The 72,089-nt window shown below is 42.9% G+C and overlaps 1 protein-coding gene across 1 annotated transcript; it reads left to right on the forward strand.

The window, feature by feature from the left end:
* The first annotated feature begins 31,249 nt into the window (after positions 1-31,249).
* On the forward strand, positions 31,250-32,941 carry LOC100590882 (farnesyl pyrophosphate synthase-like). Its single transcript, XM_012498764.2, is given in 4 exon segments — positions 31,250-31,343; positions 31,346-31,687; positions 32,022-32,611; positions 32,915-32,941. Coding segments are annotated over 4 exon segments (1,053 nt in total).
* The last annotated feature ends 39,148 nt before the right edge of the window (positions 32,942-72,089 follow it).

Raw genomic sequence — 72,089 nt, forward strand, 5'->3', positions numbered from 1 at the left:
TTTTTTCTTTTTTGAGATGGAGTCTCACTCTGTTGCCCAGGTTGGAGTGCAGTGGCGCAATCTTGGCTCACTGCAACCTCCGCCTCCTGGGTTCAAGTGATTCTCCTGCCTCAGCCTCCTGAATAGCTGGGATATCAGGTGCCGCCACCACGCCCGGCTAATTTTTCTATTTTTAGTAGAGACGGGGTTTCACCATGTTGGTCAGGCTGGTCTCGAACTCCTGACCTCGTGATCCACCCACCTCGGCCTCCCAATGTGCTGGGATTACAGGCGTGAGCCACTGCGCCCGGCCTAAAGATTCTTATATCTATTAAATAAATCAAATATACAATTTAAAGTCTCCCATAAAGAAAACTCTAGGCACAGATGGCTTTAATGGTGAATTCTTCCAAACATTAAAAAGAAATAATGCCATTCTTATTTATAGTTTCCAAAGAATAGGAAGAGTAGAAAAACTCCCAAACTCATTTTATGAGACCATTATAACATTAATATCCAAGCCTAACAAGGTCATTACAAGAGGAAAATTAAACGCTAATATCTCTATGAACATAGACTTCAAAATCCTAGAAAGGCCGGGGGAGGTGGCTCACGCCTGTAATCCCAACACTTTGGGAGGTCAAGGTGGGTGGATCACCTGAGGTCAGGAGTTTGAGACCAGCCTGGCCAACACGGTGAACCCCGTCTCTACTAAAAATACAAAAATTAGCTGGGCGTGGTGGCGGATGCCTGTAATCCCAGCTACTTGGGAGGCTGAGGCAAGCGAATAGCTTGAACCTGGGAGGCAGAGGCTGCAGTGAGTTGAGATTGTGCCACTGCACCCCAGCCTGGGTGACAGAGTGAGACTCTGTCTCAAAAAAAAAAAAAAGAAAAGAAAAAGAAAAAATATTACAAATGAAATGCAGCAATATGTAAAAACGACAATACATCATGGCCACATAGGATTCATTTCAGGAATGTGAAACTGGTTTAACACTTCAAAATCAATCAAGGCTGGGTGTGGTGGTTCATGCCTATAATCTTAACACTTTGGGAGGCTGAGATGGGAGGATCATTTGAGCTCAGGAGTTGGAGACCAGCCTGGGCAACATAGCAAGACCCCATCTCTACAAAAAAATTAAAAAATTACCTGGGCATGGTAGCACATGCCTGTGGTCCCTGTACTCGGGAGGCCTAGGTGAGATGATCGCTTGAGCCTAAAAGGTTGAGGCTGCAGTGAACTGTGACTGTGTCACTACACTCCAGCCTGAACAACAGAGTGAGACCCTGTCTTTAAAAAAAAGGAAAGAAAAGAAAAAATCAGTCAATATTGTGGAGAAAAGGTACACTGTTGGTAGAAATGTAGATTGAGACAGCCATTATGGAAGACAGTATGGAGGTTTATAAATAAATTAAAAATAGAACTATCATATGACCCAGCAATTCCTCTTCTGGATGTAAATCCAAAGGAAATGAAATTACCACCCTGTAAAGATGTCAGAACTCCTACATTCATTGCAGCATTATTCACAATGGCCATTATTCACTTAGGTTATGAAAATACCTAAGTGTCAGTTGATAGACAAATGAATAAAAAAACTGATTTTATATATATATATATATATATTCATATACAGTGAAATATTATTTAGCCCTTAAAAAAGAAGGAGATCTCGCCATTTGCCATAATGTGGATAAGCCTGGAGGACATTATGCAAAGTGAAATAAGCCGGACACAGAAAAATATTGTATGATCTCACTAACATGGGGAATCTAAAATAACCCCAATATGTAAATATAAAGAGAACACAACAGTAATTACAGTGTAGGGATTGGGGATGGGAAAGGAAATGGGCAGATGTAGGTCAGAGAATACAAAGTAGCATATATGTAGGCTCAACAACGTAAGGACTATAGGTAATATTAATAAAATTGTGCTATATTTGGGATTCATGGTAGATGAGTAGATTTTAGCTGTTCTTGAAACAATAGAAAAAAAAGGGTAACTGCAAAATGATGGATATGTTAATTTGCTTCACTATAGTAACCTTTTTACTATGTGTATTTATCCCATAACATCATGTTGTGTGCCTTAAATACACAACATAAAAAACCCATCAATGTATTTTGTCTCATTAACAGAATAAAGGAAAAGGCCATATTATCATTTAGTAGACGCAGAAAAAGCATTTAATTAAACAATTACTTATGATAAAAAATATGGACTCAAAGAAGGAAACTTCTGCAATCTGATAAAATGTATCTACAAAAAGCCTACAGCTAGCATCGTATTAATGGTGAAATAGTGTGCACATTTGGAATGAAACCAGGAAGTCTATTTTAACCGCTTCTATTCAACATTGTACTGGAGGCCAGTGTGTTATTAAACTTGAATTTTGCCAATCTGATAGGTGAGAAATGGTATCTTAGTGTAACTTTGATTTGCATCTCTTTTATTACTAGTGAGGGCGAACATCTTTTCATAAGCTTAAGGAACATCTGCATTTCTTTTTCTTAAAATGTGTGTTCATTTCTCGTTCCCATTTTTTTCTATGAGGGTAGGTGGCCCTTTTGTTTTCTATTTTTAAAAAAATACTTAAAGGAAATTAAACCTTTATCTGTATACAGGTTCCAAATATATTTTCCCAATTTGCCATTTGTCTTTTTCCTTGACTTATGATGTATTTTGGCATGCAGTTTTCTCTTTCACTTTTATGTGGTCCAATTTAGTAATATTTTTCCCTTCTTGCTTATGGATTTTGAGTCCTAGGTAGGAAGACTTTTTGCACTCCCGAGCTATAAAAGAATTTACCTATGTTTTCTTCTAGACTTGTATGGTTTAATTTTTTACTTTTAAGTCTCTGCTCTATTTGGAATTTATCAGATCCCTTTTTTTTTTTTTTTTTTTTGAGACGGAGTCTCGCTCTGTCGCCCAGGCTGGAGTGCAGTGGCGCAATCTCGGCTCACTGCAAGCTCCGCCTCCCGGGTTCATGCCATTCTCCTGCCTCAGCCTCTCCGAGTAGCTGGGACTACAGGCGCCCGCCACTACGCCCGGCTAATTTTTTTGTATTTTTAGTAGAGACGGGGTTTCACCGTGGTCTCGATCTCCTGACCTCGTGATCCGCCCGCCTCGGCCTCCCAAAGTGCTGGGATTACAAGCGTGAGCCACCGCGCCCGGCCTATCAGATCCCTTTTTATGTTTTTCTACCTAGCTAACAAGTTACATAATTACCATCTACTAAAAAGTCCGTCTTTCTTCCATTGTATTGAGATGTTACCTTCATCATATGCCAAATTTCCATATGCAAGTGGGTTCATTTCTAGATATTATGATCATGTGCCAGTACTCCACTTTAAATTATTGAGGCTTTATATTTTTTTAAAAAACAAACTATCTTATTTACCTTTTTCAGATGGAAATATAGGAGAATGGTTTATTATTTTAATAGGATGGATTTCTCAAAGGAGCAACATACCATTGCTAGAGTAGGTAGCTAGTCAGACATGAGTGGGCAGGGGAGGGCCTCACCCCTAGGAATGTCAGGTGTCCATCAGGTGATGGTCAAGTGGTTGTTAACTGTCTCTCTAAAATGACAATTGGTCACAGCCAGTGCCAGGGAAAGGCAGTCTCCCAATACATAGAAAACACCTGGAGCTGGTGAGCAGCAGCTTCCTGATAAGATCTCAGGAGTTGGGCAAGTGGACTCAAGCATGTGCACTAAGAGGCAAAATGGTGGAGTTTAACCAGTATATGACTTTCCTCTGGGACTGCTTGACTGGTAAGGGAAAAATGCCTCAAGTTCAGTAAACACACAGTGCATGCAGCCCCTCCCAAGTGCTGGCAGGCCGCTATGCGTGTGGACAGCCCACCCCAAGGGAAGAATCAAGGGAGACGAAACACAAACTCCAGAACCATGCCAATGTATAAATCCCCATATCAAGAGCCAAATAGGGCACTTGAATCTCTCAAGTTGCCCCCTTGCCCCTCTTTCAAGTGTACTTTGCTTCCTTCACTCCTGCTCTAAAACTTTTTAATAAACTCTCACTCCTGCTATAAAATTTGCCTTGTTCTCCTGCTATAAAATTTGCCTTGTTCTCTCCCTCTGCTTTGAACTGACTTCTGCCCCTTGGCCAAATTCTTTCCTCCAAGGAGGCTAGGATTGAGTTTGCTGCAAACCCGTACAGACTTGCAGCTGGTAACACCATAAAGAAAAAAAAAATTAGTAATTTTGACTGTATCAATTTTTAAAAGTTTAGTGTCATAAAAGACACCATAAACAAGGTTTAAAATCAAGGATATAAGGAGATATTTGACACATATATAATATACAAATACTCTAAAATATATAACAACTTCTACAAATCAAAATGAAAATGAGCCACCCCACCCGGCTGTCTCTATCTTTTTTGATTTTTTATTGTAGTAAACTACACATCATAGTTATCATTTTAACCATTTCTGAGTGTATAATTCAGAGCCATCAAATACACTCATATGTATTTGATATCAATCAGTATCCATCACCACTATCTACACCCAAAACTTTTTCATCATCCCCACATAAACTCTATACCCATTTGTTGTGATATTGGAAAAAGCAAAGTTTTTTCCCTACTCTCACACAGTCAACACTTCTGATACCAGATGTGTGGGGGTATTTCCCCACATACCACAAGTGATTCTGCGGACACAAGCTGAGTGTCTGCTTATTCAATCAGACAGCGTCAGATCCCACAGGTTTGGGGCTCAGTACCACAAGACTATCCCCCACTTCAGATGTCAGTCACAGGTCTGGGCCTCCAAAACTTTTGATAAACCAGCTACAAATCAGGGCTCCCATGACTCTCCCCTCTGGTTTGATTATTTTGCTAGAGTGGCTCACAGCTCTCAAGGAAACACTTTACTTACATTTACCCATTTATCATAAAGGATGTTACAAAGGATATAGATGAACAGCCAGATAGAAGAGATGCGTAGGGCAAGACATGTGGGAAGGGGCGCAAAACTTACATGTCCTCTCAGTATGCACTACCATCCAGGAACCTCCACTTGTGCAGCTATCTGGAAGCTCCCAGAACTCAGTCCTTTTGGGATTTTATGGAGGCTTCACTGCGTATGCATCATTGATTAAACTATTGGCCATTGGTGATCAATTTAACCTCCAACCCCTTTCCCCTACCCAGAGGTTGGGGGAGGAAGCTTAAAGTCCCAAGCCCCTAATCATGCCTAGGTCTTTCCAGTGAAACCAGCTCCCATCCTAAAGCTATGTAGGAGTCCTCAGCTAGCAGTCAACTAATTAGCATATAAAAGACACTTTTCACTCCAGAGATTGCAAGGGATTTGGGACCTGTAGGCCAGGAAATGGACTAGGAAGACAAGATGTATATTTCACAATATCAGCACCATTAAACAATAACACCCCTTTCCCTCCTTCCCCAGCACTCCCCACCCCCAACCTCTATTCTGCTTTCTTGTTTCTATGAATGTATCTATTCTAGGTACCTCCTGTAAGTGGACTCACACAATATTTGTCCTTCTGTTCTGTTTTATTCATTAAGCATAATGGTTTCAAGGTCCATCTATGTTGTAGCATCTATCAAAATATCATCCCTTTTTATGGCTCAATAGTATTTCCTAATCAATTTTTTATTATAAAATATATTATTTATTTATCTACACTCCTTGTTTCTTAGGTAATAGAATGTGTGTGTATATGTATATATACATATATTTTTTAGACAGATTCTCCCTCTGTTGCCCAGGCTGGAGTGCAGTGTTGCGATCTTGGCACACCACAACCTCTACCTCCCAGACTCAAGTGATTCTCGTACCTCAGCCTCCTGAGTAACTGGGACTACAGGTACGCACCACCACACCCAGCCAATTTTTTTGTATATTTAGGAGAGATGGAGTTTCACCATGTTGGCCAGGCTAGTCTCGAACTCCTGACCTCAGGTGATCTGCCCACCTCAGCCTCCCAAAGTGCTAGGATTACAGGTGTGAGCCACTGCACCTGGCCTATTTAGCATTCTTTTACTTGGTTAAATAGTAGTTCTAGTTTCATCCAAGTCCTTACCTGAATGTTTCTCTCTTTTAAGAATGTCAGCCTGGCGTGGTGGCTCACGCCTGTAATCCCAGCACTTTGCCTTGTCTCTACTAAAAATACAAAAAAATTAGCCGGACGTGGTGGCACATGCCTGTAATCCCAGCTACTTGGGAGGCTGAGGCAGGAGAACCACTCGAACCCGGGAGGCGGAGGTTGCAGTGAGCCGAGATTGCACCATTGCACTCCAGCCTGGGCGACAAGAGCAAAATTCCATTTCAAAAAAAAAAAGAAGAAGAATGTCATTGAACTTTGTTGATTGTCAATACGTGGAGTGATTGGGTGAGAGGTTTGGTGTAATTAAATTAGCACTGCAACATAAAAGAAGTGGAAGGTTAAGGATGAGTAAGCATCCAAGAAAAAGAGCTGTCTTGAACTAGGAATTTTTAAACATTTATAACATATCGGCCGGGCGTGGTGGCTCATGCCTGTAATCCCAGCACTTTGGGAGGCCTAGGAGGGCGGATCACGAGGTCAGGAGATCCAGACCATCCTGGCTAACACGGTGAAACTCCGTCTCTACTAAAAATACAAAAAATTAGCTGGGCGTGGTGGCGGGCGCCTATAGTCCCAGCTACTTGGGAGGCTGAGGCAGGAGAAGGGCGTGCACCCAGAAGGCGGAGCTTGCAGTGAGCCAAGATCGCGCCATTGCACTCCAGCCTGGGCAACAGAGCAACACTCCATCTCAAAAAAAAAAAAAACCAAAAACGTATCAGATAATTCACAGCCAAAACATAATGCCTTTTCTGTTTCTTTTGATTTTTAAGCCTAGGGAACCTTATTTTTTTTGTAAGCAAAAGTTGAGTGTAGAAAAATGAAGTCTAGGCTGGGTGAGGTGGCTCATGCCTGTAATCTTAGCTCTTTGGGAGGCTGAGGCAGGCGGATCACTTAAGGTCAGGAGTTTGAGACCAGCCTGGCCAACAAGGTGAAACCCCGTCTCTACTAAACATACAAAATTAGCTGGGTGTGGTGGCAGGAGCTTATAATCCCAGCTACTCGGGACACCGAGGCAGGAGAATCGCTTGAACCCAGTGTGTGTGGGGTGGGGGCGGGGAGTGGCAGCAACAAGAGCGAAACAACGTCTCAAAAAAAAAAAAAGAAAGAAAGAAATAGGTAAAAATGGTTATCTCTATGGGATGGGGGGAAAATGACGTTTATAGGAACCACATTGGGAGTGAGACTTCTCTCTATCCACACTTTTATTGTGTTTTTTTAAAAAAGCCATCCATATCTACTGTATTTTGATTTTTGAATCATGTGAACATATAGCTTACATTTTTGTTTTGTTTTGTTTTTGTTTTTGTTTTGAGATGGAGTCTCACTCTGTTGCCAGGCTGGAGTGCAGTGGTGCGATCTTGGCTCACTGCAACCTTTGCCTCCCGGATTCAAGCAAGTCCTCTGCCTTAGCCTCCCGAGTAGCTGGGACTACAGGTGAGCACCACCACGTCTGGCTAATATTTTGTATTTTAGTAGAGACGGGGTTTCACCATGTTGGCCAGGATGGTCTCGACCTCCTGCCCTCATGATCTGCCTGCCTCGGCCTCCCAATGTGCTGGGATTACAGGCGTGAGACACCATGCCCGGCCATAACCTACTTTTTAAAAGTTAAACTAATGTAAGCTTTAGAGCTGAAATATAGCCTCACATTTGCTGTTCAAATTGAGGAAAGGAACATAATTTATGCTTCAGAAGTATAATAATTTATTACAGTCAGCATCAGAAACATTTAAATATTTATCCTTTTGAATGAATATCTATATTTATTTATTTGTGAATACAGAGTCTCACTCTGTCATCCAGGCTGGAGTGCAGGAACACTAATTAGCTATACAAAGAGTAAAAAATGCTTTATGTACTGAAATAAAAAATCACGCGTTCTCTGCTCGAGTGATACAGGAGGCAGAAAGAAATTCTTTAGGCAGATAGTGAGGGCAAAAGAGTCCCTGGCAAGGCTTCCCTTCAAATAAAAAGAAGCCCAAGAAATTATTTTTTCCTAACAAAGAGCAGCCTGAAAAATAGAGCTGCAAACATAGATAGGCAAGCTGGAAGCCTGCATGGGGGAATGCCGGCCCCTGTGCTGATAGGAAAGTGCTACCCGGGGGTGAGGCATGTCCAACATGGAGGCTCCATCTTCCCTTTTTTTGTTACCACGTGTACAGTAATAAAGAAATGGGCAACATGACACAGCTCAGGCAGAGAACCCGCTTGCATAATAAAAGATTAGGGTGGGGAAGGCCAGAGATTCACACCCTATGCAAATGGCACATCTGTTCTAACCAGTCTTTCATGCCCTATGAAACTCAGGCACTGCCTCCTCACCAGCTCATCTATAAAACCCCCTGCATTTCACCATGGTTCTGGCAACCCATTTTTCTGGGACCCGTCTCTGCAGCAGAGAGCTATTCTCTTTCTTTCGCCTATTAAACTTCTGCTCTCAACCTCACTCTTTGTGTGTCTGCATCCTTGTTCTCTGTAGGCATGAGACAACGAACCTCTGGTGTTACTCCAGACAATGAGGTCATTTCACAACCTTGCTTCCTGGGTTCAAGCAATTCTTGTGCCTCAGCCTCCCGAGTAGATGAGATTACAGGTGCATGCCATCATGCCCAGCTAATTTTTTTTTTTTTGTATTTTTAGTAGAGACAGGGTTTCACCATGTTGGTCAGGCTGGTTTCAAACTACTGGCCTCAAATAATCCACCTGCCTCAGTCTCTCAAAGTGCTGGGATTACAGGCATGAGCCACAGCACCTGGTCAAAATGTCTTTATTTTTAACAAAGACTGAAGAGTTTATGGATTATGGTAATCTGAGAAACAAAATTGTTAACTCTTCATTGACAGGAGTAGTAGTAGTTTAGTTTTCTGGAAAGCAAGAGTTGATTAGGAATTTAGATGAACCCAAGATAGACTCTCTCTGGTAATAATCTGCCTTAATAGTCTGCTATTAAAAAGAGTTTCTCTTTTTAAGAGAAACTGACCAAATATGAACAAATAGGGATCAGCTGGCTAGTAAGTCAGTGTTTGGCTGCTTAGGGGTAGTAATTTAATTTGAAATCCTCTTCCCTCAGTCAGGGTTGCTTGAGAACATATTTTATGTGACAATATTATGGAGATATTCAGTAAAACTAAAAGACAATGACACATGAGTAGCATTCTCCAGAGGAGAGTCTGAAATGATTTAGAAGAACCAAGGCATATAAAACTGTAGAAACAGCCCGGGCATGGTGGCTCACGCCCATAATCCCAGCACTATGGGAGGCTGAGGCAGGCAGATCACTTGAGGCCAGGAGTTCTACACCAGTCTGGCCAACACGGTAAAACCCTGTCTCTACTAAAAATACAAAAATTAGCCAGGCATGGCAGCGCATGCTTGTAATCCCAGCTACTCAGGAGGCTGAGGCAGGAGAATCGCTTGAACCTGGGAGGTGGAGGTTGAATCACTTGAACCTGGGAGGTGGAGGTTGCAGTGAGACAAGATCACACCACTGCACTCTATCCTGGGTGACAGAGTGAGATTCTGTCTCCAAAAAAAACCCCAAAAAACAAAAAACTGTAGAAACATAATTTTTATATCTAGAGACACAAAACAAGGTTTAACAAAAACCAACCAAATAAACAAAAACCCAGCTGGCCCTGGTGCCACGTGCCTGTAGTCCCAGCTACTCAGCTGAGGCAGGAGGATCACTGGAGGAGCCCAGGAGTTTGAGACTGCAGTTTGTGCCACTGCACTCCAACCTGAGTGACAGAGCGGTACCGTTTCTCTAAAATTAAAAAAACAGAAAAAGACACATAAGCAAAAACCCTGTCTGTGTTGGTCATTTATTGACTGAGAAGGCAAAAAATTGATTAAAGAAGTGCTCTTAATTTGTAAATAAAGTGATCAAGGCAGGGATCCTAAAGAATTGCTAGAGAAACAAAGGTAAATGATAGGAAAGGAGGGAAGAGGAGGCCTGAAGAGGGCAGGGGCTAGAAATGGGAAGCAGCAGGTGTAGAAATAAGAAAAAATAAAAAGGCCCAGTGCGGTGGCTCATGCCTGTAATCCCAGCACTTTAGGAGGCCGAGGTGGGCGGATCACGAGGTCAGGAGTTCGAGACCAGCCTTGCTAACACGTTGAAACACCGTCTCTACTAAAAATACAAAAAAAATTAGCCGAGTGTGGTGGCAGGTGCCTGTAGTCCCAGCTACTCAGGAGGCTGAGGCAGGAGAATGGTGTGAACCCAGGAGGCAGAGCTTGCAGTGAGCCAGGATTGTGCCATTGCACTCCAGCCTGGGTGACAGAGTGAGACTCCGTCTCAAAAATAAATAAATAAAATATAAAATATAAAAAACATCCAGGCCATGCGCAGTGTCTCAGCTCAACCCCAGCACTTTGGGAGGTCAAGGCAGGCAAATCACTTGAGGTCAGGAGTTCGAAACCAGCCTGGCCAACATAGTGAAACCCCGTCTCTACTAAAAATACAAAAAAATTAGCCAGGTGTGGTGGCGTGCGATTGCAGTCCCAGCTATTCGGGAGGCTGAGGCACAAGAATCGTTGAACCCAAATGGCGGAGGTTGCAGTGAGCTGAGATCTCGCCACTGAACTCCAGCCTGGGCAAAAGAGTGAGACTTGGTCTCAAAAAAAAAAAAAAAATTAAAAAAAAAATTCCAGATTCATGTACAAATCTGCTGTCTACATGGGCGATGCTGTCAATTGAAAACTGGTGTTTCAGATAAAGACCTGGAAGAACAGCAAGATCCTAAACTAATGAAAATTCTGTTTTTTAGCATTCTGGGTTTAATAAGACAAAAAGCAAAATTGGTACAGTTTTTTTTTTTTTTTTTTAACGGGTCGGGAAGTTGTGGTAGATGATCTCAAAATTCCCTTATAGTTCTGAAATGGATTCTACAGTTGTAGTGCTTATAGAGTTACTTCTTAGACCACGTGCTCATAGTAAAATGGGCTGTCACTTCTGTTCCATCAGTGGGAAAATGTATCATGAAGACTGAATAGCTATGTGAGATTGAACAATTTGTAAGTATTGGAATAAAGTGGTGGTTCTCAAACTGTGGATCCTCTTAGCATAATGTTTTTGAGATGGGTCAATGTTATGTCTATTTGTAGCTTGTTGCTTTTTGTTACTGAGTGGTACTTCATTGTATTGACATACCCACAGTTTACCTATTCGTCTGTTTATAGATAAGGAATACTTCTGGGGTTTGTCTCCTATGCTGAAGCTACTCTGAACATTTGCACACAGTTCTTTGTTTAGACATGTTTTCTTCTTTTTCTTTCTTTTTTTCAAGACGGAGTCTCGCTTTGTCGCCCAGGCTGGAGTGCAATGGTGTGATCTCGGCTCACTGCAACCTCTGACTCCTGGGTTCAAGTAATTCTCCCACCTCAGCCTCCCAAGTAGCTGGGTTTACAGGTACCCGCCATCATGCCCAGCTAACTTCTGTATTTTTGTAGCGATGGGGTTTCACCATGTTGGCCAGGCTGGTCTTGAACTCCTGACCTCAGGTGATTCCCCTGCCTCGGCCTCCCAAAGTGCTGGCCAGTTTAGACATGTTTTCATTTATCTTGGGTAAATATCCAGTAATGGAATTTCTGGGTTGTATGGCAGGTGATTTTAACTGCTAAACTATTTTCCAAAGTGGTTGTGCCATTTTCCATTCCTATCAGCAATACATGAGAGTTCCATTGGTGTCGTAATCTTGCCAACAACTAGAATGATCAGATGTTTACATTTTAGACATTCTAGGGGGATATAGTAGTATCTCACTGTGGTTTTAATTTGCATTTCTCGGATGATTAATGATTTTGAGTGTCTTTTGTTCTGTACCTACTTTTAAAAAATTTGCAAAATACAGCCGGGCGTGGTGGCTCATGCCTGTAATCCCAGCATTTTGGGAGGCCGAGGCGGGTGGATCACGAGGTCAGGAGTTCAAGACCAGCCTGGCCAAGATGGTGAAACCCCGTCTCTACTAAAGATACAAAAATTAGCCGGGCGTGGTGGCATGCGCCTGTAATCCCAGCTACTCAGAGGCTGAGGCAGAGAATTGCTTGAACCTGGGAAGCGGAGGTTGCACTGAGCCAAGATCGAGCCACTGCACTCCAGCCTGAGCAACAGAGTGAGACTCCATCTCAAAAACAAACAAAAAATAAGTAAATAAAATAAAAATTTGCAAAATACTAAACTCAAAGATCCTAGCCTATACCCATGGAGTAATTTGATTCTAAAAGTCTTAGGATGACAACAGCATAGCCATTTCACATGGTATAAATCTCTACAATTTACAACGCCCTTAAGGGTGGATACTGTACACACAGTTCCTGACATATTGTAGTTTCAATAAACATGGGCTGAATTATGGTCTAATGAAATGCTTAAAGGCAACAGTCACCATTATTAAGGGCAGGAAGGGTTTTACAGAATGTGATGTATCTGATTTAACTTGGATATTTCAATATCTCTGATTTTATTAGTCAGTGAAGCTCCTAAGGGGAAATCATTTTTAAGATTATTTTTAATTAATAAAATGTCAAAAATAATGGCAGAATCCTTGAAATTTAAGACTGGAAAAGATTCCTGTGTAAAGCAGTTCTTTAAAAATACACAGCATGGCTGGGCATGATGCCTCACGTCTGTAATCCTAGCATTTTGGGAAGCTGAGCGGAGAGGATCGCTTGAGGCCAGGAGTTTGAGAGCAGCCTGGGCCAGATAGTGAGACTCAGTCTCTACAAAAAATAATAATAACAAATTAGCCAGGTGTAGTGGCACATGCCTGTAGTCCTAGCTACTCAGGAGGCTAAGGTGGGATGATCACTTGAGTCCAGGAGTTCAAGGTAACAGTAAACTGTGATTATGCCACTGCACTCCTGCCTGGGTGACAGAGCAAGACCCTGTGTCTAAAAAAATTAAAAAATAAGTAACAAGGAAAAATACAGGGCATGATCTCCACAGTAGTTTCTCCATCTACAAAATAGGACAATTAATGAATCTGAGCCCTTTCTTGAGATGGAATTTCTTTCTTGCTGCCCAGGCTGGAGTGCAGTAGCGCGATCTTGGCTCACTGTAATCTCTGCCTCCTGGATTCAAGCGATTCTCCTGCCTCAGCCTCCTGAGTAGCTGGGATTACAGGCACCCACCACCACACCTGGCTAATTTTTGTATTTTTAGTAGAGACAGGGCTTCACTATGTTGGCCAGGCGGTTTTGACTCCTGACCTCAGGTGATCCACCCGCCTTGGCCTCCCAAAGTGCTGGCATTACAGGTGTGAGACACCATGCCCAGCCTGAGCCCTTTCTTAGCTCTAGTCAACCTCAATATTTTGAACTGCCTCATGACTATTAGGTAGTTTTATTATGTTATTAGATTACTGAGATTTAATAGCAAAATTTTGGAGGAAAAAGAATATCCCTGGCGGTACTGACGAAATTTTTTTTTTCTTTTATTTTTTTATTTTTTGAGATGGAGTTTTGCTCTTGTTGCCCAGGCTGGAGTGCAATGGCACAATCTTGGCTCACCGCAACCTCCACCTCCCAGGTTCTAGCAATTCTCCTGCCTCAAGCCTCCCGAGTAGCTGGGATTACAGGCATGTGCCACCACACCTGGCTAATTTTGTATTTTTAGTTGAGACGGGGTTTCTCCGTGTTGGTCAGGCTGGTCTCGAACTCCCAACCTCAGGTGATCCATCTGCCTCTGCCTTCCAAAGTGCTGGGGTTACAGGCGTGAGCCACCACGCCCAGCTATTTCCTTTATTTTTAAAATTATTTATTTATTCATTTATTTATTTTTGAGATGGGGTCTCACTCTGTCACCCAGGCTGGAGTGCAGTAGTGTGATCTTGGCTCACTACAACCTTTGCCTCCTGGGTTCAAGGGACCCTCTCACCTCAGCCTCCTGAGTAGCTGGGGACACAGGTGCCACCACACCCAGCTAATTTTTTGTATTTTTAGTAGAGACAGGATTTCACCATGTTGCCCAGGCTGGTCTCAAACTCCTGACCTCAAGTGATCTGCCTGCCTTGGCCTCTCAAAGTGCTGGGATTACAGGTGTGAGCCACCGTGTCTGGTGTTTGACAAAGATCTTTTTCTGCATTTTTTTTTCCTGTAAGATAATTAAGTGAATTGAACCTCTTGATTTTCTAGCTATGATAGTTAAATATGCATAATTCTTTTTTCCTAACATTTTATTGTGAAGATTTTCAAACATACAGAAAAGTTGAAAGAATGTTACAATAAACACTCATCTACCTACCACCTAGATTCTACAATTAAAATTTTACTGGACTTGCTTTTTATCATATATCTATCCATCTATTTATTGCTTTATCCGTCTTATTTGTTTTTGACATATTTTGAAGTAAATGACAGATATCAGTGCACTTCCCCCTAAATGATTATAAATTCTGTTTTAAGGATGGACTCGCTGGGTATGTATATGCACTGCTGCATACACATGCCTACTTTCTGGAAATAAAATATGCTAGTGGCTGGGCACGGTGGCTCACAGCTGTAATTCCAGCACTTTGCGAGGCCGAGGCAGGTGGATCACCTGAGGTCAGGAGTTCGAGACCAGCCTGGCCAACATGGTGAAACCCCATCTCTACTAAAAATACAAAAATTAGCTGGGCGTGGTGGCACATGCCTGTAATCCCAGCTACTCGGGAGGCTGATGCAGGAGAATTGCTTGATCCCAGGAGGCAGAGGTGGCAGTGAACCGAGATCACACCACTGCACCCCCACCTGGGTAACGAGACTCCGTCTCAAAAAAAAAAAAAAAAGGAAAAGAAAAGAAAAATCCTAAAGTTCCTATGGAACCGCAAAAGGATCTGAATAGCCAAAGCAATCCCAAGCAAAAAGAACAAATTTAGAGGCATCACATTGCCTGGCTTCAAATTATACTACAAGGCAATAGTAACTAAAATAGCATGGTACCAATACACAAAAATAGATACATAGATCAATGAAACAGAATAGAGAACCCAGAAATAAAGCTACATGCCTACAACCAACTGATCTTCAACAAAGTCAAACAAAAATAAACAATAGGCAAAGGACACCCTTTTCAATAAATGGTTCTGGGAAAACTGGCTAGCCATATGCACAACAATGAAACTGGAACCATACCTCTCACCATATACAAAAATTAACTCCAGATGGATTAAAGATCTAAACATAAGACCTGAAACTATAAAAATCCTATAAGAAAACCTAGGAAAAACCCTTCTGAATATTGGTCTAGGTAAAGAATTTATGATGAAGACCACAAAAGCAAATCCAACAAAAATAAAAATAGACAAGTAGAACTCAAACTAAAAAGCTTCTGCACAGCAAAAGAAATAATCAACAGAGTAAACAGATGACCTACAGAAAGGGAGAAATTATTTGCAAATTATGCATCTGACAAAGGACTAACATTCACAACCTACAAGGAACTCAAACAACTTAACAAGAAAAAAAACCAAACAGCCCCATTAAAAAGTGGACATTTTTGACCCAAATGTTCAAAGAATATTAACAGACATTTTTCAAAAGAAGACATACAAGCAGCCAACAGTGCATGAAAAAATGCTCAACATCACTAATATTGGAGAAATGCAAATTAAAACCACAATGAGATATCATCTTTTTTTCTGAGATGGAGTCTCGCTCTGTCGCCAGGCTGGAGTGCAGTGGCGCGATCTCGGCTCACTGCAACCTCTGCCTTCCAGGGTCAAGTGATTCTCCTGCCTCAGCCCCCCAGAGTAGCTGGGACTATAGACATGCACCACCACACCCAGCTAATTTTTGTATTTTTAGTAGTGATGGGGTTTCACCATGTTGGCCAGGATGGTCTCGATCTCTTGACTTGGTGATCCACCCTCCTTGGCCTCCCAAAGTGCTGGGATTACAGGCGTGAGCCACTGTGCCCAGCCGAGATATCATCTTACACCAGTCAGAATGGCTATTATTAAAAAGTCAAAAAACAACAGATGTTGGCATGGGTGCACAGAAAAGGGAACATTTATACACTGTTAGTGGAAATGTAAATAAGTTCAACCTCCATGGAAAACACTATGGAGAGTTCTCAAAGAAATAAAAACAGAACTACCATTCAACCTAGCAATCCCACCATTGGGTATCTACCCAAAGAAAAAGAAATCACTATATAAATAAGGCACCTGCACTTGTATGTTCATTGTGGCATTATTCACAATAGCACACTCATGGAACTAATGTTAACTGTCCATCAGTGATTGACTGCAATAAAAAAAAAATGTGGGCTGGGCATGGTGGCTCACGCCTATAATCCCAGCACTTTGGGAAGCCAAGACTGGTAGGATTGTTTGAGCTCAGGAGTTTGAGACCAGCCTGGGTGATATAGTGAGATCTTGTCTCTACTAAACATTAAAAAAAAAAAAAAAAAGCCAGGCATGATGGTGCATGCCTATGGTCCCAGCTACTAGGGGGGCTGAGGTTGGAGGGTAGCTTGAGCCCAGGAGATCGAGGCTGTAGTGAGGTGTGATTGTGCTACTGCACTCCAGCCTGGGTGACAGAGCAAGACCCTGTCTCAAAAAAGAAAAAATAATAAAAAAAAGTGGTATATATACACCATGGAATACTATACAGCCATAAAAAAGAATGAAATCATGTCCTCGGCAGCATCATAGATAAAGGTAGAGGCCATTATCCTAAGTGAACTAACTCAGAAACAGAAAATCAAATACTGATATTCTCACTTATAAGTGGGAGATAAACAACAGGTACACATGGACATAAAGATGGAAATAATAGACACAGGGGACTCCAAAAGGGGGAAGGGTTGAAAAATTACCTATTGGGTAAAATGTTCAGTATTTGGGCAAAATCTAAAATAAAATGAAGGTTGAGCATGGTGGCTCATGCCTGTAATCCCAGCACTTCGGGAGGCCAAGGCAGGTGGATCGCTTGAGGTCAGGAGTTTGAGACCAGCCTGGCCAACATGGTGAAAATTAGCCGGGCATGGTGGCGGGCACCTGTAATCCCAGCTACTCAGGAGGCTGAGGCAGGAGAATCGCTTGAGCCCAGGAGGAGGAGTTTGCAGTGAGCCAAGATTGTGCCACTGCACTCCAGCCTGGGTGACAGAGAGAGATTAACAAAAAATAAAAAATAAAATACAATTCAAGAAAGAAATTTTTTTTGTTGTTTTTGTTTAACAACCCTTGTTCTGCTTGTAAAATTATTTTACTGAGGTATCTTGTGCTCATCATTTAATTTCTTCTGTTCCTCTTTTTTCTCATTTACATCTAAAATAATCATGCATTTTCTTACAAAGTGCTCTGAAATCTGCCGATAACAAGATAACTCAGTGGTTTCAAGACGACAACTGCCACACAAAAACACCACCTAGAGGATGAACACATCATCTCTGAAGTTAGTTAGGAAAGGGAACAGGAGTCTGAAACAGGCGTGTGGATTCCTCTACAGTATTTTCTGTTTTCGCATATGCTTCTTTAATTCCAATGGCATCTTGGTTTAGGTAATCTGAACAATTTTCTCTGAATTTCTCATCTCCGCTTTCTTTTCTTTCTTTTTCTTTTTACTTTTTCTTTATTTTTTATTTTATTTTTATTTATTTTTTATTTTTATTTTTTTGAGACAGAGTCTCGCTCTGTCACCCAGGCTGGAGTGCAGCGGCACGATCTCGGCTCACTGCAAGCTCCGCCTCCTGGGTTCACGCCATTCTCCTGCCTCAGCCTCCCGAGTAGCTGGGACTACAGGCGCCCGCCACCACGCTCAGCTAATTTTTTGTATTTTTAGTAGAGACGGGGTTTCACCTTGTTAGCCAGGATGGTCTCGATCTCCTGACCTCGTGATCCACCCACCTTAGCCTCCCAAAGTGCTGGGATTACAGGCGTGAGCCACCGTGCCTGGCTCTTTTTCTTTCTTTCTTTTTTTTTTTTTTTGAGACCGAGTCTGGCTGTGTCATCCAGGCTGGAGTGCAGTGGCGTGGTCTTGGCTCACTGCAACCTCCGTCTCCTGGGTTCAAGCAATTCTCCTACCTCAGCCTCCCAAGTAGCTGGGATTATAGGCGTGTGCCACCACATCTGGCTAATTTTTTTGTATTTTTAGTAGAGACGGGGTTTTGGCATGTTGGCCAGTCTGGTCTCGAACTCCTGACCTCAGGTGATCCGCCCACCTCGGCCTCCCAAAGTGCTGGGATTACAGGCATGAGCCACCACGCCTGGCCCTCATCTCCACTTTCCATGTCATACACATACCTAAGAAGAACAAAAATAGAAGGAAAGCAAAGGGTTGAAAGACAAAAGCAAAAATAAAAAATCATATCCAATGACAATTATTCATTCATGGTAATTATCAATGCATGTTTATTTCTTTTCCATGTTTTCACCAACCTCATCCCTGTCTGCCATTATTAGCTGAGTGTCATAACAACTACAGTGGAGACGAAAGGGAGCGTAAATCCTCATCATTTCTCCTGAAACTGGAAAGATAGAATAGTGTATTTGAAAGTCTCCCCCTTGGCGGAGGTTGCAGTGAGCCGAGATTTGCCATTGCACTCCAGCCTGAGCAACAAGAGCGAAACTCTGTCTCAGAAAAAAAAAAAAAAGAAAGTCTTCCTCTCATCATTGCACTCCCTTGGAGTACCGCTGACCGACTCACCGGATTGATTTTGATACATTCATGAGAACTTTGTGGTTTTGTGTTTCTTTTTCCTTGAGATCTATTCACTAATTTTTAAAATAGGTAAACCCATTTGTATAGCAAAAATTCACCAGACACAGGACGGTATATAGTGCAAATGAGTCTTTATCCTTCCTACATCCTCCTTAAGTGCCCCCAAACAACCAGTGTTGTCAGATTTTTATGCATCATTCCAGACACATTATATGCCTATCCAAGCATGTACTTACAGAGAATCTCCCTGCCCCTTTTTATGCAGATAGAAGCCTTCTGTGCACACTGTCCTGTACCATGCCTTTTTAAAAATTGAAGTGTAGCCTACATACAGTAAAGGGCACAAGTCTTATCTATGCAACTCAATGAATTTTTATGTAAGTATACACCTGTGAAACCACCTGCTCAAACAAGATGAGAATGTTATCCACACCCCAGAGGTTCCATGATGTCTAGAGAAGCCAAGAATCTTTAATCTTATGAAGTTTTGATGTGGCAGCAAAATTTTTTTTTGTAAGCAGGTTTTTTTTTTTTTAAAAGTGACAAATTTCTGGCTGGGTATGGTGATTCATGCCTGTAATCCCAGTACTTTGGGAGGCCGAGGCCGGCGGATCACCTGAGGTCAGGTGTTTGAGGCCAGCCTGGCCAACATGGTGAAAACCTGTCTCTACTAAAAATACAAAAATTAGCCGGGTGTGGTGGCGCATGCCTGTAATCTCAGGTACTCCGGAGGCTGAGGCAGGAGAATCGCTTGAACCTGGGGGGTGGAGCCAAGATCATGCCACTGCACTCCAGCCTGGGTGACAGACCGAGACTCCATCTCAAAAAAAAAAAAAAAAAAAAGGATGGTCTCTGGCTGCCAAGATCAGGCTGCCCAGGTTTTCAGCCTTCCATATGCATATCCAGACCCTGAAGTTTGTCATTGGCCACAGTGTTGATTGTACTCAGAGGGAGTGGAACCACGTTGAGAAGAGACAGAATCCCAACTTACTTTTCAGCCTGGGGATATTCTGATTCAGATGCCAGAGGCTTGTGGTTCTGGTTGAGGGCATTTGGGGAGATAGAGTTGTCATAAAATAGAATGGGAAGGGTGGAATCAGGAGGGGTAGTGAATGATCTCAGTGGCTTGTTCATTCTTGTGCGTGTTTCTTCTTAGCCAGCGTTGGGTAAACATGGCCCACTTCTGGGTTTGGGGCTGCTTTTCCTAATCTGGAATCTACTAAACCCATCCTGGGGTCACCCTTTCCTCAAACAGGCGCAATTCAATTGATTTAGTCTCTAGCTAATATATTATGACCACATTTGGTCTTTTTCTTTTCTGAGATTATAACCAGGATACAAAGACAGATTTTGGTATGTATGTGTGTGTTGGGGGGCCGTGGGCAAGGGCTCTCATTAAGAAAAAAATCGATCACTGGCTAGAGCCACAGAAATTCTTGTTTTTGTTTTTTTAAAATCAAAATTTAGATTCAAATGTGAATATTCATTTTGAAGTAAATCCAATTTGAAGGGAATATTTATTTAGAATGTCCACAGCCCCTCCACTTTCATTCTATAGGAGGGAACGTGTGAAGAAGAGTAAGTTGCAGTGGAAACAGACAATGATCTAAAGTGATTGGAATGATACTATCTGTTTTTTGTGAATTTTATAGCAACTTCTGGCTACGTGAACACATAGCTAGGACTCCTTTCAGGGCCTTGGAAGGTGCCTATGCAGCTAGGGGCCCTGAAGCTTCACAGTAAATCCAACTCTGCCAGGTTTAAGGAGGCCCATCTGTGATGATTTCTCCCGCAAGTGGCCTCTTACATTTCCACGTGGATTTTGCTAATTCTCTCAGAGGTCAACTGATTCTCAGTGCTCCCCACATGAGTTTACACAAGAAGCTAAACATGTAAAATGCATAAATTGTAAGATCACATTTTAGCCAATACAATGGCCATTTAATCTTTTTCCTTTTTTCTTTTCTTTTTTTTCTTTTAGAGACAGGGTCCTACTCTGTCACTCAGGCTGGAGTGCAGGGGCACAATCATGGCTCACTGTAGCCTCCAACTCCTAGGCTCAAGTAATCCTCCTGCCTCAGCCTCCCAAATAGTTGGAATTACAGGCGTAAGCCACTGTGCCAGCTCCCTTTTTTCCCATTTCTTTAAAACTGTACCTGGTTGGAATGTTGCAGGAAGAAAAGGGGGATGGGTATAAAAGTCTGCTAAAAGAGGCATAAGAGGACGGGAGCAGTGGCTCACGCCCATAATCCCAGCACTTTGGGAGGCCAAGGTAGGTGGATCACCTGAGGTCAGGAGTTCAAGACCAGCCTGACCAATACGGTGAAACTCCGTCTCTACTAAAACTACAAAAATTAGCCTGGCATGGTGGCTCACACCTGTAATCCCAGCACTTTGGGAGGTTGAAGCGGTTGGATCACTTGAGTCTAGGAGTTCGAGACCAGCCATGGCCAACATGGTGAAACCCCATCTCTACTAAAGATACAAAAAATTAGCCAGGCGTCGTGGCAGGTACCTGTAATCCCAGCTACTTGGGAGGCTGAGGCAGAAGAATTGCTTGAACCCGGGAGGCGGAGGTTGCAGTGAGCCGAGATCGTGCCACTGCACTCCAGCCTGGGCAACAAGAGCAAAACTCTGTCTTAAAAGCAAAACAGCAACAACAACAACAAACAAACAAAAATTAACTGTGCGTGGTGGCTGGCGCCTGTAATCCCAGCTACTTGGGAGGCTGAGACAAGATAATTGCTTGTACCCAGGAGTTGGAGGTTGCAGTGAGCTGAGATTCCACCACTGTACTCCAGCCTGGGAGACAGAGCTAGACTCTGTCTCAAAAGAAAAAAAAAAGAAAAAAAAAAAAGACATAAGAGATTACAGATGTTATGCTAAGACATCACTGACTCTATGAAAATACTTGTGGCTTTAAGGGGCTGTCCAAGGGGACATGCTACCTATAGCCAAGTGATCCTTGATGACCTCAGGCTGACTTTGTGAATGAATTATCATCCAGAGGTGGTTAATACTGAAGGAAGTGAAAAGCTGGATGTTTACTCTTCTAAGGAAGATAGGTCGAGAAGGTTGGGGTTAGGTATAAGAGAAAATGATTTTATTTTGAGGATAACATGGATTATTAAGGCAATATTGGATCACACTTTCTTGTAACTCTCAGTGGATCATCAAATTGTCATCTTTCTGAGACAATTTAGACACAGATTTATTTCACGTTAGGAGACTATGCAAAATCATTGCTCAAGAGTCCTTCCAGTCACAGTGACATTTGGTATGCATTTGCTTTGTTTGCAGCATATCCAATATTCTAAGTTCAATTTACAAAAAAGAAAGAAAAAAAGTGCGCAGGGGTGGGGACGTGGGAAGTACATTATGAAAGAACTTTTTAATGTAATTTTAAAAACTCCTTTCAAATTTAGTTTACATAACAAGCTGTTTTCTAGTATGTTTGGATTAGGGGTCAGTAAACTATAGCCTGTAGACCAAATCCACCCTGCTGTCTGTTTTTGTAAATAAAGTTTTATTGGAACACAGCCACACTGCCCATTTGTTTACATATTGTCCATGGCTGCTTTTGTGCAACAACAGCAGAGCTGAAGAGTTGCCACGGGGACCATATGGGCTGCAAAGCCTAAAATATTTGCTATCTAGTCCTTTTAAAAAAAGCTTGCTGACTCTTGGTTTAGATTATGATTAGGTTTGCAAAAATTCAATTATGCACATAGTGTTTGATATGAGATGCAGTTTGATTTTACTCAGTTGCAAGGTCCATGCAGAATTTAATCTGGGGTTAAGTTTTATAGGCTAAAGGCTAAATTTTCATGGCAGTGAAAGCCTAAGTAAATAGTTCTCTCATAACGTCTGTCCTTTTTTAGTTACGGCAGCTAAATATAGTGCTGAGTAAGTAATACACACAAATCATTTTATGTTGAGTTGGATTATTTTATTTAAAAAATTTTTTTTTGAGAAGGAGTTTCACTTTTGTTGCCCAGGCTGGAGTGCAATGGCATGATCTCGGCTCACCGTAACCTCTGCCTCCCGGGTTCAAGCGATTCTCCTGCCTCAGCCTCCTGAGTAGCTGGGATTACAGGTGCCTGCCACCATGCCCAACTAATTTTTGTATTTTTAGTAGACATGGGGTTTCACCATGTTGGCCAGGCTGGTCTTGAACTCCTGACCTTGTGATCTGCCCGCCTCGGCCTTCCAAAGCGCTGAGATTACAGGCATGAGCCACCGCACCTGGCCCTATATCCTGCTTCCTATCTCGTGGTCATAGTGTATGGCTTTTATTTATTTTAACCTGCAGTTATTTGCAGAACATCTGAAATTCTTTGCGACAGCTGGAATTTAACATTTTTTTTTTTTTTTTAAATGGAGTCTCTCTCTGTCACCCAGGCTGGAGTGCGTTGGCACAGTCTCAGCTCACTGTAACTTTCGCCTCCAGGGTTCAAGTGATTCTCCTGCCTCAGCTTCCCAAGTAGCTGTGATTACAGGCAGGTGCCACCACGCCCAGCTAATTTTTGTATTTTTAGTTACAGACAGGGTATCGCCATGTTGGCCAGGCTGGTCTTGAACTCCTGGCCTCAAGTGACCCGCCCGCCTCAGCCTCCCAAAGTGCTGGGATTACAGGTGTGAGCCACCGCGCTGGCCTCAACATGTCTAAATGGAACTAATCTCTGGCTGTTTCTCCCTCCCCGTGTCAAATCTGCGTTTCTTCAGTCACTGAGGCTGAAAACATTAGCTTAAGTCTTTACCTTCTGTTTTATTTTCCTCACCTTCTGCAACCAATCAGACATTAAATACTGTACTGCTGGCCAGTTTTCCTCTGTACCATGCCTTACAGCTGACTTTTCCACTGGGACTTGCCCCGCTGCTGGCCCCATACTTTTGGGTCTGAATCACAGCGGACCTCTCCTTTTCTCTAGACCAGTGGCTCTCTATTCTGGCTGCATATTGCAATCTGCTGGGGAGTTCACTCTCTCTGTCTTTCCTTCCCTCTTTTTTATTTTTATTTTTTTTGAGATGGAGTCTCGCTCTGTTGTCCAGACTGGAGTACAGTGGCATGATCTCAGCTCACTGCAACCTCTGCCTCCCAGGTTCAAGCAATTCTCTGCCTCAGCCTCCCGAGTAGCTGGGATCACAGGTGCCCACCACCATGCTCAGCTAATTTTTTGTATTTTTAGTAGAGACAGGGCTTCACCATGTTGGTCAGGCTGGTCTTGAACTCCTGACCTCGTGATCCACCTGCCTCGGCCTCCCAAAGTGCTGGGATTACAGGCGTGAGCCACCACACCTGGCCCCTTCCCTCTTTTTCTGCCCCTCTCTCTTGCCCTCCCAGCTTCTCTCCTTCTCCCCTCTTTCCCTTTTCTTCCTTCCCCTCTCTCCCTCCCTCCCTCCCTCCCTCCTTCCTTCCTTCCTTCCTTCCTTCCTTCCTTCCTTCCTTCCTTCCTTCCTTTCCTTCCTCCCCGCTCCCTCCCTCCTTCCCTTCTTCCCCTTTCCTTCTTTCCTTCTTCCTTCCTTTCTCTTTCTTCCTTTTATTGAGATGTAATTCACATAGCATAAAATTCACCCTTTTAAAGTGTACAGCTCAGTGATATTTTTAGTATATTCACCAAGTTGCACAACCATCACCACTATCTAATTCCAGAATATTTTCATCACTCCCAGAGAAACCTCATACCCCTTAGCAGTCATTCACCTGAAGAGCTTTGAAAAAGTATTAGTACCTGGGCACCACTCCCAGAGATTTTGACTTAATTGGTCTGGGTGGGGCTGGGACATCAGGATTTTTATAACACTCCCTGAGTAATTCTAATATGCAGTGAGAGTAGAGAACCACTGTGTCTAGGACCTTTCCATTGGAGTCCATTCCCTGTATGGTGGAAGGTACAGCTTCCTAGTGCATTTTATACTTTTATTAAGTATCCTCAGCTCAAGAACCTTCAAACCTTTGTCTGTTTGCTAGAACAAAATCCATCCTGGCATTTAAATCCTCCTGGGACTGGTTCCCCATTTCATACCTGTCTGTCTTGTCATCGTCTTTCCCCCTCCGCGGCTGCTCTGCCTCACCCTAACTGGCTCAATTCTTGTTTCTTAAGCCCCAAAATGTGACAAATCATGTTCCATCCTGAGCTCCCACCAGGGATCCTGTGGCTGGCTGAGGCAGGGGAGCTCCTAGAATCAGGGGACTCTTTGTGGAAAGACATAGGGTGCTCTTTGGGAGTTTTTTCTTTTTCTTTCTTTTTTTAAGTGGAAAATTAAAAAATAATTGTACATATTTATGGGGTACATAGTGATGTTTCAATACATATAATACATACATAGTGATCAGATCAAGGTAATTGGCATATTCATCTTCTTAAATATTTATCATTTCTTTGTGTTCGGAACATTCAATATCCTCCTCCTAGCTATCGGAAACTATACAATATATTGTCACTAACTATAGTCATCCTGGGATGTTTAATTACCTCAGAGCAATTTGGAATGATTAACCAAAAACCCAACTATATTTTAAGTAATATTAAGAAAAAAGTCACACCCAGTAGCAAACATAACATATCCCTGAGAAAGCACAACTGTTTTCTTTTTTTTTTTTTTGGAGATGAAGTCTTGCTCTGTCACTCAGGCTGGAGTGCAGTGGTGTGATCTTGGCTCACTGCAACCTCCACCTCCCAGGCTCTAGTGATTCTCCCACCTCAGCCTCCCGAGTAGCTGGGATTACAGGTGTGCACCACCATTCCCTGCTAATTTTTATATTTTTGGTAGAGATAGGGTTTCACCATGTTGGCCAGGCTGGTCTCAAACTCCTGACCTTAAGTGATCCACCCACCTCAGCCTCTCCAAGTGCTAGGATTACAGGCATGAGCCACCACACTTGGCTGTTTTCTCTTAATATTTCATTTATACTTTTTAAAATTTTGTTGACTTCTAGCAGATAAGCAGTAGCAAGCAAGCAAAGGGAAAACAATTTATAAGAAATTTTATCTGCTAGCAACTTATTCTTGCGTGTGTGTGTGTGTGTGAGAGAGAGAGATACAGAGAGAGAGAGAGAGAGAGAGAGAGAAATGGGGGAAAAAAACTATCCTGCTGGGTAGTCTTTGTTAGAGGTTACCCTAGGCCCCGACCCAGGCCTACCACACGCCTCAGGGATGTCCTGCCTTTCCAGTTTTAAATCCTCCAGAGGCAGGGAGACGCCCTTCTTTAAAAAAAAAATATCTATCTATCTATCTATATATATATTTTTATATATACACCTTCAAGCAATTCTCCTGCCTCAGCCTCCCGAGTAGCTGGGATTACAGGTGCCTGCCACTACACCCGGCTAATTTTTTGTATTTTTAGTAGAGACAGGGTTTCGCCACGTTGGCCAGGCTAGTCTCAAACTCCTAACCTCGGGTAATCTGCCCACCTGGGCCTCCCAAAATTCTGAGATTACAGGCGTGAGCCACCTCACCCGGCCGTTTGCAGCCCCTCTGAATAGCCATCTTGAAATATGCCAAAGAAGTATATTATGGGGTGCAATCAGTTTGGTTTCCTTCATAATGTTGTCATTTGAACCAGAGTGATTCCATCTTGAATAGGGGTTGTGTAAAATAAGGCTGAGACCTATTGGGCTGTATTTCCAGGAGGTTGGGCATTCTAAGTCACAGGGTGAGACAGAAGGTCAGCACAAGACACAGGTCATAAAGACCTTGCTGATAAAACAGGTTGTGGTAAAGAAGCTGGGAAAACCCACCAAAATTAAGATGGTGATGGAAGTGACCTCTGGTCGTCCTCACTGCTCATTATACACTAATCATAATCCATTAGCATGCCGAAAGACACTCCTACCAGAGCCAGGACAGTCTACAAATGTATCTAGAACTTAAAGTATAATAAAAAAATAAAAAAATAAAAATACAAATACAAAATTAGCCAGGCGTGGTGGCGCATGCCTGTAATCCCAGCTACTTGGGAGGCTGAGGCAGAAGAATTGCTTGAGCTCGGGAGGCAGAGGTTGCGGTGAGCTGAGATCGTACCATTGCACTCCAGCCTGGGCAACAAGAGCGAAACTCCGTCTCAAAAAATAAATAAATAAAATAAAATTGCAACCTCCTTCCTCTTTCCCCTGACACTCCCTATCCTCCTTCGTTGCTTATTTTTTCTCCCTAGCATTTGCCAACATCTTTCATGTTAAATATGTGATGTATTTGTTCATCATCCCACTAGAAAGGAAGTTCCACAAGGGCATGGGGTTTCTGTCTGTTTTGATTACTGCTATGTCTCCAGAGTTTAAAACAGCTCCTGGAACCAAACAGATGCTCAAAAAATATCTGTTGAATGAATGAATTAGTAGGAGAGTGAATAGTGCCTTTCCTTCCATTTCCTCAACAATAAGATCTGTGTGAATGACCGCATGCCGGCGTGTGAATGTGAGAGACAGCCCTAGGAGAAAGGTCACATTTAATCCCAAATTAGTGGAGAAAGGGAAAGCAAAGCCTCCAGAAATCTGTGAATTACCCAAAGCAGTTCAGATGAATGGAAGGAATTATAGGAGAGTGAGTTGGAGACCAGGATTAAAGTCAATCTTTACCATGAAACATTTGGGCAAGTTAATTTAACCTCTTTGGGCTTCAGTCGTATCATCTGTAAAATGGGGGCAGTGGAATAAATAATCACCAAGAAAAAGTATATAGTGCTTTATAACTAAAAAATGTCTTTCACATGTATTATTTTCACCAGTATAACCAGTTTGTTAGCTTACTCTAAAAGTAACCCCTTTCTCCATTTGTTTCTTCCTACACAAATACCCAATTACCTGTTTGCTTGAGAATTCCAAAAGCTAATCTTTTTTTTTTTTTTGAGACGGAGTCTTGCTCTGTCACCCAGGCTGGAGTGCAGTGGCATGATCTCAGCTCACTGCAAGCTCCGCCTCCCGGGTTCACGCCATTCTCCTGCCTCAGCCTCTCCGAGTAGCTGGGACTACAGGCGCCCGCCACCACGCCCGGCTAATTTTTTGTATTTTTAGTAGAGACGGGGTTTCACCGTGGTCTCGATCTCCTGACCTCGTGATCCGCCCGCCTCGGCCTCCCAAAGTGCTGGGATTACAAGCGTGAGCCACCGCGCCCGGCCCAAAAGCTAATCTTGAAACAATCCAGGCATGAAGTGGAGCTGGCAGTTGCAATTTTCCCCCTTCCAAGGAGGAATTGGTGCACAATTAATCCATAACCTGACCTCCAATGAGATGATGCTAACCAGGCCTCTGGATGGTCAATTACTCAAGCTAGCCATCAGAAAATGACAAGCAGACCTGCAGCCTATGCACACCTTTTCCTTAAAACTCCTTGAGCCAGCCTGAGAATTTGAGCTGGCTTTTTGACCCTTGAGTGTGGCCATCTCCCAAGCTGCTAGCACTTGAATAAACCGGCTTTCCTTCCATGAAACCTTGCTTCTTGTGTGTCTGGCTTTTCAAGCAGCAAGCAGCTGAACCTGAGTCTGATTACATTATCTCTGATTCCTGTGAGGTAGCCAGAGCAGGTAGGTAGACGTGAGACAACAAAAAACCTCTTCTTAGTTGTTGCTGCTGGTAACTCCTCATAAGACCCTTAGGAGGATGGATCCCACACAAGGAGAATACTTTGTTTTCTAAGCAAGTAATGGGGGACAAATTTGGACTTGTAGGAGGGTTAAATGGCTTTATGTAAGAATCATCAGAGATACTAAGGCCTGGGCAAGATCTGGCAGCAGAAAGCAGGAGAAGCAAAAGATGGGAGGTGGCAGAGCCCTGCTGGGAGAGGTCAGGAAGAGGCATTCTTGTGGCAAAATGAGCAAGCGGGGCCTGAAAGAGAGAAATAGTAAGAGAAATGGATCTTGCTCTGTGGGGCATGATGTAAACACTTTCTACATCTATCTCAGAAAATCTAGGTGGTTTCTGATGCTTTGGCCCAGATGAATGATCTCAGGAGCACAGAAATAGGTGTGGACTCTTGTGTGGAGGCTGCCAGAGGGGAGGGGACAGCCAACGTCTTGGATACATGATGGAGAAAGGAGAGCGAATGCTGTGTTGGAGTAGGGCTCTGGCCCTGAAAGAGAGGCTGCTGTGGGCGGCCCCACCTGTTCCTTGACTAACTTGTTAAGGATATGGTATTGCCTATTTCCCCCCAGGTATCACATAAAGGATCTTATTTGTTATTTTAATTTTTCATCACTTTGTTGTAATTAGACACTCTATTTCCTTGAGCTTAGTGATTAAGCAGGAAAGCCTTCCTTGGCTTGATAAAATGGTCATCATGTTAAAACTCCTTAGGGTTGGAATGGAAGAAATCTAGAGCCTTTGCTCAGTACTTTGACTTAGCAATTCAGTTTTTGAATTTGTACACCTAGGTAAATTAAAAGCACCTTTAATTCACTTTTGGATAATTAGCACAAAGAGAAAATGACTTTGCATGTCACAACTTCCATAGTTGTACGAACTTGCAACAAATAATTTTCATTTAATTTAAAGTGATAAATCTGGGTAATTATGTGATGATGATTCATAAAACGATTAATCAAACTCATATACATTTTGTAGCATCTCATGCATTACTGCAATTGGAGTATTTTAGGAAAATATATTGTTTGAATTTTACAATATCACTCCATTGTATCTCAGCAAAAATGGAAAAATGTATCTTGGCTAGTTCTATTTAATCAATTATTATAATGGAAGGCATTAGATAGTATCCAAGAAAAACAATTATAAATAATATAACGTATACCTGCTTCCAATGTGTACTCCTTATAAACATCCAATGTAATTAAAATATAAATTGGATCTAGAATGGGCATAAAAATCCCTTTAAAAGTACAAGTTTGTCAGGAAGAGATAAAGAACAACAAAAGAATCCTTTCTCCAGTTTCTTTATTTTGTTAAATTCATACATAAGCAGCTTCTTGAGGGTATTTCATGCTTTTACTAGCCATTATTCAGACAAATTTACTCAGACATTTTCCATCTGAGACAGTAAGGTGTAAATAAAACCAAAATGAAGATGGCAAAGTTTGGAGGTGATTTAAAAAGCTGGATGTGTTCTTTTCTGTTTTTTTTTTTTTTTCTCGAGGTGTAGTTTAGTTTCACTCTTGTCACCCAGGCTGGAGTGCAATGGCGCAATCTCGGCCCACCGCAACCTCCGCCTCTTGGGTTCAAGCGATTCTCCTCCCTCAGCCTCCTGAGTAGCTGGGATTACAGGCACCCACCACCACACCTGGCTAATTTTTGTATTTTTTTTTTTAGTAGAGACAGGGTTTTGCAATGTTGGCCGCGCTGATCTTTAACTCCTGATCTCAGGTGCTGGGATTACAGGCATGAGCCACTGCGCCCGGCCAAAGCTGAATGTGTTCTGGAGTATGATGTCTCATTCTAGTATGTTTGGAGGAATCCACAGATTGGCTTTTAGACACTAAGCTTCACTATGCTCAGCTTCATTAAATGAAATGAATTATCATGTGGACTGGGGGGCACCTTTGAAAAGAGAATTCCTTTCTCAGTAGCTTAGAAGCATTCATTTGCATGCCTTGGATTACCTATATTCTCTTTCAGCACAGCAATTTCCAGCTCACTTTAACAAGTCATTTCATCCTCGGGTAAAAGTGGATTTCCAGATATATTGGGCACTTTTGATCCCTGTTGGCTCAGAGGCCTTCTTTGAAGATCACAGTCAGTGAAAACATTTTTCTGAGGATGACAACAATCCAGAGAATGGCAGGTAACTCTTAGAGCTGGTGTAATAAGCAGTTCATATTTCCAGATCATTTCCAGATGGGTCGGCAGTCAAGATTAAATGAGCATTTTGAGAATTGATAACAATGAAAAGTTAATTAATGTCATTATCTTGTTGATGAACATTTAGGTTGCTTGCAGTTTTTTGTATTACAAATAATGTTGCAATGATACTTGTATATATGTTTCCCTGAGCCCATGTATAAGATTTTCTCTAGAATATATTCCCATAAGTAGAATTGCTGAGTCAAAGGGTATATACATCTTCCATTTTACTAGATATTATCAAGTTGCTCTCTAAGTGCCTATACAATTTAACACTTCTATCAGCAGGACGTGACAGTTTCTGTTACCCTACATCCTTGCCAAAACGTGGTATTATCTGAATTTTTAGCTTTTGTACATCCAATGGGGGAAAATGATATTTTATTAGTGTTTTAATTTGCATTTCTCTGATGAATAGTCATATTGGACATCTTTTTGTTGTTGGCTTTTCAAGCTTCCTTTTTATGAATTACTTCTTTTTCCCTCATGGATTTGTAGGAGCTTCTTAAAAATACTCTTTTTAAGTTTTATGTGTTGTAAATAGCATCTCCTAGTCCACGGATTTATTTTTCAGTTTATTTTTTGGTGCATTTTATAGTCCAGAAGTATGTAACTTTAGTATAGTTGAATTTATTGACCTTTTCCTTTAGAGTTTGTGCCTTTTATGTTTTAAGAAATCCTGACCGAGCAGGAACCCACATCCAGGAACAGAGCCCTTTGCTCCTCCCTCAGAATGAATGGAGACCAGAAATCAGATGTTTATGCCCAAGAAAAGCAGGATTTCATTCAGCACTTCCCCCAGATCATTAGGGTGCTGACTGAGGATGAAGTGGGCACTCAGAGACAGGAGATGCTATTGCCCTGCTCAAGGAGGTCCTGGAGTACAATGCCATTGGAGGCAAGTATCACCGGGATTTGACGGTGCTAGTAGCATTCCGGGAGCTGGTGGAGCCGAGGAAACAGGATGCTGATAGTCTCCAGCGGGCCCTGACTGTGGGCTGGTGTGTGGAACTGCGGCAAGCTTTCTTCCTGGTGGCAGATGACATCATGGATTCATCCCTCTCCCGCCGGGGACAGATCTGGTGGTATCAGAAGCCGGGCATGGGTTTGGATGCCATCAATGATGCTATGCTTCTGGAAGCATGTATCTACCACCTGCTGAAGCTCTATTGCCTGGAGCAGCCCTATTTTTTCTTTCTTTCTTTTTCTTTTTTTTTTTTTTTTTTGAGACAGAGTTTCGCTCTTTTTGCCCAGGCTGGAGTGCAATGGCGCAATCTTGGCTCACCACAACCTCTGCCTCCCAGGTTCAAGTGATTCTCCTGCCTCAGCCTCCCAAGTACCTGGGATTACAGGCATATGCCACCACACCCAGCTAATTTTGTATTTTTAGTAGAGGCGGGGTTTCTCCATGTTGGTCAGGCTGGTCTCGAACTCCCAACCTCAGGTGATCCACCCGCCTCAGCCTTCCAAAGTGCTGGGATTACAGGCATGAGCCACCTCACCCGGCCTGGAGCAGCCCTATTACCTGGACCTAATCGAGCTCTTCCTGCAGAGTTCCTATCAGACTGAGATTGAGCAGACCCTGGACCTCATCACAGCCCCCCAGGGCAATGTGGATCTTGGCAGATTCACTGAAAAGAGGTACAAATCTATTGTCAAGTACAAGGCAGCTTTCTACTCCTACCTTCCTGTAGTTGCAGCCATGTACATGGCAGGAATTGATGGCGAGAAGGAGCACGCTAATGGCAAGAAGATCCTGTTGGAGATGGGAGAGTTCTTTCAGATTCAGGATGATTACCTTGACCTCTTTGGGGACCCCAGTGTGACCAGCAAAGTTGGCACTGACATCCAGGACAACAAATGCAGTTGGCTGGTGGTTCAGTGTCTGCAACAGGCCACTCCGGAACAGTACCAGATCCTGAAGGAGAATTACGGGCAGAAGGAGGCCAAGAAGGTGGTCCAGGTGAAGGCACTATATGAGGAGCTGGATCTGCCAGCCGTGTTCTTACAGTATGAGGAAGACAGTTACAGCCACATTATGGGTCTCATTGAACAGTACGCAGCACCCCTGACCCCAGCCATCTTTCTGGGGCTGGTGCGCAAAATCTTTTTTTTTTTTTTTTTGAGACGGAGTCTCGCTCTGTCGCCCAGGCTGGAGTGCAGTGGCGCAATCTCGGCTCACTGCAAGCTCCGCTCCCGGTTCACGCCATTCTCCTGCCTCAGCCTCTCCGAGTAGCTGGGACTACAGGCGCCCGCCACCACGCCCGGCTAATTTTTTTGTATTTTTTTTAGTAGAGACGGGGTTTCACCGTGGTCTCGATCACCTGACCTCGTGATCCGCCCGCCTTGGCCTCCCAAAGTGCTGGGATTACAAGCGTGAGCCACCGCGCCCGGCCAGCGCAAAATCTATAAGCAGAAAAAGTAACCTAGAGACTGCAAGGGCGGGGAGAGGAGGCACTCAATAAATTATTGTGTAACCTTAAAAAAAAAAAAAAAAGTCTTTCCCTGCACCACAGTCATAAATATATTTTTCTAAATTTGGTTCATACATTTGTAAAAGTTTGTTTTTTATAATTGGAATTTATTTTTATTGATTGTGTCAGTTCTCTATTGCTGCATAAGAAATTAACACAAACTTTACATCTTACGACAGCATACATTTTTCAGATCACTTTTTCCATAGGTCAGGAGTTTGGCACCACAACATAGCTGAGTTCTCTGTTGAGGAGCTCGTAAGATTGAAATCAAGTTGTTGTCTGTCTGCATGCCCATTTGGGACTGGAAGTCCTCTTCCAAACTAACATGGTTGTGGTAGGATTTGGTTCTTTTAGCTGTATGACTAAAGTCCCCGTTTCCTTGCCAGCTGTTAGCCAGAGGCTCCTCTTGGCTTCTAGAGGCTATCCACATTCCCTTCCATGTGGCCTCCTCCATCTTCAAAGCCAGCAATGAAGAACCTGCCTTGTGTTGAATCCCTCTCAGGCTTCAAATCTCTCTGTGAGTCTCTTCTCTAGGAAAAGTCCCAGCTTTTTAAAGGGCTCACCTAATTTGGTCAAGTTGACCCGGGATAATCACCCTATCTTAAGGCCAGGTGATTAGGGATCTTAATCACATCGGCAAAACTCCTTCACAGCACCACCTAGATTAGTGTTTGACTGAATAATTGGCTGAAAATGTGTGTATACCATGGGCCTAGAATCTTGGAAGCCATCTTAGAACTCTGCCTACCACACAGTGGAGGGTAGTGATCCATATTTTTGATGCATGGATCACTATGTTATTTTCGTTGTGGAAAATTTACATCACATACAAAAGTAGAGACAATAGTTTCATAGTTTCATAAACTCTCATGTTCCCAGCATCCATCTTCTGTGATTCCACATGGCCAATCTATGTTCCAACTCCCTTCTCCTTACACCCTAGGTAATTTTGCAGCAGATCTAAGACATACTAGTTCATCTGTAAATGCTTCCATATGTATATTCAAAGACAGGACCTCTTTTCTTTCTACCTGGAAGTAGCCAGACTCAAGGTTAAGGGTATAGTCCTCCACTGCCAAGTCTGCCCAAGATTTCTGATACCAACTGTAAGTTGGGGTGGGGCCTGGGGGGGTGTCCCAAAACCACCCTCAGTTTTAATAATTTGCTAGAAAGACTCATAGAATTCACCAAAACCCAATATACTAACAGCCATGTTTATTACAGGCAAAGAATGCAAATTATAAGAGACACATGGGGAAGAATCGTGGATTGGGAGGGTTCCAAATATGAAGCTTCTGTGTCATCAGGGATGTGTTAGCCTTCTGGCGTAGATATTTGGCAATACATGCATGGAGTATTGCCAACCCAGGAAGCTTGCATAAGTTTTGGTGTCCAGAGTTTTTACCAGGTTCATTTTGTAGGGATGGTTGGTGGAATTATTACCCATGTGGTTGAACTCAAGCGCCAGCCACACTCTACTCCCACAGGGCAGGCTGATATCATGTGGCTCAAAGCCCCAACCTTCTAATTACGTGGTTGGTCTTTCTGGCATGGCCAGCCTCCAACCTGAGCCATCTATTAGCTTAAACTATCAGGTGGGGTCTGAGGGGTCCACCATGCCTAACCAAGACGCTCCTATCACTTGGGAAATTTCAAGGGTTTAGAGGTTACCTCCCAGGAACTGAGGACAAAGGCCAAATTCCTTTGCTTTTCTTCTCTCTCTATTCCTTCATTCCTTCAGAGCCACAATATCATTATCACACTTAAAAAATTAATTTGAATTTTCATTAAATATCCAATAAATGTTCCATTTTTTTCCCATTGGCTCATTAATAAAACCAGTTTATATCTTCAAATTAATATCCTAACAAGCTTCGCACATTGCACTTCGTTAACATGAATCTTAAGTTTCTTTTAGTTTATAGGTTTCCTTTCCCTTTTTTTCCCCTTGCAATTTATTTGTGGAAGAAAGTGAGTCATTTGTTCTATAGAGTCTATCACATTCTGAATTTGCATAAATTACGTAACTATACAATTCACCCACATACTGTTTACACGTAACATATTTGAATTTACTTAGCTAGAGCAGACAGTTCAAACACACCTTGTGGTACAGATATCATAGGCACATTCTAGAAACCCTTGTGAGGCATTTAGTGAACAACTTGGTGACTTGGAAGCTCTGGAATATCTGTTCTAATCCATCTCGATCCATCCTCCAAGCTTTGCTGCATGTTACTTTGAATTAATGTATACTCCAGTGCACGGAGGGTCCAAGGACTTCAAGGCCTATTTCTTTTTTTATTTTTTTTGAGACGGAGTCTTGCTCTGTTGCCCAGGCTGGAGAGCAGTGGCACGATCTTGGCTCACTGTAACCTCTGCCTCCCGGGTTCACACCATTCTCCTGCCTCAGCCTCCCAGGTAGCTGGGACTACAGGCACATGCCACCATACCCGGCTAATTTTTTTTGTATTTAGTAGAGACGGAGTTTCACCATATTGGCCAGGCTGGTCTCGAACTCCTGACCTTGTGATCTGCCTGCCTCGGCCTCCCAAAGTACTGGGATTACAGGCATGAGCCACCGTGCCTGGCCATCAAGGCCTATTTCTACATGACAGACACTTCATAGAGGCCTGTTACTGCGGTGCTGCCGAGGGGATTTTTTAAGAATGAAGCAAACTGGCATGTCTGTCTGTGACTTGGAACCGCTTGTAACGTCTGCCGGTAAAGAAATGAAGATTTGACCAATAAGAGCTTTGGAGCTCTAGGGTCCACCTGTATGAACTCTGGAAAAACAAAACTGGAACTCTGCTTGGATTGGAAAGCTGGCTTTCTGGGCCCTGATGACCTTCAAGTCAGCATGTCACAGATTTACAGAATGCAACTGTAAAAAGCCCAACTAAATAAAACCATCTCTGTCTCAAAAACAGGCATATCTTTTTAAAAAGCTCTTCGAGAAGTGTTTCAAGTGCTGAAATGGATGTGAACTATCTAATTCTCTTCCACCATAAAGGCATTGGAATTATGTCTTCCTATAATATGACATACCATGAACAGTATCATTCTATCCAGTGCAGTTAATGGTAATGTTGAAAACTGAGCCCCAAATAAGTGCCTTTAAAAATCCTATCGCAATTGTCTTGCAATTGATGAATCTATAAAAGTCCTTTCTCTAAGAGAGTTTCATTGTCATGTTCAGAGGAGAAATTGGCCCCCCACGATGAGTATGCATTAGGTGTTCCTAATGTATTTTCAAAGAGACAAGGCTAGGTCTCTCAGTTGTGTCTTTAGTCCAGGTTTCAGTCTTGTTAAACACAGTGTGAGGATGGGACAGATACCATGACCATTCCATGAATCCTTTTGTAACCAGAAGGAGCCCTTGGCCTATGGGACTCCATGAGGTATTCTGACCAAATGCCAAGGTATCTGGTGGATTTCAAATATAGGTTTACAAACTGATTTACCACAGTGTTGGAACTCAGAAACACACATGGTCCTATCCCCGAACCTAGAACTCTGTCTATCCTAAGATCTGTCCCTCCACCGGATGTCCAGTGATTTAGCTATGAAGCCCAAAGGAAGTAAGCAAGTTCCTTTTTTAAATTTAATTTAATTTTTAATTTAATTAATTAATTAATTAATTATGTATTTTTGAAACTGAGTCTCGCTCTGTCTCCCAGGCTGGAGTGCAGTGGCACGATCTTGGCTCACTGCAACCTCTGCCTCCTGGGTTCAAGTGATTCTCCTGCCTCAGCCTCCTGAGTAGCTGGGATTACAGGTGTGCACCACAACACCCGGCCAATTTTTGTATTTTTAGTAGAGATGGGGTATCACCATGTTGGCTAGGCTGGTCTTGAATTCCTGACCTCAGAAAATCCACCCACCTTGGCCTCCCAAAGTGCTGGAATTACAGGCATGAACCATCACGGCCAGCCTTTTTTTTTTTTTTTTTAAAGATAACAAGTTTCCTTCCTTTCTTTCTTTCTTTCTTTCTTTCTTTCTTTCTTTCTTTCTTTCTTTCTTTCTTTCTTTCTTTCTTTCTTTCTTTCTTCTTTCTTTCTTTCTTTCTTTTCTTTCTTTCTTGACAGGTTCTAGCTCTGTCACCCAGCCTGGAGTGCAGTGGCATGATCATGGCTCACTGTAGCCTCAACCTCCCAGGCTCAAGTGATTCTCCACGTCCTGAGTAGCTAGGACCACAGGCGTGCACCACTATACCTGGCTAATTTTTGTATTTTTAGTAAAGATGGGGTTTTGCCATGTTGCCTAGGCTGGTCTCGAACTCCTGAGCTCAAGCGATCTGCCCACCCTGACCTCCCAAAGTGCTGGGACTACATGTGTGAGCCACTGCGCCCTGCCAGACAGCAAGATTTCATCATGACAGGCAAATTCTTTTTGGGAAGCATTGGGCTGCTAACCGTAGTGGATTTCAAGGATGAGGTCAGTAACTTTGTTCCTCTCCGGCTGCCATCACTGAACTCTTCATTTGAACCACCATGGTCAGTTTCTGGGAAACAGCTGAGAGACTGTCCGGTGGAGGGAAGCTGTATCCCTGGAAGCAAGTTTTCAGGAGGAAGTGGTGCTCTGGAGGAGGAGCTGCTAGGAGAAATCCTATGTTGGGAGCCAGCAAAGGGAAACTCGTAAGATGGCTCTGAAGAGTTTGGCTGAATGTTGTTAGGCCATATGGCTCAGGGAAGTGGAGGATGAGGCTGGGTTCTTAAGAGAGCTGCTGCTGGGGGCTGAAAATGCCTCCTGAAGAGGCTGCCCTGGAGAAATGGATATTGAGACTCAGAGGAGGAAGATTTGGGGTCTGAGAGGTTGTTGCCAAATGGAGCTGAGTGGAAAGTGGGAGTGAAGCTTTTGTGCTGTCGATACCATTCATAAAAGACTGACTTGAGTCCAGGTTCTGGGTCCTCATTAGATGTCTGTGGCAAACTGTGTTGCTGCAATTTAGACTGTTGCTCCTCTGGAAAGCTTTTGCTGAGGGGAGCCCAGCAGGAGAGCTCTTTGTAGCCAGGCAGAACTCCTGGGGTTTTTCTTCTCAGAGGGCTGTGCCAGTGCTACTGTCCACTCAGCCAGGAAATTGAAGGGAGGGGTTACGGAGAGCTAGAGGGTGATACCCCAGAGGAATTGGGCTTTAGAAAGTTTCATTTTTACTTTCCTGCATGAAAGACCTGTGACTTTTTCTTTAAGTGCCATCGAATGGCTTGGATATTTGTTTCACCCAAATCTCCTGTTGAAATTTAGTCCCCAATGTTGGAGGTGGGGATGGGTGGGAGGTGTTTGGGTCAGGAGGGAGGATCCCTCATGACGCAATGTTGTCCTCACAATATGAGTTCTCATGAGATCTGGCTGTTTAAAAGTGTGTGGCACCCCACCTCCAACCCCCTTCCACCCCTGCAGTTCCTACCCTGGCCATGTGATAGGCCTGCTCCCCCTTTGTCTTCTGCCATGATTGGAAGATTCTGGAGGCCTCCCCAGAAACAGATGCTGGCAGTGTGATTCCTGGAAAAGCCTGCAGAACCACGAGCCAATGAAACCTCTTTTCTCAATGAATTACCCAGCCTCAGATATTTCTTTATAGCAATGCGAGAATGGCCGAACACAACCATCTTAGTCCATTTGGGCTACTACAACAAAATCCCATAAGTTGGGTGGCTTATAAACAACAGGAATTTATTTCTCAAAGTTCTGGAGGCTGGAAGTCCAGGATCAGGGTGCTGGCATGGTCACGTTCTGGGGAGGGTCCTCTTCAGGGTTCCAGATGGCCAACTTCTTGCTGTGTCCTCAAATGAGGGAAGGAGCAAGAGAGTTCTCTCTTGGGCTCCTTCCTTTCTCCCTCCCTCCCTTCCTTCCTTCCTTCCTTCCTTCCTTCCTTCCTTCCTTCCTTCCTTCCTTCCTCCCTCCCTCCCTTCCTTCCTTTTCTTTTCTTTCTTATTTATTTTCTCTTTTTTTAGAAGGAATTTCCCTCTGTCACCCAGGCTGGAGTGCAGGGGCATCATCTCGGCTCACTGCAACCTCCACCTCCCAGGTTTAAGCAATTCTCCTGCCTCAGCCTCCTGAGTAGCTGGGAGTACAGACATGCACCGCCATACCCAGCTAATTTTTTTTTTAATTCTAATTTTATTTTTTTAGTAGAGACAGGGTTTCACCATGTTGGCCAGGCTGGTCTTAAACTCCTGACCTCAAGTGATCCACCCGCCTCGGCCTCCCAATGTGCTGGGATGACAGATGTAAGCCACCACACCCTCCCTCCCTTCCTTCCTTCCTTCCTTCTTTCCTTCCTTCCTTCCTTCCTTCCTCTCTCTCTCTCTTCCTTCCTTCCTTCCTTCCTTCCTTCCTTCCTTCCTTCCTTCCTCTCTCTCTCTTCCTTCCTTCCTCTCTCTCTCTTCCTTCCTTCCTTCCTCTCTCTCTCTTCCTTCCTTCCTACCTTCCTTCCTTCCTCTCTCTCTCTTCCTTCCTCTTTCTTTCTTTCTTTCTTCCTTCCTTCCTTCCTTCCTTCCTTCCTTCTTTCTTTCTTTCATCCTTTCTTTCTTTCCTTTCTTTCTTTTCTTTTCTTTCTTTCCTTTCTTTCTTTTCTTTTCTTTCTTTTCTTTTCTTTCTTTCCTTTCTTTCTTTCAGACAGGGTCTCACTATGTTGCCCAGGGTGGTCTCAAACTTCTGGGCTCAAACCATCTTCCCACTTCAGCCTCCCAAGTAGCTCAGACTGCAGGCATGCACTACCACACCTGGCTGGGCCTTATTTACAAGGGCATTAATCCCATTCATGAGGGCTTCACCCTCCTGACCTGATCATCTCCCAAAGGCCCCACCTCCTAATACTATCACACTGGGGATTAGGATTTCAACATGTGAATTTTGGGGTGGGGACACAAACATTCAGTCCACAGCAGGTGCTTCCAAGGGTCTAGAAAAGGGGTGTCCAATCTTTTGCCTTCCCTGGGACACTTTGGAAGAAGAAAAATTGTCTTGGGCCACCCATAAAATACACTAACACTAATGATAGCTGATGAGCTAAAAAAAAAAAAAAAAATCTCAAAAAAGTCTCATCACGTTTTTAAAAAGTTTATGAACTTATGTTGGGCTGTATTCAAAGCCATCCTGGGGTGCATGCGGCCCATGGGCCGCGGATTGGACAAGCTTGGTCTAGGGGTGTGAGTACAGAGTTCCCACTTGCTCTGATAGTCAACAGAGCCAGTTCCTTGGACACAGCTTTGAACAAGTGGATGAAGTAATAATTAAAGTCTTTATTTAATGAGTCTTCCAGGTTGAGAAAAGCAGGATTGGCAAGGCTCCTGACCAATGCCTTGCATGAGAGCATCTTGTTTGAGGCCCAGTGTGCAGACCTCCCTGATGTTCTGAAGGCAAAACAATGAGGCTGGCAATGTGGGCTGAAGGCACGAGGACCTTTTTAGCAGTCTCAGTCTATGATTTCTTCACCCTGACTTTAGAAGGTGCCATTACTTTTTTCTTGTTCAGTATTCATGTCAAGGACTTATGCTGTGGTCGGCTCTCCTTACACAGAAACCTGGGCTGCACCCAGCTTTGAGGTCAGAGAGTTTGCATAATGTCACCCAGGCAAGCTTTCTTGCAGTCCTCTCCACAACCGGTCTTGTTTCCTTCTAGATCAAGCCCTCCAGGTTCATCTTCACCCCAGCCAGAGCACCTCCTTGATTTCATCACTCCACTGGAATTTTCTTCCAGGCCCTGCTCTTCATTTCTTCTTCCTTACAGGGAACAAACAAACAAACAAACAAATGAAAAACCTGTTCTCTCTATTCCTTGTCCTTCTCCTCTTCCAGCATCTTTGCAATCTTTGCATGTGTCTATGCCTGGCATTCATCCTGGTGCGTGGCCATCTGCTCTGGCGTTGCCCTGCCAGTGGCTTCTTCGAGTTTCTCTAGAGGCTCCTTCAGATGCACTCGACAGTTCATAGAGATGAAGGTATTGAGCAAGTTTGACCAGGGTGTCCTCGCTGCAGGGCAGGCATGGAGTGAGATATCTGGCTGGCCATGCACCTCACAGCAAATCTGGCTACTCAGCTTCCATATCTGCATCTCCTTGTCCAATAGGATGCCACCCGTATCCTGGGCGAAGGACTTCCCTTTGCTCTCTCTCTCAGCAGCTCTGGCAGCCTGAACCAGCTCCTTAATGACCTTCTTCAGGGGCACTGGCAGGCCTTCCGGGAGGGAAGAGAACTCCGAATTCCTAGGCCAATCCCACCCTAAGGGAATCTCTTTCATCATCCATATCACAGAAGGCTCTTCCTTCTGGAGACTCACTGAGCAGCTGCTTCAAGTCCAAATGTGTCAGAGAGACCATGGCAGTGGCCGCCTGAAGCAAGTTACTGTCAGAAGCAGAGCGGAAGGTTAAGAGCAAGGGGTGGGAGGTGCTCCCAATTCCCACAGGCTTCTGCTCCTTGTCCCCATTTTTCCTGGGCCTATTTCTTTCTGAAATTTCTCAAACCTCTTGATTCCTTAAAGCCCCAAGAACATTCTTTCTTCTTCTCTTTACCAGCACTGAAGTCTGTAAAGTCAGCTTTGGAAAGCCTGGGCTTTGTTCATTTCATCTCCTTGTTGAAAGTGTCATCTTTCTTCTTTATCTTCTCACCACCTTCCTTCACCTTCTACTTTTTTTTGCTGATTTTTCTATATTGAAGTCATCATCAGATTCTGGTGTTTGTCATAACTGCAGGGTTCTCAACTTATTGTAACATCTTCCATACTTTGCAGTCAGAGAAGCAGGAATAAGCTTATGATATGCCTCAAGTCCAAATCAGTCAGTGAAGAAATCAGATTAATCATAGCCATCACTCATACTGATCAAGCCCTGTATTCTGTCTTGTTTTGTTTTGTTTTTTGAGAAAGCGTCTCGTTCTGTCACCCAGGCTAGGGTGCAGTGATGCTATCGTAGCTCACTGCAGCCTCGAGCTCCTGAACTCAAGTGATCCTCCTACCTAAGCCTTCCAAGTGGCAGGGACTACAGGCACACATCACGATGCCTGGCTAATTTTTAAATTTTTATTTTTGTAGAGACGGGGTCTTCCTGTGTTGTCCAGGGTGGTCTCGAACCCCTGGGCTCAAGCAATCCTTCTGCCTTGGCTTTCCAAAATGCTGGGATTACAGGCGTGACCCACTGTGCCTGGCCTATTTCATCTTTTCTATGATCCTTTTGACCCTGTTTCCAGGTTGAAGACTTCCTGCTTTTTCCTGTGCATTCTTCAGCTGCTCTGGTAGAACTATGGCAGCACTTGCCATCTGGGTCAGAGGGTGAGTGTAAGCTGACCCATTGCTGCAGCTGATTTAGAGACTCGGTGCTGTTCTGCTCACCCAACCTCCTCTTCTCCAGATATATATACATATATATACATATATATATATATATATATATATATATATATATAAAAATGTGGGATTCAAAAGGCCTGGGAGAGAGGTGAATTGTATCCTGTGAGATTTTGACATGACTACAAACAAGTCTTGGCAGTTGCCACTGTATTGCTTCTTTGTCACAGGTACTAACATTGTGGCTGCAAATGTCCCTTCATCGGCAGGATGGGCCAAGATGCATGGGCTGTAGCTCTAGTTAGCAAGTGGGCCCTGAAGCAAGCCTACCAATGGTGGCCTGTGCAATTGCACACTCCACATCCACAGATCAAAAAGCTCCTGTGAGAGCCCGGAAAGAGAGGAAAAATCCCAACCCAAGGTCTGTGAAACATTTCAGGGAACACTGGGTGGCTTGTAGTTAATGCCATGAAAGAACTCGGAGATCCAGTTTTTTGAAAACCAGTAGTTATAAAAGAGTATTCAAAATAGGCAAAGGACACCTCACTAAAGGAGATGTACAGATGGCAAATAAGCATTGGAAGAGATGCTCCACATCATATGTTATTAAGAAATTGCAAATTAAAACAACAATGAGATGCCACCACACACCTATTAGAATGACCCAAAATCCAAAATACTGATAACACCAAATGCTGGTGAAGATTTGGAGCAACAGGAACTCTAATTCATTGCTGATGAGGACGTAAAATGGTGCAGTCACTTTAGAAGACAGTTTGGCAGGTTTTTACAAAACTAATCACACTCTTAATATACAATCTAGCAATCATGTTCCTATTTACCCAAATGAGTTGAATATTTACATATAACACACAAACCTGCACACAAATGTCTATAGCTGTTTTATTCATAATTGCCAAAACATGGAAGCACCCAAGATCTCTTTCAGTGGATGCATGGGTAAAGAAACTGTGGCACATCCAGACAATGGAATATTATTAGTGCTAAAATGAAATGAGCTATCAAGCCAAGAAAAAACATGGAGGAACCCTAAATGCATATTGCTAAGTGAAAGAACCCAATGTGAAAAGGCTACTTCCTGTATGATTCCAACTATATGACCTTCTGGAAAAGACAAAACTATAGAGACAGTAAAAAGATACGTGGTTGCCAGGGGTTAGTGGGGAGAAAGGGAGGAAACAGGCAGAGTGCAGAGGATTTTTAGTACAGCAGAACTATTCCGTATGATTGGAATGTATAAGTGACATACATTTGTCCAAGCCCATAGGATATACAACACCAAGAGCGAACCCTAATGTACCTTATGGACTTTGGGTGATGATGATGTGTCAGTGGAGGTTCATCAATAGTAACAAATGTACCACTCTGGTAAGGGGATGGTGATAGTTGGGAGAGGAAGCATTTGGGAACTTTTTATATTTTCTGATCAATGTTTTCTGTAAACCTAAAACTGCTATATAAAAGAAAGCCTATTAACTTCATTTATTTATTTATTTAGAGACAAGGTCTCACTCTGTCGCTCAGGCTGGAGTGCAGTGGTGCAATCACAGCTTACTGCAGCCTTGACCTCCTGGGCTCAAGTGATCCTCCTGCCTCAGCCTCCAGATTAGCTGGGACTACAGGCATGCACCACCATGCCTGGATAATTTTTAAAAACATTTTCAGTAGAGACGAAGTCTTGCTATGTTGCCCATGCTGGTCTTAGGCTCCTGAGCTCAAGCAACCTTCCGCCTCAGCCTCCCAAAGGGTTGCGATTACAGGCGTGAGCTACTGTGCCTGGCCAACTTCTTTTAAAAAGCTGTCAAAACAGCAGAGTAGACCTTCTGCAAAATGGCATCTGGCAGACAAGAGCAGGATCTGGAGCACAGTGGAGTGTAGTCACTGAGCCCAGCACCCAGAGGAGAGAAGAGGGAATCTGGCCTCCTGCTCCTGAAGGAGAGCCCCCAAAGGCAAACAAATAGCTCTGGGCTCACTGTGTGGGACTAATGGCCTTAAGGGAGAAGGGGGTGAGGTCCATGGGTGTTGGGTGGCTCGGAAGGGCTGGGGGTTGTGGTTAGAAGCCTGGGGGGCAGGGAAGAAACCCAGTGAGAGGGGAAGGACCCCTGCCTTCTTCCTCTTTTTTTTTTTTTTGAGACGGAGTCTGGCTCTGTCACCCAGGCTGGAATGCAGTGGCACGATCAATCTCAGCTCACTGCAACCTCTGCCTCCTGGGTTCAAGTGATTCTTCTGCCTCAGCCTCCTGAGTAGCTGGGATTACAGGCATGCACCACCATGCCCGGTTAATTCTTTTTCTTTTTCTTTTTTTTTTTTTTTTTTGTATTTTTAGTAGAGACACGGTTTCACCATGTTGGTCAGGCTGGTCTCGAACTCCTGACCTTGTGATCCACCTGCCTTGGCCTCCCAAAGTGCTGGGATTATAGGCATTAGCCACCATGCCTGGCCTTTTTTTTTTTTTTTTTTTTTTTAATAATTTCAACTTTTATTTTAGATTCAGAGGGTACAAGTACAGGTTTGTTACCTGGATATAGTGTGTGACGCTGAGGTTTGGAGTAAAGATCCCATCACCTAGATAAGTGAGCGTAGTACTCAATAGTTACTCTTTCAACCCTTACCCCCTGCCTCGCTCCTCACTCTAGTAGTCCCCAGTATCTATTGTTCCCATCTTTATGTCCATGAGTACCTGATGTTTAACTCCCAGTTATAGGTGAGAGCATGCAGTATTTGGTTTTCTCTTTCTGTGTTAATTTGCTTAGGTTTATGGCCTCCAGCTGCATCCATATTGCTGCAAAGGACATGATCTTGTTCCTTTTCATGGCTGCACAGCATTCCATGATATACATGTACCACATTTCCTTCCTTCCTTCCTTCTTCTTTTTCTTTCTTTCTTTCTCTCTTTCTTTCTCTCTTTCTTTCCTTCTCTTTCCTTTCTTTCTTTCTCTTTCTTCCTTCCTTCCTTCCTTCCTTCCTTCCTTCCTTCCTTCCTTCCTTCCTCCTTCCCTCCCTCCCTCCCTCCCTTCCTTCCTTCCTTCCTTCCTCCCTTCTCTCTCTCTCTCTTTCTTTCTTTCTTTCTTCTTCTTTTTGGTGGAGCCTCACTCTGTTGCCCAGGCTGGAGTGCACTGGCCCAATCTCAGCTCACTACAACTTCTGCCACCAGGGTTCAAGCAATTCTCCTGCCTTAGCCTCCCAAGTAGCTGGGATTACAGGCACCCACCACCACATCTGGCTAAATATTGTATTTTTAGTAGAGACGGGGATTTTGGCATATTGGCCAAGCTGGTCTTGAACTCCTGACCTCAGGTGATCTGCCCTCCTCGGCCTCCCAAAGTACTGGGATTACAGGCTTGAGCCACAGCGCCCAGCCCATGTTTTATCTAATCCACCAGTGAGGGGCACGTAGGTTGATTCCATGTCTTTGCTATTGTGAGTAATGCTGCAATGAACGTATGAGTGCAGGTGTCTTTTTGGTAGAACAATCTATTTTCTTTTGGATATACCCAGTAATGGGTTTACTGGGTTGAATAGTAGTTCTAAGTTGTTTGAGAAAGCTCCAAATGCTTTCCACAGTCCTGCCCTCTTTTTAATAAATGTGTTGTCTTCACTGATCTCCTGGAGCATCCCAAACATAATTATTTTAAAGTCTTTTTCTGTCTCATAACATTGACTTTACATGTATTGAGTTCATATCAAAATTTTTATTTTGTTGCATGTTTTTGCCTTAGCATGAGATTTCTTCATGTGTTCTAGAATCTTTGTCTGCACCTTCATTTAGAGTGTCTTTTCCTTTTTTTTAAATTTCCTTTTCATTTGTTTTATTTTCACTTACATTCTTTCTCTGTTGAGCTGTTTGGCAGTTGCCTCAACTCAGCATTCCTTTAGTAGCAGGAAATGGAATTCAAGTGGCGCATATGCCTTATATTTCCTGGGTTTCTTACTCCATATAGATTTGAAGAACCATTGTCCATGAAAAGTGAAACAATCACTTACGCAGTGAACCCCTGGCATCTCTTGTAATTTGATTCTGCACCAGCTCAGACTTCTCTTTTAACCGGGGCCCCAGCCATGCCCTCTTTCCAGGCGGAGGCTCTGGCTTCTATGTGCACGCACTACATTCACATTTTTGTGAGCTTGACCCCAGTAGAGGTTTGGTGCAAAAAAATTGCCCTCTTTCTATCTCTACTTGCTTCTTCTGCATAAACTAATCCAGAATCTTCATTCCATTTGACTTGGGATTCGGAGAAAACCTTTCAGCAGTGAAAGAGAAGAACAAGGCAGAAATGCAGAGAGAAACAAAACCTAGAGATGGGGAGAGAGGGATTCATGAGTTCCCCATTTTCCTCAAGCCCTGTTCTCTGCCCTTCCTGAAGTTTGATTGTCTAACACTTCCTTAGATTCCAGGAGACACCTAGGTGTCCTTATAATACCTCTCCTGTATATTTTTTGCTCCGGGGAGTTTCTGATACTTGCAATCAAAAGAGGCACGGTGAGTCTACGTCTCTTGAGCGTCCCTTGGTACAGTGTGTTGTGATTCCTATGCGAGGCACTACTGCACCCCACACTCTGGAAGTTATCATTTCCACAACCCCTGCTTTGGAATAGCAATCTTGGTTTTCAATCTTCAGTGGGAGAGTTTGGACGCCTCCTGCTACAGACAAACTTTGACAGAAAGGCAGAGTTTGGTCAGGAAAACTGGGCCATTGTATGTATTGCAGGAAACAAAGGGTTTAAAGGATCACAGGAATATGGAGGAGTGGGGGAGTAAGGGTCTGAAGGCTGCAGCTGGAAGGCTGAAGAAACAGTCACTGATGCTTTCAACACGAACCATTGGACGGGGACAGGTGGTTCTCAGAAGTTCTCCAGGAAATTACCACAATTCTCAAATTCACAATGATCCAACCAATCTTCCATTTTCTAGCAATGAAGTGAAAGCTTGAGAAGTTTGGGAAACTGTGGCATTTGGCCACTATGACTTCCCTGTGGGAAATCATGGACAATTCTAAGAATCTGGAGCTCAGAGAGAGCTCTGAGAAAATGGAGTTTGCAGAAGAGACTTTAGAAGTGGGAATAGTCCTACAAAGTTGACAACTAACAATTGAGCCCAAGGACCTTTGAAGAGAAGAAAGTAGTCATGTATTGAGAGCCAGAGGTCTTCTCTCAAAATGAAAACGTCTGAACCAAATGACTTCTAACGTTCCTCCCAGTTTTAAGATATGCTGAATCTTTGACATGATCCAGAGCAATGCCCCCTGTAGCCTCTTTAATAGCAAAGAAAGAGTGAAAGATTGTGGAGCTAGGCCACTCTTAGTAAAGTGACAAGAGCCCATTGGGAAACTGATGTCCAGTGTTTTAAGATAGTCTTTTTTTTTTTTTTTTTTTTGAGATGGAGTCTTGCTCTGTCCCCCAGGCTGAAGTAGAGTGGTGCCATCTCGGCTCAAGGCAACCTCCGCCTCCCGGGTTCAAGCAATTCTCCTGCCTCAGCCGCCTGAGTAGCTGGGATTATAGGCGCATGCCACCACGTCGGACTAATTTTTTGTATTTTTAGTAAAGACGGAGTTTCACTATGTTGGCCAGGCTGGTCTCGAACCCCTGACCTCAGGTGATCCAGTTGCCCCGGCCTCCCAGAGTGCTAGGATTATAGGCGTGAGCCACCGTGCTCGGCCCGAGCTACCGCACCTGGCCAGTTTGTTTTTCTGATAACTTCAGGTTTCCTGACCAACCTAGCCCTCCCTCCAACCCTCAACCCTCTCCCGTTGGTTCTGTTCCCTGCTTTTTGTCCTCTTCTGCTCCAGTGTACCTACTCGGTGTGGGACTATGAATAGTATCATTAGTCCCACCTTGGGTGGAGAGGACAGAAACACTTTGCTTTCCCTATCTCTGCAGCCAATTGCTATTTTATACAAGGACCTGGGGACAAGGGCCCCTGCCTTCCTCTCACTTAAAAAATTATCCCACCTTTTTGAAATCTCTTCTTCAGCCAGCCTGTTTTGCTCTCCTCTCTTCAATGAATATGTAAAATCTTTTTGTACATTAAGAGCTTGGAAAGACCTACTTGTCTTAGCTGCATGATTTTCAAAATGTGTTAATTATGCATTACTCACGTACTCTGAGCTTTTGCTGCTAATGTCATTTTACTAGACTGGGGAGAAGGTACTTGACTTGGAGTGGCTACACAATCCTCAGACTTGCCCGCAGAAAATTTCTCCATCATAATATGTTTAAGTATGTGTGTGTTGGGGCGCATCTCATTTTTTATTCGCTATCTTGATGAAATAACATCCTTTTAATATTTGCTTCTTTCAGTCAGATGGTAAAGGAAGTCAGCATTTTAAAAAAATCTAGGCAGGGTGCGGTGGCTCACACCTGTAATCCTAGCACTTTGGGAGGCCAAGGCAGGCGGATCTCTTGAGGTCAGGAGTTCCAAACCAGCCTGGCCAACATGGTAAAACCCTGTCTCTACTAAAAATACAAAAAAAAAAAAAAATTAGCCAGGGATGGTGGTGGACACCTATAATCTCAGCTACTCGGGAGGCTGAGGCAGGAGAATTAATTGCCTGAACCCAGGAGACGGAGGTTGCAATGAGCCAAGATTGCGCCACTGCACTCCAGACTGGCCGACAGAGAGAGACTCCATCTCAAAAAACAAAACAAAACAAAACAAAAAACCCCCCAAAATCTAGATGTTCAACTTTACTTCTGTAAGCAAATACCATTGAAAGACTGAGGTAATATTGACAGTCTAAACAGAGGACTCAAAATTTCTATACTAAAGATTAATGGGGCTGGGCAGTGGCTCACGCCTGTAATCCCAGCACTTTGGGAGGCTGAGGAGGGAGGATCACTTGAGCCCAGGGGCTTCAGAACAGCCTCTAAAAAACATAAAAATAAATTAGCCAGGCATGGTGGCATGCACCTGTGGTCCCAACTACTTAGGAGACTGAGGCAGGAGGATTGCTTGAGCCCAGGATGTCGAGGCTGCAATGAGCCATGATTGCACCACTGCACTCTGGCCTGGGTGACAGAGTGACATCCTCTCTCTCTCTCTCACTCTCTCAAAGAAAATTAATGTTTCTTTTGTTATTTTTGTCAAATTAAACTGCGTAGCATCATTTCATTCCCTCAAATTGTAGTTCCAAAAAGGATACACAATTCAATTTCATAAACATGGTAAAATTAATTGATCAGAGATGCTACAGTTCCTTCATAGTTGTAAATGGTGTGATTATCAAATAGACTGACAGAACACTTGACAACTCTTTCCTTCTTTTACACTATAATTAATCTTTGAACCAGCTTTATTTGTCAACTTTTGAAAGTCAATGAAGCATGCGGTTAACACATGGCATGATTCTATGACAGATAGGCATGAGTCACGGTCCAGAGCAGGTTTATGCTGAAACCACCATTGCCTTTGATTACATGGCAATGCATGTTTATATAGCATCTTCCACGCCCTTAAGGAAACACTATATTCGACGCTGAAATGCCTGTACTACCACTTTGTCTTTTCAGCAGCATAGATTCAATTGTTTTGGTGAAACATATTTTTGGGGTCCCATCTGTACAATTGCAGTGATAATAAATTGTGGCAGTTTAAAAATGTCTGCGAATTCTTTAACCTTATTCCCAGGTGGGTCCTATGGCTGCTCCCCCTGAACCTGGGCTAACCTCAGTGACTTATTTGTAACCAATAGAATCAGCAGAAGTGGTCTGCATAATTTTTGAGGCTAGTTCATAGAAGGCCACGTAGTTTCCACTTGGTTCTCTCAGGGACACATGTGGTGGGGAAAGCAGGTGCTACATAAGAAGTCCAACTACCCTGAAACCTTTCAGGCCATGCTATTAGTACCATATGGAAGTGCTCCAGTAGTCAGCCCAGCTGAACTTCCAACCAATAACCAAACTGCCAGCCACATGAGTAAGCCATTTTGGATGTCCAGTTCAGTTGAGCCAGTCATTGAAAGACTCTAAGCAAGAACTTCCCAGCTGAGCCCGTCTCCAATTCTGCAATAGAATAATTTTGGGGTGAATTCTATATCTTTAGGAGATTCGAAATGCACATGGTAACATTAAAGGCTCTGATAAATTCTGCAGCAAGGCATCTATTTAACCAAAACTTATTGGCTACAGAGTCATTTTGTCTTGAGACACTTTTTAGCATTGAATTGATAGAATTAGACCCTGGTGAATACATTTTAGTAAATACTGGCCTTCAGTTATAGCTTAGGACCATAGCTTGGCTCAATTCAGAATGAGAGTCTATTGCAGTTGCAGTAGCTGGTTGATCTCATCTTGATAAAGAAATCAAACTTCCATGGGGGATATATGAGGAATAGGAATGGGTGGAAGATCTGAAATATCATATCAGAAAATAATAGGTTATTAGTTAAAGCAGAAATTATGTGAAAATGCGGGGTCTATATTAGCAAAAATTGAGAAGGAAGTTACTTCTGAATAGAAAAACAGTTGGAATTTTAAATGTTCTTTGGTTCTACCTCTCTTGGTTGTCAAACAAGTGGCAGAAACTCTTGGCTGAGTCTCAGAGCAAATCGATTTTCTATCCGTCTGTCTATCTATCTATCAATTATCTATCTATCTATCTATTATCTATCTATCTATCTATCTATCTATCTATCTATCTATATCTATCCTTCCATCCATCCATCTTCACTCATTTCATTGGAATAGGTAATATATTAATATGGTACTATGGTGTGAATGTATGTATCCCTCCAAAATTTATATATTGGAACTTAAACCCCGAGGTTGATGGTATTAAGGGGTATTTGACAGTTGGTTAAACCATGAGGGCTCTGCTCTCATGGATGGGATTAATGCCTTCATAAAAGGGCTTGATGGAGCAAGTTCATCCCTTTTTGCCTTTCCGCCATGTGAGAATACAGCATAAGTCCCTTCTGCCATGTAAGTACACAGCAAGAGGTGCTGTCTTTGTCTTTGAAGTAGGAAGCCCTCACCAGACACTGAATCTGCTGGTGACTTGATCTTGGACTTCCCAGCCTCTAGAATTGTAAGAAATAAACTCATATTATTTATAATTTACCCAGCCTAAGATGTTTTGTTATAGCAGCCAAATGGACTAAGATATACAGTACTAAATTCACAAGGTACTAAGAGATATACATTGAAAACTCTCCCTCCCACTCTGTCTGCCAACCACAGTGTTTCTGGTTTCTTATCTATCCTTCCAGGGTTAACTTAAGCATATATAAGCAAATGCATATATATATATGTGTGTGTGTGTGTGTGTGTGTGTGTATATATATGCTGTGTGTGTATATATATATGCTGATACAGAGCATATATATATACATATATATGTTTTTGAAAACATAGTAAAATACTATGCCTATTGTATTCTGTACCTTGTTTTTTCATATAAAGTCATTCTATATCCATATGTGGAAAGATTCCTTTTTTTTTTTGAGACAGGGTCTTTCTCTGTTGCCCAGGCTGGATTGCAGTGGCCTGACCATGACTCACTGTAGCCTTGACCTCTGGGCCTCAAGCGATCTTCCTGCTTTAGCCTCCTGAGTAGCTGAGACAGCAGGTATGTGCCACTATGCCCAGCTAATTAAAAAAATTTTTTTTTGTGTGGAGATGGGGTCTTACTTACTTAGTATGTTGCCCAGGCTAGTCTGAAACTCCTGGACTCAAGCAATCCTCCCTCCTTGGTCCCCCAAAGTGCTGGGGTTATAGGCATGAGCCAGTTTCCTTATTTTTTTCACATTCACCTAATATTCTATTGTATGGATGTACCACAATGTAATTAACCAGTTGTTTGTTATTGGACTTTTTCATATTATAAGCAGTGCTGTGATGAACAAACTTGCACATGCATCGCTTAGCACATGTGCAAGCATATCTCAGGATAAATGATTAGATGTGAAAATGCTGGGTCAAATGATGGCAGGTATTGTTGACGGCTGGCCCAGATCTTTTACGGGGCTGGCATCTCCATCCTCTAGCTGCTACAGATGTTGGTTGCTAAAAGCTCACACCTGCTTCCTTTTCTGGGGAACTGCTATTGGCTGACAGCTGCTGCCTGACCTGGAGACGTCTTGAAAGTTACACACTCTTCTGGGGAAAGCCCTTGGCCAGTGACTAAACAGATGCATGGATATAACAGCCCAGCCTTCTTGTCTCTGGACAAGACGATTTCTGTGGTGCAGTTTTCACTCAAGAGCTCCTTGTGGGATCAGGCTGAGACTAAGCTTCTAAAACCACATTTTGCCTTAGGTCCTTCCCCTGCCATCCGGCTTCCCTTACTCCCCTGCAGGTTTCTCCTGAGAACATTTCCTCAATAAGTCATCTGTACAGAGTCCCTGTCTCAGCCTGTTTCTAGGAAGCTCAGTCTAAGACAAATGATGTGCGCACATGTGATTTTTATATATTTTGTAGATATTGCTCAATTGCCCTCCATAGAGATTGTACCAATTTAGACTCATCCTAGCAATGTAAGAAAGTGTTAAGAAAAAGCTTATTATCCAAATTGCTCTCAAATATTAGTGAAACTGCTGGGCATGGTGGCATGTGTCAGCCACCTTGGGAGGTTGAGATAGAAGGATCACTGGAGGTCAGGAGTTCGAGACTGTAGTGAGTTGCTAGTGCCTGTGAATAGTCACTGCACTCCAGCGAGGGCAACACTGTGACTCTGTCTCTTAAATAAATAAATAAAATTTAAAAAACATTAATGAAACAATGAATATATGCTGCATATTATTTTGGTGACGGTACATTTGGTGCAGTGTTTCCATCTCAACAGGCATGTGGCCACTGACCACATGGCCTTTCTACTTGCTGTGGGTGTCAGGGAGTGTTGAAAAGTAGATGGTGGGGAGTGCCATGGGGAAAGGGATGGGTTAGGAAGGTTTAGTATATTTTAGGATACAATAGGATATAAGGACTGGTGTCTCAGGTTTTTTATTTTTTTCTGAAATCTTGACAAAGCATGGAATATCTAGATGAAAAGAAAGCGTTTGAGACCCATAAGGGGGATTCTACTTCTGGGTCCAAATTTGATCAAGGCTACATGGTTTGCAGAAGCCAGGGTCAGCCTGCTTTGGGCTTTGGGGTCCGGCAGACTTTGGATCCAATCCCAGCTCTGCCACCTTCTAGCCCTGTGATCTTAACTTTCTGAGTCTCAGTTGCATTTTCAGTAAAACAGTAATATTAATACCTATCTTGGAAAGTTATAATGAGGATTAGATGTGTTGGTCCCTGCTGGGGGTTCTGTAAAGGGTATTGAAAAGGTAGTAGTAGGAATGGTGGTTATTATTAGCGGAAGGCTCTCATGGATTATGATGAAAGGTTTCAGCACTAGGGAAGTAGGTTTAGTACAGAAGAAGGAAGCTTGCGAGAAGCTTCGCGTCCCAGCAGCCCCACTTTTCACCACATCTTCACATTGTCCTATTCCAATGCACTAACAAAGACTCCTACATCCTCCTCCCCGCCCCCCACTCCGCGCCCCACACGATGCCTCCATCTCTCAGTACACTCAGAGGCTTCTGTAAACAGCCAATAAAAAAAAAAAAAAAAATGCCGGAGGCTGGGCACAGTGGCTCACGCCTGTAATCCCAGCACTTTGGGATGCCGAGGCAGGTGAATCACCTGAGGTCAGGAGTTCGAGACCACTCTGGCCAACATGGTGAAACCCCATCTCTACTAAAAATACAAAAATTAGCTGGGCATGGTGGCATACGCCTGTAATCCCACATACGTGGGAGGCTGAGGCACGAGAATCACTTGAACCTGGGAGGCGGAGGCTGTAGTGAGCCAAGATTGTGCCACTGCACTCCAGCCTGGGTGACAGAGTGAGATTGGTCTCAAAAAAAAAAAAAAGGCTGGAGCATTTTTGGGCAGCAGGATTTTCTCTTCGGGCAAATGCTCAGAAATCTAATGACCTCTACCCAGGAGGGAGGATGAACTCCCTATATAGCAAAGGGTTTTAATGGTGAGAAGTTTCCCCGTTTCCACTGAGGACAACATAAAAGAAAACAGAAAAAAGCTGGAGCAAAAGGAATTAGGATGGACTTAAGCAGACTTTTCCCAGACCCTCAGTGGTAGGAGATTCCATTCTGTGAACACATTGCCTCTGGGTTTAGTTGAGTGTAGTTCAGCTTTAAAATTCAGCACTGGCTTTGCATTGTCGAAGCCACCCAAAGGAATCCCTGCACATAATACAAAATGTACACATTAACAACAAAGCCAAGGATTTTTTTTTTGGAACCCTTATTATGCTTAAACTCATTTTGGGGGGACGTTTTAAATTATCTTCTTTCATGATCTTCCCCACGGTTGGCCTGCTCATGAGTGTTGATGTTGTATAATGGATACCGCCATGAGCAAGTTTATTTTTTTATTTGTTTTGGTGGAGGAAGGGGAATTTTTTGAGAAAAGAAAATTGGAACATTTGTTTATGAAAAGTTTAGCTTGAAAGAGTTTTCTCTGTTATGAAAAAAATCAGAAAACCAGATCTGTTTTGAGCCTTTCATGTTAGATAATAGTTTGAGAGTATGTCTTTACATCTTATAAAGTAATCATTGCACAAATTATTTATCCTCTTTCCCAGAATAAAGAATCCCTTGGTACTTACACTTTAGAGAACTTAAAGATGCAGATTGGGAATAAAGTGTCCTCCTAATTTTTTTTTTCTTCCGCAGTAGGGAAGGCAGATTGGGTAAGAGCGCATGCAGCATACGGAGCATTCACCAGGATCCAGGCTGCCAAGGTGTACAAATCCAAGGGATGCCGTTACATTGTCTTCTATATGAATGGCACCTCTTGGAATCCAACAGTGTAAATGTTAAGATCTGGAGTTGCACATCACTTGGAAGGGTCCAGATTTTGCTTCCATATGCCACTTTTGGGGTTTTGCCTCATCTAATGTCCCTAGCTAGGGAGCATTATCTACAGTCCAAGCTACCATGACAACAAATTGAGGCCAGTATTATCAGAACAGAAGCTGGCACCCAAACCCACTTTAAGATATCCTCCTTTCTCTGAGCACTACTGGGTGTGAGAGAGTGATTAAGTCGGGCCCTTGTATGGAGGTACTCACAGCACAGAGGTGACCCAACTAGGACAGTTGATTTTGGTCCTGTGGTCTGTAGGTTTGGTGATCATATTTTTTTCTAACAAAAACCAGGACAAATGGTCCGGGAAAGAATTATTCATGGTCTGTGGGTATATTTAAAAGGAGTGTTACACATAGCTTTTAGTTATTTATGTGTCAAATCATTGTGTAGAAAAGAATGAAACTATGAAATTGATGTTGTCCCAGGAATTTTAATATAGGCCCACTACCTATAACATGAATAGCTACCACTTGTTGAGGGATTATTATTGAAGCTTCAAATGAAGTGCTTTACAAAATTATCTCATTTTCTCCTCAGGACAACTCTAGGAGGTGGGCACTATTAATACATTTTATAGAGAAGATAACTGAGGTTTCCAGGTGGGAAGTAGCTTACCAAGATTATGTAGCTAGTAAATGGTAGAGCTGACAATCTCACTCAGGCTGGTGGAACGCATTGTCTTCAACGATATGACACTGTACTGTCCATTTAATGGAGGCTTTTCACTCTTTTATTGGCAAGTTTTATTCTTTTACCTAAGTCTGATATACAGCAAAAGGCTGTTAGCTCCATTAGGCCTAGAGATTTGCAACTCTCTTCTGTTGGTAGGGAATAAGATATTTCCTATCCCATTTAGTTCAGGACAACAAACACTTTATTGAGTGTCTATGTGATACCAGGCACCGGGTTAGTGGTTATGGAATGTAAAGATTAATAAATATCAATCCTGCACTGTTCCTACCCTCAAGATGTGTGGAATGAAGGGAAAAGGGAAGCACACAAATAACTATAACATAAGGCCAACTGTAATAGGTGACATATTTGAGAAGCCGATTGCTAAGAGTGTTTAAAGAAGGTAGAAATTAATTCCTGATAGAGAAGCTTCCTACAGGAAATGTCATTTAATTAAGGCACTGGAAGTCTGTGGAGCTATCACGATTGCTATGACTGTGTAACAATTTACCCCAAAACTTAGTGGTGTTGAACAATCATTTTAGTTTACTCACAATTTTATGTTCAGGAATTCAGGAAGGTCTCAGCTGAGCAGTTGTTGCTGCTTGGGGTGTCTTATGTGAGTACAATCAGGTATCATCTGAAGGCTCAAGTGGCTGAGTGTCCAAGATGGCACATTGACAGCAGCTGTCAGCTGTGAGCTCAACTGGGCTGCTATGCCAACCAGAGTGCCTACACATGACCCCTTTGGAGTGGTGGTCTCAGGCAAATGTTGCATGGACTTTTCTGACCTAGCCTTGGAAATCATGTGGCGTCACTTCTGCCACAATCTACTGGAAATTAGAGAGTCACAAAGGCCAGCTCAGATTCGGAGGGAACATAGGCCCCACCTCTCAATGGGAGGAGGGTCAATGTCACATTGTAAAAGAGAATGTGGGATGGGAGGTATTGTTGCAGCCATCCTTGGAAAATATAATCTGCCACAAAGATGTGACAGGTAGAAGTGTGGACAAAAGGTCTTTGAGTCCAATAAAACTGCAGGAGTATGGCAGAGGGATGTTCAAAGTGTGTTTGAGGAATAGCAGATTAACTGGTGTAGCTGGGATGAGGAGTATAAGGAAAGGGGGAGATAAACTGGGAAAACTATTTTGGGTCTCGTCCATAGAGGGCTTTGAAAGTCAGAATACTGGGTCTGGATTTTATTGAGAGGCAACTTAGTGATGAGATTAAGAGCATGGCTTTGGCGTCAGCTAGAATTCTTCCCTGATCCTCCCATTATTAGCTGTGTGACCTTAGGTGAATTCCTCACCCTTCCTGTATCTCAGTGTTCTTCCCTCCAAAAGGGGGGAAATTCTAGCTTTGTTGCAGTTTTACTCCACAGGATAAGATAATGAATGTAAATCACTTAGTATATAATAAAGGGTGGCTATTAGTATTATTACTCTGATAGTAATAAGGTAGCCAATGAGATTTTCTGAGGAAAAGTAACATGATCATATCCGTCACTCAGAAAGATACCAGCAGGTAGCTAATAGGCCTAAAGTTAGGAAAACCAGTTAGGAGGAAGTAGCATTTATCTAGTTAAGAAGTCCCCAGCACTTTGGGAGGCCGAGGTGGGCGGATCACGAGGTCAGGAGATCGAGACCACGGTGAAACCCCGTCTCTACTAAAAATACAAAAAATTAGCCGGGCGTGGTGTCGGGCGCCTGTAGTCCCAGCTACTCGGAGAGGCTGAGGCAGGAGAATGGCGTGAACCCGGGAGGCAGAGCTTGCAGTGAGCCGAGATTGCGCCACTGCACTCCAGCCTGGGCCATACAGCGAGACTCCGTCTCAAAAAAAAAAAAAAAAAAATAAGAAGTCAAGACAGCCTGGTGACCTGGGGGGAGCTTGGAATGATGAGACATTGAGGAGATTGAGGCTTTATTTGGTGGCTCATTGGCCACAAGGGTAAGGGAGAGGGAGAACTCTCTTAGGGCAGAGATCAGAGGTCAGAGTGGCATGCAAGTCCTCTTGATGGGGTGTTGGGGAGAGGTGGCATTTCTGCTATCTAGGATTGCTCTTGCAATCCACATAAAGCCATGTCTTGTAAAGCCATGTCTTCACCAAGGTCCTAAAAGCAAAACCCTAGGCAGCAATTTTTGGGCAAACGATTATTGAGGGAGCATTCTGAAGAGTGAGGGAAGAAGACTAGAACAGTGGAAAGCCCTTAAAAAAGGAGAGGGTCTCACCTGGAGACTAGCTTCAGCCAGATCTTGCCAGGAACTCTGGAACTTGATTGCACCACACCATCAGTCACACCTTGAGGCAAGGGCCTGCCTTCCTAGCCTGAGAATCAGTCAGTCATTGACTTTGGATGGCCTTGGGGTAGCAGGGTAGGGTATAATCCCTGTTGCCAGATGGCTCCTTTTGGCCAAGAGCAATTCTCTGGAGAACAGCAGCTGTGAGCTCTCAGCAACCACCATTCTTGCCAGCTGGGGAACGGGTGTACTGGCCCGGAAAAGAGGATTTGGATGAGGTACCAACAGTATTCCCGGTAAGGATCTCAGCGTTGCTGTCACTCTGCGAGACCCCTTCCTGGGGAGCCAGTGTGACTGGTCTGCTCAGCATGCTTACGGTCATTATAGAAAATTCCTTTATGTTGCAACCTGTGATAATAACTAATGTCTTGCATTTAGGAAGTCATCTTTTCTTCTTAGACAATCCTAGGGTATGACATTGTGCAAGTGTATAGTGCTGAGGCCAGGCGAGTCTGCATAGCCTCTTGGGTTGCATGTAGGTGGGTGGGGGGAGGGGGGGAGAGAGAGAGAGAGAGAGAGAGACAGAGAGAGAGTCAGAAGTGAGAGAGGCACAAAGAACAGACAGCACACAGAGATGTGCATTGCATTATATTTACTGACGAACTTTTCCCCCTCATGATATATGTACCTCTCAATGGACTCAGCAGGCGCTATTATTTCATCTCTGGTTCTGTGATCTCCTGGTCCATGCACACTGGATGTGACTGAGATTAGACAAATCATTGTTTTCTTTTAAATGGGAGACTTCTGAAGCAATTTCTAAAGGTATCGCATGATAAATTTAACTTTTCATATAGATGCTGTTTGCTTCTTTAAAGTCAATATAAATGATTAAATGGGAATATGTTATATAATTCAAAGTAAGCACACACACATACACACCAAATCTTTAGATGAATGGTTTGGCTGCCTACCACAAGAAATCTCCCACTTCCCTTTTATTATTAGAGGCAAACACAAAACTGAATCAACACCATCAAGGGTTTGCCCAGTTGGAAAAATATTGCATTCCAGAGGAGTCAAAAATTTACACTACTCAGAACAATTGTATGTTGTTTTCTATAAGGTTCTTGGCACGGTAATAGTCATTATTTTCTACCCTCATTCCAGCCTTCCAGCATTCACAGTCCTTCTAGAAGCACATCTTTTGTGCATTTTGCAAAGTGGTCCTCTTCAGGTTATCCTTCAGGAAGCCCTCCTACTGGACTGAGCCCAGCTATTTACCTGAAGCCACCACGGTTCTACTGTTTTTGTTGGAAGCCCTGGTTCACAAAGCTAGGTCCTCCTCAATTTCAGAAGGAGAGAAAATATTCATGAGAGAAAATATTCATGAAAACAACTCACACACTACTACTGTTCCCGTACTAGATATATAACTATGTAAGAAAGAGCTACTGGAGGTCAGAGTTATGTTTTGATCAGGTGACTACAAATACATGTTTTCCAAATACGTGTTAGATGCCATTGCATTGAGTAAGCTAATGAAGTCCTAAAGACAAAATGCTGGTGGGTTATCTGAGTTCCTGCTGCTATAACAAAATGCCACAAACTGGTGGCTTATAAACAACATTAATTTCTCCACTTTGCAAAATGCACAAAAGATGTGCTTCTAGAAGGGCTGTGAGTGCTAGAAAGCTGGAATGAGGGTAGAAAATAACGACTATTACCATCCCATGAACCTTATAGAAAACAACATACAATTGTCCTGAGTAGTGTAATTTTTGTTTCTTTCTTTGAGACGGAGTCTCGCTCTGTCACCCAGGCTGGAGTGCAGTGGCGCCATCTCGGCTCAGTGCAAGTTCCCCCTCCCAGGTTCACACCATTCTCCTGCTTCAGCCTCCCGAGTAGCTGGGACTACAGGCGCCCACCGCCACACCCGGCTAATTTTCTGTATTTTTAGTAGAGACGGGGTTTCACCGCATTAGCCAGGATGGTCTCACTCTCCTGACCTTGTGATCCTCCTGCCTCGGCCTCCCAAAGTGCTGGGATTACAGCTGTGAGCCACTGTGCCCAGCCGAGTAGTGTAAATTTTTGACTGCTCTGGAATGCAATATTTTTCCAAGGATTTTCTAGAGACTGGGATGTCCAAGATCAAGGTGCTGGCAGATTTGGTGTCTGGTAAGGGCCAGTTTTCTGGTTCATAGATGGCTGTCTTCTCCCTATGTCCTCACATGGGTGAAAGGACTAGCTAGCTTTCTGGGGGTCTCCTTATAAGGGCACTAATGCCATGAGGGCAGAGCCTCCATCACCTAATTACTTCCCCAAAACCCCACTTCCTAAAACTGACACCTTGAGGGTTAGGATTTCAACATAGGAAATTTGTGAAGGACACAAACATTCTGGCTATTGCACAGGGTTTCTCACTTCTATCACGGTTAATACTCAAGATGAGCATGTTCTGTATGAACTTATAACAAAAAAAAAATCACTCTTTGTTATCTGATGTATAATGAAAAGATGATGATTTAGAAAACCCAGATTTACAGTGACAGGAGATTTTGGACAAGTCTCTGAGCCTCAGATTCCATATCTCTCAAGTGATAACATTTGTTAGACCCATCACTTAGTGTCACTGGAGCATCTAAGGAGATATAGATGGCGTGATATTGAACGTCACTTATAAATGCCTGAGTGATGTTCAAATGTTGGAAACTAGGAAACATTAAATAATTGTACATTTAAAATGTGTTCTATTATTCCATTATATAGTAAATACATACTCATAACAAAAAAATACAGAAAAAAATTTAAAAAGTGAGAGGGAAAACAATCCTTTATAGGATTTAAGGTGTTATTGGGTTAAAAGTGATACCTCTTTGAGTTGGATGACGTAGTGGATTGAATTGTGGCCCCTGAAAAGATATGTACAAGTCCTTATTTGGAAAAAGGGTCTTTGCAGATGTAATTAAGGATATCAAGATGAGATCATCCCAGATTTACTGGATAGACTCTAAATCCAATGACATGTGCTTTTATAAGAAGAGGAAAGTGTAGAGGAATGTCATGTGAAGACAGAGATTGAAGCGATGTGTCTACAAGCCAAGGAATGCAAGCAGCCACCAGAAAGCTGGAAGAGGTAAGGAATGATTCTTCCTAGAGACTTCAGATGGGGGATGGCCCTGCTGCCACCTTGATTGCTGACTTCTGGCCTCCAGAACCGTGAGAGAATACATTTCTGTTGTTTTAAGCTGCCAAGTTTGTGTTAATTTGTTACAGGAGCCCTGGGAAACTAATACAGATGCCCACCATAAAGAAAGCCTGACAAATTTCATTATGTCAGAGAATGAGCGCAGCCTTGAAAGACAGAAACATGTGTGGTTGGCAATCTGTGACACGTGGCTTTCCTAATGAAAAAGTTTTTCTGTCCTTTTTAAAGGGGTACAGTCTCTTTAAATGGACAGAAGCAAAACAGCACTAAAAACTGTAATAAAGGCAATTTAGGAGAAGGAAAGTAATCACAGCAAATAATACAGATTGAGTCAGTTGTATCTTGTATTAAGAAACGACTCTTCGCATCAAGTTAAGTACATAAGCATTTCTTCTTTATCTTATTTTATTTTGTTTTATTTCATTAACACCAGTGTCACTTGCCAAGCAATTTCTCTTTAAAGTGGAGCATGGTTGGGAGGCTGAGGCAGGAGGATTGCTTGAGCCCAGGAGTTTGTGACTGCAGTGAGCTATGATTATGCCACCATGCACCAGCCTGGGTGACAGAGCGAGACCCTGTGGCTAATAAGTAAATAAATAATAAAAATAAAAGTAAGAAAATAAAGCAGAGCATGGGACTAAAAAGAAGAAAGAGATTAGGAATGGTAACAGTTAAAGGATAGAGAAAAATGCACCTAATTGATTCAGAATTTACACCACGTGAGCTCAGATTTCATCTGTCCTTTCTTTTGACTTTACATTTAGTTATGTGTAAACAGTTTAATAAAGAGATTGATTCTTATCAAGTAAAGTTGGAAAAAACTCATTGTTTAATTTGGGCGAGTCTGGGCAAAGTTCTTGGCTATTTGAGCAATCTTAATGTGGTACTTGGCACCTACAGCTTAGTCAAAGCCCAAATTTATAATATGGATTTTCTATGTCCTAGGACTGACCTTTTCTCCAGCAGGATTTTTTATAAGAATTTCCTGCCCAAGCAGACGTCAGCTGAATTCAAAATCTGCTTGGTTTCTATCTTGCCCAGCCCCAGTCTCCCTTGAATTCTTATTTTCTATTCACCTGGCACATGTCTATGGTTGTTTTATTGTTAAAAAGAATAATAAGCACCAGCTATCTCTAGGCACTCATGTTTTCATACACACCATTTGATTCTTGTGATGATCTTGAGAGGTGTCTATTATCATTTTCATTTTATATATGAGGAAACGAAGGAACTGTGACCCTGGAGGTACAATGTGGTGAATAGAAATCAAATAGAGCTGAATTAGATTTCTGGCTCCATATTCACAAATAGCTGTGTGACTTTCGATGGATAAATGGCATAAACTCTTTAGCTAAGCCTCAGTGGTCTTGTAGGTAAAATGGGGCAATGTTCCATTTTTTGGTGTTCTAAGCAGCCTTTTATTTTCACTTCTTATTTCATTTTATTTTATTTATTCATTTTTTGAGATGGAGTCTTGCTCTGTCACCCAGGCTGGAGTGTAGTGGCGCCATCTTGGCTCACTGCAACCTCCATCTTCCAGGTTCAAGCAATTCTCCTGCCTCAGCCTCCCAAGTAGCTGGGACTATAGACACTCGCCACCAAGCCCAGCTAATTTTTGTATTTTTAGTAGAGATGGCATTTCACCATGTTGGCCAGGCTGGTCTCGAACTCCTGACCTTGTGATCCACCTGCCTCGGCCTCCTAAAGTGCTGGGATTACAGGCATGAACCACCGTGCCTGGCCTTCCTTTCTTATTTTAATGTTTGAAATTGAGTTGTGTTTTATAATTGATTATGTCTTCTTTTTTATTTTTTTTCTTTTTTGAGAGAGGATCTCGCTCTGCCATGCAGGTTGTGGTGCAGTGGCGTGATCTCGGTTCACTGCAGCCTCGAACTCCTAGACTTAAGCAATCCTTTCACTTCCACCTCCCCTGTAACTGGGACTACAGGCACGTGCCACTACACCAGGCTAATTTAATTTTTTTTTTTTTTTTAAATAGAGACAGGGTCTCACTATGTTACCTAGGCTGGTCTGGAATTCCTGGCAACGAGCCATCCTTCTGCCTTGGCCTCCCAAAGTGTTGGAACTACAGGAGTGAGCTACTGCACCTGGCTGCCTATGTCTTGTAAAGCATTACCCTATAAAGCTATTATTAAATTGATTACATGTCTTGCCACTGATAGGGTTTGATAAAAGAGATTTAATTATACATCCCCTCCAAGGTTCTCATAAAGCTTAAAGCACTTGGTACAGAATCAGCTTAAGAAATGGTATTATTACTTCTCATTAACTTCGCCATGGGCTGCATTACTAGTAAGTTGCAAAACCTCAGTTTGAATCAAGTTTGTAACTGCAGCTACAGAATTCCTTCGCTTCTTGCCCAAATTCTAGCCTCAAACAGTGAGGGGACAGGCTCCTTATATTAGCTGGGAGTTGGTCCCTCATGTCATGGCCCAGACTCCTTGATTCTCACAACTCTGCCTGCTCTTCTAACTCTACTATCTTCATCAGGCACAAATCATGTGAACCCATCAACATTTGAAATTTGACATTTTAATCCTTAAACCAATGCACAGAGGACTTTCATAATTATGATTTGTTTTATTAAGTTGTCATATTGTCTTTCAGATATGGCCCTTCTGGGATAACAGGAACTAGGTAAAAAAATGAAACAGGCTAAAAGGCAAACAGAAAGGTCAGTATTAAAAGTATTGAAATGAAGTCAAGCCATTAGCCTATTCCAACATCCTGTTTCAGTTTGTGTTTTTTTTTTTCTCCCCAGAAGGAATCAACAGTTCGTTATTGTATTATGATTGGTGCCCATGCCACCCTACCTGCTGAAAGGGACTCTGAACTGGTGAGAGGAATGTGGCCAAGAATTACAACCATAAATTTGGTATAGTGGACATCTATTATTATTATTGTTGTTGTTGTTCTTTTATTTGCCTGCCTACCATCCAATCTTCATTCTTTTCCATTGAAGGAGCTCTGCCCTTCCTCAGGACTTATGATTTGTTGGGGAGCAGGACTCATCCTAGAGGTGGTTGAGAACCCCAGGCTTGGACAATCGGCACATTTCATCCCTTTGGCCACTGTATTTGGTTCAGGAATGAGCAAATAACTTACTTTTTATTATTATTATTATTATTATTTTTTTTTTTTTGCTTAAGAGTCCATCTTTGCTAATGGGAATCAAGATCAGCTGGTGATTGGAAGGCCCCAATAGCCACAGGCTAACATTGGAACTAAATCCTTTTTTTTTTTTTTTGAGATGGAGTCTCCCTCTGTCACCCAGGCTGGAGTGCAGTGGCACCATCTTGGCTCACTGCAAGCTCCGCCTCCTGGGTTCACGCCATTCTCCTGCCTCAGCCTCCTGAGTAGCTGGGACTACAGGCATCTGCCACCACGCCCAGCTAATTTTTTGTATTTTTAGTAGAGACGGGGTTTCACCGTGTTAGCCAGGATGGTCTCGATCTCCTGACCTCGTGATCCGCCCACCTCGGCCTCCCAAAGTGCTGGGATTACAGGAGTGAGCCACTGCGCCCGGCCATTGAACTAAATCCTTAATGAGGTGTTGATAAGGATAGTTTTTCAGGGTCTCCCAGCACCATCAAGGAAGAGGCTTGCTCTGAACGCACTGACCCCTTGAGCGAGGCAGATATTTTTGTGAGCAGTGAGCTTACTGGGGTACCACAAATTAATAACCTTGTTAAAACCATACAATTCCCTCTTTTTGAATCTACTGTTTATCAGCCAATTATTTGAACTTAATTCAACCTTACTTTAGTGGGAAGGGAGGGCAGAAGGCAGGTGAACCTGGTGCTCTGGGAGGTATATGGTAGGGTACGTATAAATGAATAAACTCATGGTCTGATTTGTAAGTGAGCCTCCTATAAATCTGATTATCATGAGCCAGGCCAACTGATGAGCAAGCTTAACTGGCGCTGATTTAACAAATTTAAATTTCAGAACCTACTTACACATTTGAAAAACCACGCCCAAAACAGAAATGGTTAACAACAAGAACCACCTTAAAGATTCCTTAAAATACCAAATTTTAAAATGACCTATCTGTTGTTGTTTTATTTTCTTTTTCTTTCTTTCTGTTTTTTTTTTGAGACAGAGTCTTGCTGTGTTGCCCAGGCTGGAGTACAGTGGCTCCATCTTGGCTCACTGCAACCTCCGCCTCCTGGGTTCAAGCGATTCTCCTGCCTCAGCCCCCATCGAGTAGCTGGGATTACAGGCACCCACCACCACGCCCAGCTAATTCTTTTATTTTTAGTAGAGACGGGGTTTCACCATGTTGGCCAGGCTGGTCTCAAACTCCTGACCTCAGATGATCCACTCGCCCTGGCCTCCCAACGTGCTGGGATTACAGGCGTGAGCCACTGTGCCTGACCTGTTATTGTTTTCTTGAGGGAGAAGTAGAATTGGTGTTTGTTCTGTGGTCTGGATGCACTATGTGGGTGATCAATGAGAGTTTTGGGGCTGATTGGTTTGGCCAGTTTTGCAAGTCCTCAGCCATCAAACTTTTTGATTCTTTGTGTGGTTGCTGAGATATTAGCTATGAAAAGTGACCACCAGCACAGCCTTAGAAAGATGTTCTAACTTGATAAAGTGATTCAGTCTTTCAGAAAGTTTATATCTGTGACTATCCAGGTAAGGCATTAGGTTCTAGAGAAAGGGATGGAAAGCTGAAGGAATGTTCGATTTATTTTATAGTATGGCATATTGCAGCATATTCAAGATAAAATATAAAGAATGCCCTTTAGAGGATATTACTTTTCATTAAGACTTGATATTCCTATGTGAGCTGGAAAAAAGTAAACTATTAATAGACGTGCTAGGGTTTTTACTTATTAAGTGTAAGGAACACTGAATATCTACTATTATATGGCATGGGTTAAGTAAATGTTACTTTTTACACAATGTAAGTGCAAGATACTGTCAAAGTAATTTCATAATCGTTTCAAAAGCCAGATAAAGGCACTTGCCATAAAAGTTGTAATGTTTTTTAAATGTCAGAGCAGTAACTGAGCAATTATAAGAGTTAGGGCACATTTTGTTATTAATTTGTCACTCTTACTATGACATTAACTTCCTTCCTCCAAATTGCTCATTTGACATTTTTCCAGTTCGGATTGTGTGAGGAGCTTCACAATGGACATTGCCTCATTGTCTTTCTTTCCTTCCTTCTTTCCTTCTTTCCCTTTCTTTTTCTTTCTTTCTTTTCTTTCTTTCTTTCTTTCTTTCTTTCTTTCTTTCTTTCTTTCTTTCTTTCTTTCTTTCTTTCTTCTTTCTTTCTTTCTTTCTTTCTTTCTTCTTTCTTTCTTTCTTCTTTCTTTTTCTTTCTTTCTTTCTCTCTCTCTTTCCCTCCTCTCTCTTTCTTTCTTTCTTTCTTTCTTTCTTTCTTTCTTTTTCTTTTCTTCTTTTTCTTTCTTTCTTTCCTTCTTTCTGTAATTAAAAAGAAAACCATACAAGTTAAGCACAAATACTTTTTAGTAAAAGGAATTTTCAAATGATGAAAAAGCAAATGTTTTCTTTGATTCCTACCCAATCTTACTTCTCTTTCCAGAAGTTACACTGCTGTGTAGCATATCCACTTCCAGCCCCTTCTCTATGCATTTATGAAAAAATATGTGCATATATCAGTGTATGCTTCTATTTTTGGTATGTGTGTTTGTAGATTAGATCATAGTGTATATACTACTTTGCAACTTGCTTTTTTCACTTAATGAGATGTGTTAGGGATCTTTCCATATCAGTACATGTAGATTTTATTCATACAGTCATTCAACAAATATTTATTGAGCACGATTGTGGATTTTATCGCGGCTTAGCAAATATTCACTCCCCTTTCCCCAGCTCCCCAGGGGAGGAGTGTATTTCCCTTCCCCATTGATGTGGAGCTTGTTCATATGAGTTGCTTAGGCCAAGGGAATGAGAGTGGTGGAAAGGACAGTGTGCCAGATCCTAGCAGAAGCTTACAGAAACATGGCATGTTCTGCTAGCCTTCTTGGGCTCCTGCCCTCCACTAAAAAAATTGTATGCCCCCCATGTTCTTCAGCTGAGCCCCTTGCTTAGAAAGACACACGCAGCAGACCTGGACCCAACCCACAGCCTGGACCAGAGTTGCTACCACTGACTATAGAGCCATGAGCAATAAATAAATGTTTGTTGCTGCAAGCCATTGAGATTTTGGGATTTTTGTAACTCAGCATGATCCCTGATTGGTACAAACACCTGCTATTTGCCAGGTATTGTTCTAAATGCCAGGAAAACAACAAAAATCCCTACTGATATGGAACTTACACTGTGTGTTAGTCTGTTTTTGCATACTATAAAGAAATAGCTGAGGCTGGGTAACTTATAAAGAAAAGAGGTTTAATTGGCTCACTATTCTGCAGGCTGTACAGGAAGCACCGCACTGGCATCTGCTTCTGGTGAGGGCCTTAGGAAGCTTACAATCGTGGTGGAAGGTGAAGGAGGAGCAGGCATGTCACTTGGTGAGAGTGGAAACAAGAGAAGGGGGAGGTCCTAGACTCCTTAAGACAACCAGATCTCCTGTGAAGTAACTGAGCTATTAACTCACTAATTACCAAGAAGATGGCGCTAAGCCATTCATGAGAGATCCACCCCCATGACCCAGACATCTCCTACCAGGCCCTACCTCCAACATTGGAGGGATCACATTTTTTTCTTTCCTTTTTTTTTTTTGGAGACAGGGTGTATTAGTCCATTTTCACACTGCTGATAAACACATACCCGAGACTGGGCAATTTACAAAAGAAAGAGGTTTAATTGGACTTACAGTTCCACATGGCTGTGGAGGCCTCACAATCATGGTGGAAGGCAAAGAGGAGCAAGTCACATCTTGTGTGGATGGCAGCAGGCAAAGATAGAGCTTGTGCAGGACAACTCTCGTTTTTAAAACCATCAGATCTCATGAGACCCATTCACTATCACGAGAACAACACAGGAAAGACCTATCCCCATAATTCAGTCATCTCCCGCTGGGTCCTTCCCACAACACGTGGGAATTATGGGAGCTACGAGATGAGATTTGGGTGGGGACACAGAGCCAAACACAGGGTCTCACTCAGTCACCCAGGCTGGAGTGCAGTGACATGATCTCAGCTCACTGCAGCCTTGGCCTCCCAGGCTCAAGTGATCCTCCCGCCTTGGCCTCCCAAGTAGCTGGGACTACAGGCATGCACCACCATGCCCGGCTAATCTTCTGTATTTTTGTAGAGACAGGGTTTCACCATGTTGCCTAGGCTGGTCTCAAACTCCTGGGCTCAAGTAATCCACCTGTCTTGGCCTCCCAAAGTGCTGGGATTACAGGCATGAGCCACTGCACTCCGCAGGTTCACATTTCAACATGAGATTTGGAGGGGACAAACATCCAAGCCATATCACATTGAAAAGCAGGGTAGTATTCTATGGAATGGTTGAACCATGGTAAGGCATTGTCTCTTTTTCAGTCTCATAGGCCTTTTGTAGAAAATGCTTAGCATGCAATGTCTGTGCGTCCTCAGTGCTTCTAGCATCTCCATCCCCTCCTTCCCATTGCCACTGCTACCTGTTCACTCGTCCTCTCTCCACTTTCCACCTTGACCGTGAAGCCAGTAAAAATTAGTCCTTTCTCTAGGTTCTCCCCACCCTTAGATGGCCCCATGCATTGTGATGGTACAACTTCTAGCCATGACCTCGTCTCACACCAAAGACCCTTTCTCCTTACCTACAAAACACAACGTCGGGCCTTCAATGTCCACCCCTCCCAACTTTCCAACCTCATTCTTTCCTAACTCTTGCACTCTCATGTTTGGCCAGATCAACCTGCTCACTGCCCAGGGCACACATCCTATAGTGGGCTACAGTGGTGAGCCAGCCAGAATACCCCTTTAAGACTGAGACACTCACTCCCTCAGCTGCTGAGAGTGTTGGTGGATGATGGCTTGCATTTTAGTTCCTCTCTGGGGATTGCTGTCAGCTGAGGAGAACCACCTCACCCAAAATTCACATTCCTTTCTCTATATCCAATGACTGGTCAAGGGGAGGGGCTATAAATACTTGCCTCGCCTTGTCTCTGAATAGTCAATCCATGGGATTGGCTAAGGCCTGTTTTTTGTGAAGATATTGAAGTCCAATAGCTTTCTCTGCAAAATTCTACTTCTTTCACTCCCCACAGGGATTGATCCAAAGTATACTCCCAAATACATTTTTCTTTTTTCTTCATGGCCTCCCCCAAACATCACCTATTCCGTAGCATTTTCCCTGACTCCTCAACCCAGAAGACCTTACTCTCCTTTTGAATCTCTACTAGGAGCACTTTTTTTTTTTTTTTGAGATGGAGTTTTGTTCTTGTTGCCCAGGCTGGAGTGCAATGGCATAATCTTGGCTCACCGCAACCTCTGCCTCCCGGGTTCAAGTGATTCTCCTGCCTTAGCCTCCCGAGTAGCTAGGATTACAGGCATGCACCACCGTACCTGGCTAATTTTGTATTTTTAGCAGTGACGGGGTTTCTCCAAGTTGGTTAGGCTGGTCTCGAACTCCTGACCTCAGGTGATCTGCCCCCCTCGGCCTCCTAAAGTGCTGGGATTAGAGACATGAGCCACCACTCCCGGCCTTAGCATGTAGATTTTTTTTTTTTTTTTTGAGACGGAGTCTCACTCTGTCACCCAGGCTGGAGTGCAGTGGCACAATCTTGGCTCACTGCAACCTCTGCCTCCCAGGTTCAAGCGATCCTTCTGCCTCAGCCTCCTGAGTAGCTGGGACTACAAGCATGAGCCACCATGCTTGGCTAATTTTTGTATTTTTAGTAGAGACAGTGTTTCACCATGTTGGCCAGGCTGGTCTTGAACTCTTGACCTTGTGATCCGCCCGCTTTGGTCTCCCAAAGTGCTGGGATTACAGGCCTGAGCCACTGCACCCGGCCAAGCAGTACTCTTTTCATACTTCTGTTGCGGCACTGTGGGAGCTGGCAGGTTGGAAGGGAAAGAGCCTGGACTTAGGAGCCAAGCAGGCTGGGACTCCTCCACTTGCTAGTTGTGCTGGCATGGCCTCTGCAGTTTTTCTTATCAACAAAATAGGATTACAAAACGGCCACTTCATAGGATTGTGGTGAGCATTAAATGAGATAATACAGACAAAAGTGCCTCCCACATAGGGGGTGCCCAAATTCAAGATCTTTCTACATTTTTCTTTTTCTCTTTATTATATCTTGTATCTTTATTGATTATATCAGTCATTTGTTGGCTTGTCTCATCTGTAGATAGGCTTTGTAAGGGCTGGAATGTGCCTTGCTTATCTTTTTCAAAAACTTTTATTTTAGGTTGGAGGGTACATGTGCAGGTTTGTTACACAGATAAACTTGTGTCATGGGGGTTTGTTGTATAGATTATTTAGTCACCTAGGTACTAAGCCTAGTACCCAATGGTTATTTTTTCTAATCCTCTTGCTCCTCTCACCCTCCACCCTCCAATAGGCCCCAGTGTGTATTGTTCCCCTCTCTGTGTCCATGAGTTTTCATCATTTAGCTCCATCTTATAAGTGAGAACATGTGGTATTTGGTTTTCTATTCCTGCATCAGTTTACTAAAGATAACAGCTTCCAGTTCCATCTGTATTCCCACAAAAGGTATGAGCTCATTCCTTTTTTATGGCTGCATAGTATTCCATGGTGTATATGTACCACATTTTCTTTATCCAATCTGTCATTGGTGGCATTTAGGTTGATTCCATGTCTTTGCTATTGTAAATAGTGTTGCAATAAACATTCACGTGCATGTGTCTTTATGATGGAATGATTTACAGTCTTCTGGTTATATATCCAGTAATGGGATTCCTAGGTTGAGTGGTAGTTCTGCTTTTAGCTCCTTGAGGAAGCACCACACTGCTTTCCGTAATGGTTGAACCAATTTATACTCCCACCAACAGTGTGTTTGTTTCTCCACAACTTCACCAGCATCTGTTATTTTTTGACTTCTTAGTAATAGCCATTCTGACTGGTGTGAGATGGCATCTCATTGTGGTTTTCATTTGCATTTCTCGATATCAGTAATATTGAGCTTTTTTTCATATGCTTGTTGGCCATATATATATCTTCTTTTGAAAAATGTCTGTTCATGTCCTTTGCCCACTTTTTAATGGGGTTGTTTTTCTCTTGTAAGTTTGCTTAAATTCCTTATAAATGCTGGATATTAGACCTTTGTCAAATGCATAATTTGCATAATTTGCATTCTGTAGGTTGTCTGTTAACTCTGTTGATAGTTTCTTTTGCTTTGCAGAAGCTCTTTAGTTTGATAAGATCCCATTTTTCAATTTTTGCTTTTGTTGTGGTTGCTTTTGGCATCTTTGTTACAAAATCTTTGTCCATTCCTACATCCAGGATGGTGTTGCCTAGGTTGTCTTCCAGGGTTTTTATAGTTTTGTGTTTTATATTTAAGTCTTTAATTCATCTTGAGTTGATTTTTGTATATGGTGTAAGGAAGGGGTCCAGTTTCAATCTTCTGCATTTGGCTAGCCAGTTATCCTAGCAACACTGATAGAATGGGGAGTCCTTTCCCCATTGCTTGTTTTTGTCGCCTTGCTTATCTTTGGATTTACACAGTGCTTAACACAAAGAGCTTAATAAATGTTGTTGAACTGCTCTAGTGTTCTATAGCACCCTAGGGTGACTGTTACAATTAACAACAATTTATTGTCTATTTTCAAATAGCAAAAAGAACAGATTTTTGTTTGTTTGTTTCTTTTTTGAGATGGAGTCTTGCTCTGTCACCCACAATAGAGTGCATTGGCACGATGTCA

The sequence above is a fragment of the Nomascus leucogenys genome, chromosome X (assembly GCF_006542625.1).
Source record: "Nomascus leucogenys isolate Asia chromosome X, Asia_NLE_v1, whole genome shotgun sequence".
In the NCBI taxonomy this organism is placed as follows: domain Eukaryota; kingdom Metazoa; phylum Chordata; class Mammalia; order Primates; family Hylobatidae; genus Nomascus; species Nomascus leucogenys.